Source organism: Pelophylax lessonae (assembly GCF_965119305.1).
Source record: "Pelophylax lessonae genome assembly, chromosome: 5".
NCBI classification, from domain to species: Eukaryota; Metazoa; Chordata; class Amphibia; order Anura; family Ranidae; genus Pelophylax; species Pelophylax lessonae.
The window spans coordinates 57,992,174-58,064,262 of NC_138772.1; the positions used below are offsets into that span (position 1 = coordinate 57,992,174).

The 72,089-nt window shown below is 45.8% G+C and overlaps 1 protein-coding gene across 1 annotated transcript; it reads right to left on the minus strand.

Annotated features, from left to right (window-relative positions):
- Positions 1–10,322: 10,322 nt before the first annotated feature.
- On the minus strand, positions 10,323–49,029 carry SRI (sorcin). Its single transcript, XM_082259458.1, has 8 exons — positions 48,883–49,029; positions 28,456–28,527; positions 24,874–24,943; positions 22,777–22,820; positions 18,918–19,065; positions 11,805–11,918; positions 11,662–11,720; positions 10,323–10,487 (listed from the first exon to the last, which is right to left on the minus strand). Exons 1-8 carry the CDS (start codon positions 48,922–48,924, stop codon positions 10,461–10,463), a joined length of 576 nt encoding a protein of 191 aa, XP_082115584.1. The 5' UTR covers positions 48,925–49,029; the 3' UTR covers positions 10,323–10,460.
- Positions 49,030–72,089: the final 23,060 nt, after the last annotated feature.

Below are 72,089 nucleotides of genomic sequence, written 5' to 3' on the forward strand. Positions count from 1 at the left end.
GAAATCCCTGAAGACGATCCGTCCAATGGTCCAGGCACAGTCTGATTGCTCGGAGTTCCAAAACATTGATCGATAGTCTGGACTCTTCCAGTATCCAGATCCTCTGAGCAGAATTTTAGCAGAGGACGCCACCCCTAGCCTGACAGGTTGGCATTAGTGGTGACCACTGTCCAATACAAGGAGGAAGGATTTTCCCAGCGGAAGCACCGGAGAATGAAGCTTCTATATCAGGTAATCTTTCGTTCCCCGGCTCAGACAGATTTTATTGTCCAGAGACTGCGGAGTCTTGTCCCATTTGGCCAGAATCTCCCTTTGCAGGGACCTCGTATGGAACTGCAAACGGAACCTCCTTGAAGGTAGACACTATGAGGCCCAGCACCAGAGTCCAGCGTCAGGCCCAGATAGTCCAGCTTTGTGGACAAAACCAGAGCAGACTTCTGAAAATGTAAAGTCCAGCCAAACTCCCTCATTTCCAGGTTTTCCACCAGAGCAGTAGGAGACTGCTCACAGAAGGAGGTCGTCCAAGTAGCCCAGTATCGCGATCCCCTGTTGGCATAATATTGGAATGTAAAGGTAAGCATCCTTGATGTCGATAAAGGCAAGAAAATCCCCTTGATGAAGGAATGCCACCACTGTGCACCCGCACAAAGCAGTTCAGCGCCTTCAGATCCAGGATTGGACCCACCTTGCCTTTCTTCCTGGGAACTGTAAACCGGTTTGAGTAAAAACCCTGAAAATGTTCCGATGTCGGATCCGGAACAAACACCCCTTGAAGTAACAGGTTTTGTACTGCCCCAAACAGACCCTGTAAGCAGTCCAGGGACAGGCGCAAATTGGAAGGAAAGAACCATGCTGGGAGGGGTTAAGAGCGAAACTCGGTCTTGTAGTCGGACCGTATGACATCGTGGACCCACTTGTTTTGTACCAGGGAAGTTCCCGGGCCTGGAAACCAGCGAAGATGTCCCCCCCACCCCTGATACGGGTGAGGGCACACTTTCATGCTGAAGGAGGCTTTTCCGCGGGTCTGGATAAGCTCGCTCTCGACTTGCCAGACCAAGTTCGCTTGGATCCATCAGAGGAGGCCCTCAACGGCTTTCATCCCTTGTTAGTCGTCCCTCGAGGACCAAAAAACTTCTTATGAACTGAGAAGGATGGTCCATGCCTACAACGAGAGTCCTTGCCCTTAGTAGCCAGCGGAAGAAAGGTACTCTTTCCCCCTGTGAGACCCTTAATAATGATATCCAGGGTAGCTCCAAACAGGCAATCTCCTTGAAAAGAAAGATCAGTTAAGGCCTTCTTAGAAGTATGGTCCACAGACCAGCAATCGAGCCATAAAATAGGACCACTGCTGAAACCGAGAGCCTAGCAACTAGGGGAGCCGCATTCCAAAGAGGCATTACAGATGAACTGCAGCCCCTGGACCAACTGGTCCGCCAGCTAAGCAAAGGTAGCGGGGAGCTACTCCCCCCTCCAGGTCATGGCGCAAAAGCTTAGCCCACTCACTCAGAGTTTGCGACACCAGTGCAATGGTAAATACTGGCCTCCGTGCTGAACGAGCCAGGGTGTACGTATTGCGGGCCACAGCCTTCGCCTTCTTGTCAGCCGGGTCCTTAAAGGCCGGGGACTCTTCAACCGGAATTATGGTTGCTTTGTTCAATCTGGAGACCGGAGGGTCTACCACCGGTGGAAAAGTCCACTTTTTAGGAAGGAACTACTCATAGGGGTACTGCATAGTAAATCGCTTAGGGACCATAAGGGGACGTTTTGGCAATTCCCACCCTTTAGGAACAGTTGTCAAAATAGGCAGGGAAAGGAAACACCTTTGCAGCTCTAGATGGCTTGTGAGTGCCAAAGGGAACTGACTCCTCCATCGCAGCTTCAGCTGCGTCCTCCATTTTTAAGGTCTCACACACAAATACAATCAGTCCATCCACCAGCGCCTTTTCGTGTGCGTTTGCAGAAGTGGAGGAATTACCCTCACTATCTGAGAACTTGTGGTGCGTGGTCGCAGACCCAGCAGAGTGTCCCACGCCTGCGGCCGCCGAATCAGATTTAGGATCTGAGAAGATAGATTATACCAGGGGCGCTTTTTGCTAGCCCATCGCCCAAAAACCATCTCCTTCTGGCACACAAAGGACTCCAGGGCCACCGTCAGTGCATCGATAGGTAGTTGGGACCTGGAGGGCCCTGCAGCCTCTGATAGGGGATCAAGTGGGGAAATGTGCTCCAAAGACTCCATGAGTCAATAGGGGGACCCCACAAGAAAAGGTGTAATAACACTGCTAAGGGGCAGCACCACTCAGTTGCCAGTAACAGAGAACCTAATCGATCCTCAGTAGAGAGAGAGAGGACCCCACCAGACTCACCACCCAGCAGAAGCAGGCACCTGCAGCCACCAGGATAATCTGCACTCCATGTGCGGCGATTGGGAAGTGAAAAGATCCAGGAGTCAGCACCAGGGGATGAGGAGGGGGGCTTCCCCCGCCCCCAGGGCTCCACTGACATGACTGCCGTTATTTTCAATGGCACATCACTGCAAAATGGCTCCCAGACTACACAAACATGGTTGCCGTGCAATGAGCACACAGGCTACAGCAAAATGGTGGCCTCGCACGGCACCACAAGGCTCCCAGGGATCCAGGAGGGATACCTAGGCCTCAGAAAATGGGACAGACAAGAAGGGGGGCCCCTGGCAGGAGCCCCCACCAGGTACAGCCGATCGCCAGCGGCGCACCCCCCATCGCCAGCACAGCACCCTGCCCCCACCCCAGGTAGTGGACCAAGCCACCCCACAGCCCCTGCGTTAGTAAAGGAGGGGGGGCGATATGGCCCACAGGGACCACCAGGCCGATGAGGGGGGTGCCTACTGGCAAGGAGGGGAACCCAGGGGTTTGACTGTCCCATGGAGGGGCGCACATCCACTCAAAAACCCTCCAGGTGGAGGGGGGGGGGGGGACAATCACTTACCATACCAGGAACCAGACGAGCACCGCTGCAGACAGAACCTCCTCTCCATTGAAATGGGGGGACATTCGGCCAGGAGGAACGCTGCAACTCGGGCCGAGACCCGGTCGTATGCGACCTAACTCGCAGGCCAACCCCCGTCCGGTGGGGCTATGACGCGGCCAACATAGCACGGAGCTGAGGCCTGCATGTGCTCGCTGGCCAGACTGGGTTGACGACTGGATCTAGATTTTTCAGCCCATCGCCCAGTACAATTTTATCTAAAAAAATTTGCCAGGACCAGAGATCCTAGTAAGGAACTAGGTCCTTACTCCTGACTAGGCAGAAAAAACCTATAGCAGTGCGAGGGAGTATATCCCCCTGGGACTGCCCATAGGCTTAGCCAGACTTTTTTTCTGCCTAGTGTCCTACTCCTGTAGGGGGCAGTATAACTCATTGGTTAGGAAGATCAGGAACTGTGTCCGCCAATGAACGAAAGAGAAAAAAAGTTTTTTTTAATACAGAAATGTTGGCTTACTCAAAAGTATGTCCATGTACAGTATAGTGTGCACTCACTACTTGGTCGGGGCTCCTTTTGCATTAATTACTGCGTCAATGCGGTGTGGCATGGTGGCGATCAGCCTGTGGCACTGCTGAGGTGTTATGGAAGTCCAGGTTGCTTTGATAGCGGCCTTCAGCTCATCTGCATTGTTGGGTTTGGGGTCTCTCCTCTTCCTCTTGACAATACCCCACAGATTCTCTATGGGGTTTGGGTCAGGTGAGTTTGTTGGCCAATCAAGCACAGTGATAGCATGATCATGAAACCAGGTATTGGTACTTTTGGCAGTGTGGGTAGGTGCCAAGTCCTGCTGGAAAATGAAATCAGCATTTCCATAAAAGCTGGTCAGCAGAGGGAAGCATGAAGTGCTCTAGAATTTCCTGGTAGAGGGCTGCACTGACTTTGAACTTGATAAAACACAGTGGACCAACACCAGCAGATGACATGGCTCCCCAAATCATCACTGACTGGAAACTTCACACTGGACATCATGCAACTTGGATTCTGTACCTCTCCACTTGATTTCCAAATTAAATGCAAAATTTAAGGCCCGTACACACGTACCGATCGTCGGCCGAAAAGCTTCGGCCGACGAACGATCTGCCGATTGTAGGCTTGTTAGTATGATGCCTCCGACAGCCGACAGCGCACATTCGGCCAAAAAGAATCTGTCATGCAAGCATTAAAATTTTTGTATGCCGACACCAGAGCGGCCGATTGTTCGCCAGTCAGTACAGAATTCGGCCGACAGACCGCAGATTTGCAAGACTGGGCATGCTCAGAAAAGAAAAACACAGGGAAAGTTAACCATTACATGACATCACTTCTGCAGTCGGCTGTAGTCGGCAGACAAAATTCTTGTGCAGTCTTTTGCACTTTTCAACAGACACTGACAGCCCTGGACAAAAGACGGCCGATTGTCGGCCGACGATCGGTACGTGTGTACGGGGCTTTACTTTCATCCAAAAAGAGGACTTTGGACCACTGAGCAACAGTCCAGTCCTTTTTTCTCCTTAGCCCAGGTAAGGCGCTTCTGACGTTGTCTCTAGTTCAGGAGTCACTTGACACAAGGAATGCGACAGTTTTAGGCCATGTCCTGGATACATCTGTGTGTGGTGGCTGTTGAAGCATTGACAACTGCCGTACTTTACTCCTTGTGAATTTCCCCAAATTCTTGAATAGCCTTTGCCTCACAATCCTCTCAAGGCTGCGGTTACCATGTTGCTTGTGCACCTTTTTCTACCACACTTTTTCCTTCCACTTAACTTTCCATTAATATGCTTGGATACAGCACTCTGAATAACCAGCTTTTTTGGCAATGACCTTTTGTGACTTACCCTCCCTGAGGGTGTAAGTGAATGTCTTCTGGACAACAGTGGCTTACCAACAGGGTCGGCCCGCCCTGGGTGCCACACATTGGGGGGTTCTTACTCCATACCTAGATAAGATCTTGTTACTGCACAGCTGTCACTTGCTGCGGCTTCCCTTCCCAGTGTTATAGAATGGAAAGCATCCGTTGGCTGCCCTCTAGACATGCACTTCGCCCTTCCTGCCACTGGGTGCTGCTTGTATAAGCAGGTGAATTGGATTGTAATTTTAAAGTGTTCCCAGTTTGCTCTACCCGAAGCTGACTGTTTTTCATGTCCTATACCCCAAAGTATGCCACTGTTTGCTAATGTATTTTTGCAAATAGAAGTTTTCAGAACATTATGCCCAAAGTCTTTATAATATTTGCTGTTACAATGGCAGGTTCCTCTGTGAAGAGCTGATTGCTGGGGATGTGGCAGGAGAACTTGCCATAATATAAAAATTATACACAACATCCTGCATGTTTTTGAAAACTTAATGTTAAGTTTCCATGTTCCAGCACTTACAGTTTTCCACTCTCCCTTCTTTCTGAAGCAGACAGTACTCTCTATGTATGTTAAAAACCGCCAAATTTAAATTTCTTTACCTGTGTTTAGTTCTGCTTCAAATTGGAACACATAATAGATTCTCTGCTCTATCATGTTGAATGGGGAACAATTATGCATCTATTAGCCTGCCCCTGGCATAGCTAGGGTTGCCACCTGCCTGGGATTCACCCAAACAGTCCGAGTTTTGAATCATGTGTCTGGGTTCCAGGCTACCCTAAACCCGGTCACATTATTCAGACTAGCACAGAAACAAGTACCGTGTAAATAGGCCCTTACCCCTAATAGGTATACAAAGTAAAAGGATAGAAAAAGATGGGGCTTTGCAGGCCAGTGGGAGTAGAAGGATCACGCCAAAACCAATTTATAAAAAACAAATTACATTTTATTCAAATTTCAAATAAAAGACATGGGCGATCACGCACATGTTCACAAGGACAAGACAATTTCTATAAAACCAATTAATAAGGGTCATTAGAATAGAAATGCATCCCCTAAGGGGAAAACCAAGAGCCTGTATAGGATGGAAGATGGGTCTCAGGTGGAACGCGGTCAATGTAGGTCCCCAGCAAGCCGACGCGTTTCGCTCAAGGCTTCCTCAGGGCCATAGAGACCATGACAGACCGGTATTTCCTTTTTAATGACTCAGGAGGTGGCAGATTGTGGCGACACGTAGGACAATAGATATCATCCCCCATTCAAAGTTTACATATATTCTCACGTTTATCTATGGTCGAGTGTCCAGCCCCTCAATCACTGCAGAGGTACCGCTTTTTGTGCTAAATAAGGTAGCAACTCATTATGACTTGATAGTGGGAAATTCCTTTAATACATCCAAATATCCTAGGAGTGCGATGATCAACATACTAGTAGTTGCACTTCATATATCCACTTATAGCTTCCTCCTCACTCAGACGAACCGGGTAGGATGGTTATTTGGTGTGTATATATAGAGGTAGGGATATGCAATCATTACAACCCATTTGCAGTATATGAGTGGCTTCAGGCAGGAACAAACAACGTCACATAATCCTACTTCAAGGAGGCAGGGAGACCAGTATGTCCCGCACCCGACAAATCCTTTGTGTAGTTCACGCCAGCAGGCTTGCTGGGGACCTACATTGACCGCGTTCCACCTGAGACCTATCTTCCATCCTATACAGGCTCTTGGTTTTCCCCTTAGGGGATGCATTTCTATTCTAATGACCCTTATTAATTGGTTTTATAGAAATTGTCTTTGTGTCTTGTCCTTGTGAACATGTGCGTGATCGCCCATTTCTTTTATTTGAAACTTGAATAAAATGTATTTGTTTTTTATTACTTGGTTTTGGCGTGATCCTTCTACTCCCACTGGCCTGCAAAGCCCCATCTTTTTTATCCTTTTACTTTATTATTCAGACTAGACTGTGGCTCAGAGCAGGGCTTGACGGATGAGTGTGGGGAGCTCAAAATAGGAGCAGAGGTGGAGCACTGAGGAGAGGGTGACTGTGAGGGGAGCAGAGAAGGCAGGAGGACAAGTCTTTGTTTGGAACATTTTAAATGGCTGAGGGTGAGGAGAGAACTCCCACACCTGTTCGGGCTAAAGGAGAGAGTGAGAAGCTGGGGAGAGCCCACACCTTTCTACTCCACATCCAGGGGGTGGTCCCGAGACACAATGAGAGGGGCAAGGACACACTGGAGGTGCAAAGGGATCATTTGGGAGAGACATGTGCCCACCACGCCAGGTAACTGCCAGTAGACCAAACACCATACAGCTCACCAGGACTGAGTACCTACCAAACTCTGTGTGGCCTACCAGGCAGTGTACTTGCCCAGGGAACCCTCCCCCACCAGGAGAATACAGTAAACACTGGCAGACCCCTTCCCCTCACTTGATGTTGACGTCAGGCTGGAGTAGTTCTTAAAGGTGTCATCAGTAAAGCATTCGGTCAGCTGCTATCGACTGGATGTTCGACTAAGTGTGAGCTCCTGGGAATACGGTGGGTGTGCTCAGTGACAGTGAACTGCGCCTCAGTCCCTTGCTATGCAGTCACATCAAAAGCTGCAACTTGCCCTCTCTGCTGTCTTAGGTGTGGAGAGGTACAGCAGAGCAACCCAAGCTTCCGTCTTCACAAAGTTGGTGGTAGGAGATCTGTATGAAAGTGCTCACACTGGTGGCAGACCTGTATTATAATGGCACTGTGAAGAAAGGGAACCGCCAGGATTTCATCTACTACCAGACAAAACGGAACCAACCTCGCTACACTGAAATGGCGGGGGCGCATCAGGTGCCAATTGCTCTAGGTATGCCCTTGCTGGACAACTGTCAAGTCAGCAGTCTTCCCCGTGATTGTGTTACCTACTGAAACCATTTAAAGGCTCAGGAGTCCACAATATTGACCTTTTTCACAAGTCTTAATTTTCTGAGCTTATTGATTGCCTTTATATTTGATAGTCATTTCTTTTGCATGTGTGCGCTATTCTCTGTAAATCTGCATGTTGCTTGGTTCATAGCTGCACCAGTTTCAGAAATGCATGTTCAGGGTGTGCCCCCCCCCCCCCCAGCTCTTTGTTTGTTATGTATTCAGTCTGACCAGATTTCTGGGGTTGAGCACCCCACCCTCCCAAACCTGTACTCTATCAGTGTCCACTAGCAAGCAGATATAGGAGGAGTCCCTCATAGTGCAGTTGCACATCTCTCCCAGTAAGGAGTAAGTATCTCCAATGGTTTGAGAAGCTGGATTCATCCTTCTTTTTATGGATAGTGTAGGACCCACTGACAATGGGGTACTTTGACGTAGTGGTGGGCTTAAGCACGATATGGCCATATGGTGGGACTAAACCCCCATTTTTATTTATTGATTGCCTTTATATTTGATAATCATTTCTTTTGGATGTGTGTGCTATTCCCTGTAAATATGAACCAAATAACATGCATAGCTGCACCAGCTTTAGAAATGCATGTTCAGGGTGTGCCCCCCCCCCCCCAGCTCTTTGTTTAATTTTTTGAGCTACTGAATTTTGGTTTTTCACTATCTGTAGCCATAATCCTCAAAATAAAAAAAAAGGAGTAATTGAAATATGTTACTCTGTGTAATGAATCTACAGAATGAGTTTCACTTTTTGAATTCAGTGAGACCCCGTTCACACTGGGGCGATCCGACTTGCACCGCGACCTCGGAGCGGCCGGCACGGACTTCATAATGAAGTCAATGCAGGTCGCCCCAAAGAAGCTCTGGACCCTTTTTCTAAGTCGGAGCGACTTGTGTCGCTCCTATTAGAACGGGTCCACAGCTTCTCTATGGCAGGCGACCTACGGCGACCTGTCAGATGACCAGGTCGCCCCAGTGTGAACGGGGTCTTACTGAGATAAAAAAGAAAAACCTTTGATAATATTTACTTTTTTTTTGAGCTGCACCTGTATATATAAAAATTGATCAATCCTGATGTACTGACGGTCTGTCTCATTTCTTAAGGCCCAAAAACACCAGCACAGTACAAATATTCTCCAAATGACCCCCCCCCCCCCTTTTTTTTTTTTTTGTTTAAAGTAAAACAGTCCAAGGTATTTAGTAAGAGGCATGGGGAGTTTTTTGAAATGTAAATTTTCCTCACAATTTTTTGGAACATGAAGAAATATTTTTTAACACACTATCACCAGTGCAGTACAGCGTTGTCATAACTGGTGTGGTGGTGATCAGGGACACCAACTGGTGACAGCATATGTATATAAAATTTTTTTTTTTTTTTTTAACATGCTGCCCAGAGCAATACAGTGCAAGGTAAGTAATCAGGTTTTTCTTTTTTTTTTACCTTCACATTATGAAGGTAATACCACTGAATTTTACTGGTATAAGCAACCATTTTCACTGAAAGAAACTGATGTATTCAGGGTTTACTATTGTGATTAGTTACAGCTAATCACATGGTACAGATGGGTTGCGATTGGCCCTGTCTGTACCATGTGATCACTGTGACCAATCACAGTTAACAATTGTACACGATGAAGGGTATAAAAGGAAGCAATCCATTTTGTACAAATGTCATGCGATTGATCATAGTGATCACATGGTACTGGCTGCTGATCAGTCATTGGCTATGTCCGATGGACATAGCCGTTGACAGATCGGGCCGGAGTGAGGCGCATTGTGGGAGGACGTCATGTCATGTGACGTCCACGTGGAACAACGAATGTCCCACCTAGTCGTTCTATTATAATAGGCTGGGCAGGAAATAGTGAAAAGCTAAGTTCGCCTTAGTGAATAAAAAAAAAAAATATTAAATGCACGTATTTTTGCAGGCGGGGGGGGGGGGCTCGGGGAGAGCATTGCACCCTTGAGGCTCATGCGGACATTCTGTTCAGCATTTTGCTCTTACCTCCATATGGGCAGTTACTGAGCTGCAGGAAGTCGAACTACAAGGGCGCTCATTGGAATCTTCGCAGTCCATTGAGAACTACAAGCCTTCTTGTGGCAGAATAGACTTGTACTGCATTCACTCACAGAAAGAATGATAGGGCTGTGTGGATTGAGCTGTGCTGTTTTTAAAATGTGACCGTGGGTGCAGAAAGGAATCCCCTTCTGCTGTCAGAGAGAGGGGGGCTTTGACTGCGGGAACCATGAGAAAAGGAGCAGGATACATTTTACACCCACCAAAATTCAGGGGTAACATGCTCTTAAAAAGGCGAACCTATCTTTTAAGTCTTAGGTTTACTTTACTTAACATTCATTAATATTAATCTGATTCTAGGTCCATTTTAAATTCATGTGTTTTACATTTTGCTGTTAATCAAGTAACCTTCTTATCCAGTCATTGCCCATTTTCTCATCCAGTCAGTGCCCATGTAATCTGCTCTAAATGAGCTGATAGCTTGGTTTTATGGTTTCTCATGCTGGTACTTTCTCAAAATAAAAGAAATGGCACACCTCTGCCCATCATTCATTTATTAAAAAAAAAATTAAAAAAAGGACTAATGCAGACAAGTGGTTACAATTACGAGCACTTCTGGGAATAAACAGTGAGCCAGTGCTGAGAATGATGCATTTCTCCTGAGCTGTGGGCCTCCTTCAGATGCTCATAATAGCTTGGATGAACTAGAAGAAAAACAAAAAGTCAGTGAGGACATTTCTTTGATGGCTCCATCCCCTCCCTGCACCCAACAGGCATAAAGCTATATAGATCACCACTTGTACTGTGTATCTGTAGGTCCCCACAAAACCTGCGCTGCAGATATGCCATGAGTACCCAACGTAATGCAAGACACCCTCGCTGCTGAATGATGGTTTCTTAGTTACATGGTTGGTGGGGAATTCTACCCCGTGTGTATAGTTGAGGAGACATATTAACCACTTCAGCTCAAAGATTTTACCTCCTTCATGACCAGGCCATTTTTTGCCATTTGGCACTGCGCTACTTTAACTGGTAATTGCACGGTCATGCAACGCTGTACCCAAAAAAATTTATACAATTTTCTTTTCACACAAATAGAGCTTTCTTTTGGTGGTATTTGATCACCACTGCCTTTATTTTTGCGCTATAAATAAAAACAAACCGTCGCAAATTTTGAAAAAAGAAAATTTTTAATTTTCTGTTATAAAACATCAAAAATTAAATAAAAAAAGTCTTCTATATTTTGGCCAAAAATGTATTCTGCTACAGGGTTTTGATAAAAAAATCCCACTCAGTGTAGATTGATTGGTTTGCTTGAAAGGTATAGCACCTACAAACTATGATATAGAGAGATCTAAAGAATATATATATATATATAGCAACTTTGATGAGACAGCAATAGTGCGGTGGTCAATCTGACACTAACTGCGACCGACATCACCAGTGACATTAATACAATGATCAGTGCTAAAAATATACAGTCAGTCACTGTACTAAGGACACTGGCTTGGAAAGGGGTTAACACCTAGGGCGATCAAGAGGTTCACATACGGGTACGTTGCTTTGCTTACAGTCACAGCTCGCCTTCAGCAAATTGCAGGTGGACAGTCGGCAAGTGATTAAAGAGAATATCTGCCAGCAAAATAGCTGTGCGAGAAGCCTCTCACTGCAGTGGTAGTTCCAGGGCAATGGCATTACTTTTGCAGGAAAGAGAGAAAAAAAAATCCGGTCACTGCCCTGGAATGGATCCGCAGCCTGCAAGTCTGAGAATTCTCCCAGGCATATTGCTGCCAGATATTCCCTTTATTATGTCCTCACAGCAAAGCCAGAGCTGGTCCAGTTTTTTTTTTGTGAGGTTTGATTTTCACAAGTACTTACATCATCATACATGAAATTCACCATTCCTTGCTGTGACACATCTCTCCTCCTGAAAGTTTCTGCAAACAATACATGAACATATTTTAGAATAGCAATAGCCTACCTGTAGAATTCCCCTATAATCCCACCGCCTGGCAGCATACCTGTCAGGGCTCGGAGCTTCACACAACAAGTGATGTAGTCATCAAATGAAATTCTACCATGATTGCTGTACCGTCTGGTGATAATGTTCAGAGCTTGCGGGCTCAATCTGAAGCCTGAAAGAAAAAAGGACAGCAGCTCAGCTTCCATTAGTCTGTACTACTATAAACTAGAGCTATACAGAGATAAGAACCGCTCACTACTGTGACATTTAAAGAAGAGCTCTCAACTCATTTTTTGCTCCTTGTCCCCAATGTGAAAGTGTATGTATGACTCTGTCCTTACTTTCCATTTGGTCTCACTGCTGATATAGGGTGGTGATGATCAACAGAGGACTCCCACACTTTGACTACACATCTAGCATGAAGATATATTTATTTACCTTTGGCAATGCTTGCTAGGTATGCAGAGGAAGGGGGTGTCTCCATTCCCCTGCCGCTTTCTTTTTATTTTTTTAGGATGTAGGCAGCACTTGCCACTCCAGATTCCTTGATTTCCAGGATGTAGGCAGCCAGGGCTGCTCAGCAACAGTTTGGTTAGTAGGACTGCACCATAACAAACAATGGATCTTTGTGGCCTGGCTGCCTGTATTCTAGCAACCAATGACACTGTGTGGCCCTAGCAACCAGGGATGCTGAGCAACTGGGGGCCATCTGCATACTAAACAACCAAGGATGCTGAGTGGCAGGGGTTGTCTGCATTCTAGCAACCAATAAAAAGATGAAGTAGGGTGAGGTGGGTTTGACTCTAGAGGACAGGCTCATTCCCAAGGTGTGCTCAATGAAATGGGAGTGATGGCAACTGAGCACAATATTTGCAACTTCTATCAGAGGAGTAGGAGAGGTTGAAAAGGAATAAAATGGGATTTTTTTCACATTTCAATACAGATTAATTGGGAAAAAAAAACCCACCAATGTCACTCAACAGGTTTCTATGTAGGATGCAATGTGTAAAATAATTACTAAATTTTTACCTTTTTAAAGGTATTTTTCAACCTGGTCACATGACTACAATTTCCCCTGCATATGGAACAGTGGGTGGCGGGAATGACACAAGCAATGTGATACAAACATTTTATTAGACATTGGTTACCTGATTGACTGTAGCAAAAGTCAGCTAATTGGTATTGGTACCCAGACTATTGATGCTATGTGCAGACAGACTATTACTATTTGAGAATGTTTGCAGGCTAAACAAGTACTTTAAGACTACATTTTGGTATAAGTCTTCCATGAACACACTTGATACGTATGGAAAGCAGTAATAACACGTGGTACCACTCTTCATGCCATGTTTTTTTACTATGCAGGTTGCACACTGTTTCAATGGTCTTGAACTTTTATCCTGACTGTATTTCTGAATTATTGCTAATAGAAGTCTTCACATACTTTGAATGTATATGTATGGTTTTTACTTTTTCATAAAACTGAAGATTTTTAGTAAAAAAGGTTTTGGGGGGGTGGGGGGGGGGGAGAGAGTGTATGGCTGGTAGGTGTTTAACAGAATCACTGTAGTACCAATGCTGGAAGTGACAGAAGCCTGATGTTTTCAAAACAAACAAAAAAAACACACCAGCACCTAAATTATTACAGGATACAGTATGTGTTCCTTTACGCCCCGTTCACATACAAGCGACGCTACTTCGCGCCGCGACCTCGGAGCGGCCGCCACGGACTTCATAACATTGAAGTCTATGGCGGTCGCTCCTGGTCGCCCCAAAGAAGCTCCGGACCCTTTTTCTAAGTCGGAGCGACTTGTGTCGCTCCTATTAGAACGGGTCCGCAGCTTCCCTATGGGAGGCGACCAGGTCGCCTCACAGGTCGCCTTAGTGTGAACGGGGACTTACAAAGCACTGGAAGAGCCCAGAGCATGTATAACAAAAGTATGCATGTAAAAAGTGCTGGATGCTTTGCAAGATGTGAGTGCTGGCAACGCTTAGCGAACAAGTCTTTTGAATAGCAGCTTAATAGCATTGTCTGCTCCGCACATAAATGGTAGGTGATACGCAGGGAAGCAGCAGGGTCACCAGGTAATTTATTATTAATAACTTAGTTACCCAAGTTAAAGAAGCATATTGTATATGGATATACACGATATTGTCTTAGTCCGTTGGGTTGGCCCACCTTTTACAGCTATAACAGCTTCAACTCCTCATTTGGTGGAGGGGGGGGGGATTATAGTGTGGGGTTGTTTTTCAGGGGTTAGGCTTGGCCCCCTAGTTCCAGTGAAGGGAATTCTTAAGGCGTCAGCATACCAAGATATTTTGGACAATTTCATGCTCCCAACTTTGTGGGAACAGTTTGGCCCCTTCCTGTTCCAACATGATTGTACACCAGTGCACAAAGCAAGGTTCATAAAAGACATGAATGAGCGAGTTTGGGGTGGAGGAACTTGACTAGCCTGCATAGAGTTCTGACCTCAATCCGATAGAACACCATTGGGATGAATTAAAGTACAGATTGCGGCCTTCTCATTAAAACATCAGTGCCTGACCTACCTGGAAGAATGGTCAAAACATTCCCATAGACAAACTCCTAAACCTTGTGGACAGCCTTCCCAGAAGAATTGAAGCTGTTATAGCTGCAAAAGGTGGGCCAGCTCAAAATTGAACCCTACGGACTAAGGCTGGGATGCCATTAAAATTCATGTGTGTGTGTAAAGGCAGGCGTCTCAATACTTTTGGCAATATATAGTGTATACTGCATTCGAGAAACCATTGCAAAAGAAAATTTTTTATTTCTCTTTCGTTCATTGATGGACACAGCTCCTGATCTTAACCATTGTGTTATACTGCCCCCTACAGGTGTAGGACACTAGGCAGAAAAAAAAAAAAAAGTCTGGCTATGCCTATGGGCAGTCCCAGGGGGTATACGCCCTCTCTCTGCTATAGGTACTCAGGTTTTACTCAAACCGGTTTACAGTCCCTAGGAAGGAAGGAAAGGTGCGTTCAATTCTGGACCTCAAGGCGCTTAAATGCTTTGTGCGGGTGCAGAAGTTCAGAATGGGGCCTGTTCGCAAGGTGGTGGCTTCCCTGCATCAGGGGGATTTTTCTTGCCTCCATCGACATCAAGGACGCTTACCTTCAAATTCCAATATGTCGGTCTCCAGCGCTTCCTTCTCTCGGCCATAGGAAAGGAGCATTATCAGTTTGTGGCGTTACCCTTTGGTCTCGCTTCTGCTCCTCGGGTCTTCACGAAAGTGTTGGCCCCATTGCTAGCATTGTTACGCCAATGGGGGATTGCGTTACTGGGCTACTTTGGCGACTTTCTGCGAGCAAAGTTTCCTACTGCTCTGGTGGAAAACCTGGAAATCACCATACGAGCTTGAGGGTGTTTTACTGGATTCAGAATTTTTAGAAGTCTGCTCTGGTTCTGTCTACAAAGTTGGACTATCTGGGTCTGACTCTGGACTCGGCCTTAGCCTGAGTGCTCCTTCCTCTTGACAAACTCCAGAAACTGCAGGCTGTAATTAGTCTCCTGCTGTCCAGCAGATGGTAATCCCTCCGGACTTGCATGCAGGTGCTGGGCCTGATGGGGGTCTACATTTAAGGCGGTTCAGTTTGCACAGTTCCATACGAGGTCCCTGCAAGGGAGATTCTGGCCAAATGGGACAAGAATCCACAGTTACTGGACAAATCAGATCCAGCTGAGATGGAGAATGAAAGAGTCCCTGATTTGGTGGCTTCATTCTCCGGCGCTTGGGCTGGGCAAACCCTTCCTCCCCTTGTATTGGACAGTGGTCACCACAGATGTCAGCCTGTCCGGCTAGGGAGGCATCAGCAAAATTTCTGCTCAAGGGGTCTGGACACTGGAAAAGTCCAGACTACCGATCGAGGTCTTGGTACTCCAAGCCATCAAACTGTGCCTGGAACATTGGAAGAATCGTCTTCAGAGATGTCCAGTGCGCATTCAATCGGACAATGCCACGGCCATGGCTTATGTCAATCACCGGGAGAGCACAAGAAGTGTCCTGGCGGCTCTGGAGGTAGCCGGCATTCTAAGGTGTGCAGAATGATTTGTCAGGCGGATTACCTTTAGTCGGCAGGCGTTAGAACAAGGGGAGTGGTCCCTTCATTCGGAGGCATTTCATCAGTTGTGTCTCCGGTGGGGCGGTCTTCTTTTAACGGCCCTTGGCCGCATACTCCTTGGTGCATACTTTTCTTCAGGGAGTTAGTTAGGCGCTTGACCCCTCCAGTGTGGTCTCTGTTGCCACCTTGGGACCTCTATTTGATGCTCTCAGTCCTCCAGAAGCCTCCTTTTGAGAATCTTCGGGAGATTCCCCTGCTTACGCTGTCCCAGAAGGTGGCCTTTTTGGGGGCTTTCACCTCTGCGCGCAGGGTGTCGGAATTGGCGAAGTTACCCTGTCGTTTACCTTGGTGGTTTCACAGTGATAAATTGGTTGTCCGCCCGTCTGTCGTTCCTTCCTCAGGTTGTCTCTGATTTTCATTTGAATGAAGACATTGTATTGCCTTCCCTGTGTCCCAGGCCAAAACATCCAAAGGAAATTGCTTTCTATGCCTTGGATGTGGCCTGGGCAATTAGGGTTTACCTGACAGCTACGGAGTTTTTTTTTTTTTTTTTTTTTTTTTTTTTTTTTTTAGGAAATCAGACTCACTATTTGTGCTTACAGATGGGCCTCGGAAAGGGTTGTCCTTCCTCTGCAACCATTTCCAGATGCATTAGACAGATGGTGATTCAGACCTATTCCATCAAGGGTCAGGTTCCTCCTTTCTCTGTCAAGGCGCACTCTACTCAGGCGTTCAGTGCCTCCTGTCATCAGGCATCAGTGACGCAGGTTTGCAAGGTGGCCACCTGGTCATCGGTGCACACTTTCACAAAGTTCTATAAAGTGGATGTGTTGGCATCTGCGGATGCATCCTTTGGCCACAAGGTTTTGCAGGCTGCTGTTTAGAGGACCTAATCCTCTTTGAGACTGTATTGTTTTTTTCAGGTGAGCTACAGTTGTTTTGGTTGAGCTCCCGTTTACCTGGCTGGCTATAGTTAACCTTGGGAATTTCTTTTTTGCTGTTCCCACCCCTCATGTTTAACACTGCTTTGGGACATCCCAATGGTTAAGAAGATCAGGAGGTGTGCCTGTCAATAAACGAAGAGAGGAAAAAAAAAAATTGGATTTTTAACTTACTGTAAAATCCATTTCTCTGATGTTCATTGACGGGACACAGCACCCACCCCTCTGTTAAGTTCTAATTCTTCTGACACTGCTTGTAACAAAACAGAGTACACCTATAGCAGAGAGAGGGAGTATAGTCCCTGGGACTGCCCATAAGCGTAGCCAAACTTTTTTTCTGCCTAGTGTCCTATACTCCTGTAGGGGGCAGTAAAACCCAATGATTATGAAGATCAGGAGCTGTGTCCGTCAATGAACATCAGAGAAATGGATTTTCAATAAATCCCATTTTATGCCTGAAGTGACACATTTCCCACTTTGCTTAGTAGCTCAATCTTATGGTTAGAAATCACTAGTGATTAATGTATGGACATTGTGGCAAATCACAGCTAAACAAATGGATCCACATTGAGTACAAGTAGCATGTAGCAATCATGTGCACATAAATGGGGTATTATAGTGTGATCATTTGACAATTCTTGCTACTTGTGTAACTTACTCAAAAGGAGGTAATTAGTTCAGCAATCATTTGCTACACCTTCTCATTAATCACTAATCTTTTTAGTAGCAGGATTGAGGGAGAGTGTTGTGCAGGTCTTCAGCATAGTGAATTTACACCTGAGGTGGTCGTGTCTCCATTTCACGGGATTTCTGCTATAGCCACAGGTGGGGGTATTCACATAGTAGGAGCGGAATATAGGGTAAGCATGTCCAGAAAGAGTACACAGCAACCCAAGTGTAGACCGTCCTGTAGCCATTGGCTGAAAGCACTGATTGAATGCAGATTGGCAGACCCTTTCAGTCATGCCCCTTAGGGAGAAGGCAGACCAGCTGCCGTACACATAGGCCAAATGATACTGGCTGATATTCAGGCCATATGTACGGTCCTTTAGTTCTAAGGGGCAAGTTTGAAAAGTTTACACTGTAAAGCAGGGTTTCTCAACCAGGAGCATTTTCTGCCTCTCAGATACGTTCCCACTGACACCATTGAGCTTTTTAACTATCTGTAAGGTGGAGATTCTTCCTAATGACAAGTGTAAGGTGCATTCTTCCCACTGGCAATCACACCAATGTGTAATGAATTGCAGATTTGTCCTTTTTGTAATGTTTAGCAGGGGTTCCCCGAGCCCGAAAAAGTTATTTCAAGGGTTCCTCTGTGTTGAAAGGGTTGAGAAAGGCTGCTGTAAATTGAATACATTCCAAACACAGCACTGCTTTTTTTATTTAGCGGAACAATCAGAGATACAGGATGACCCTGTGGTACTGCTCCTGGATTGTATATAAATTCCAGGCTTCGCCCATCACAGTGGACACACCCCCTACAAAAAGGGGTCTTTGGGGGTCTATGTTCTATAGAGATGGGCACTGGACCTGTATAGCACCCTGTGACTGACTTCAATGCATTGTGCGAGCGCCAAGGTGAGCGTCCATGCAGAATCCAGTGCCCAAAGCCATATGACAAGCCATCCCCACAGCACAGGGTCTGGGTACAGCTCCCAAGGTTTTACTGAGGTTGTGTTCATCCGGATGCACTGCTTTTATATTTTTGGTATTCGAAAACCGTGAAGGAGATTGACTGAAGAGTTAAAGAAGATAAAATAAGCTAGTTAAAAGGTGAGAGTTATTTCTCCTCAAGGTAGAGGAAGTCCATCACCTTATGACACCAGCAAATAGCTGATGACTCAAAGAGTAGGGTAGGATTATAGGGATGGAGCCCAGGAAGGTGTCCTCAAAAACTTTGCCAGTGTCCAATCACCTGAAGGTACGAGCCTATAACTCTCAGGGTCTGTAATTCTTTACCCGTGTTCTGTACTGTAAATTACAGAAGTTTCCAGTAGGTTGAAAATGTTAAGAACTTCTTTAGAGTTTTTATTGCCACCTGTGTTCCCATCAAGGACAATTTTCCCTCTCTTCCTTTAAGAACAGGAAGTGCAGGGAATCACCTCTGTGGGGACACATGCAGAAATTACATTTTTTCTTGTACATACCCATAGCTGCCATAGATCTGTGGATTTCCATCCCATCTATTGATCCGCTCATGTTTGTGTCCACGGCCATGAAGTTCTGTCTCCACCCATTCAATACCACTCCCAGCTCTTTAAACTCATTGAAGCCCAGCTTGCCTGACATGTCCCTCTGTGCAAGGAAACATTAAGGAAAAAAAAAAAAAAAAAAGAGTCCTGGAGAACAACAGTACTAAAAACACACACACACACACACACACACGAGATTGTACCTGTAGTAGTTATACCAAGGGGCAGAATAAAAAAAAGTTTAAATTAGTTCAGGCTTTGACAGCCCCTGTATTCCTCTCATGACAGGTTTACTTGCCCCCTGCCCAGCTCTACTTCCCTTGATTGTCAGCAGGAGCCTCGCTGTCAAAACCATAGCTGTACTTTGCTACTAAGAAGCAGAGCGTAAGCTTGCTGTAGCACCAAAGGAATGTAATCATGCACCCCCTAAAAAATGTTTAGGCTAATAGTCATGCGGTCCTGTGACCGCTAAATCAATTATTTGTCAATTAGTAATATTGTTGCATGCTTTCTGCTAGGACTTCAATGATTAGGCAATGGAGACTGGTATCTGACAGCAAAGAAGGATCTGGACTAGTGAGGTACTTCAGGTGCCCCTACCTCCTGTTAGCAAGCATCCAGTGGCAGACCAACTACATCGTGTAATGCAGTATACTGTAAGGTCAGCACTGCCTCTCACTCTCCAACTCTAAAGATGGCTATAAACTGTAAATTCTGTCCATGGCCTGACCCTGTCAGCACCTTCCTGCTCAACATCCTTCCCAAAAAAAAAAAAAAAAAAACCCCCCCCCCCCCCCCCAAAAAAGGAGCTGGACAGAAATTTGTCAGCCAAACAATGGCTGAACCCAATCAGATGCAGCTGCTGTTCTGGTATTGTGACAGCTGCTGGTGTCGGCTGATTAGAACGGAGATTCTTCCATCTGCACTGTATGGATGGAGGAACCAGCCTGTATTTACATGATAATGCTGCACTGGGGTGTGGTGTGTAGTGCATCAATGATATAGCATGCATGTCTGCATTGTAATACAGAGCAACTCACAAAGTGAGATTCTAAGTAGCTGTGCAGTGACAGAAAGGGAAAAAAATAATGAACAGTTTGGTGTGTTACAAATAGCTTCCCTCATTGGCCATATACAATGTACATCCATATGCATGCATTTTAGCATGCAGACTGGTGTGAACAAGTCCTTTTAGTGTTTGTGAATCCCAACCCTTTAATGTTAGTTTTCATAGTTGTCACCAGTCCAACGCAGGCAAGTGTGCCCATATGCAGCAGGCAATAGGTGCACCCAACAGGACTTCTAGCAGGAGGAATTTTCTAACGTGGTTTAGTCAGTCTCGGCGGGGCACAGTCCGCCTTTCTGAAGACAGGTGAGAAAGGCGGTTGTGACCTGCCGAAATTCTTTCATTGATTAAACTAATTGGAAAATTCCTCCTGCTGTAAATCTCATTGAGTGCACTATTGCCTGCTGCATATTTTACATATTTATATTTCATGGATTGCACCTTGGCTAATACCCCCAAATGTGTGTGCAGTGGCCCATCTTTACAATATACATCTGTGTTTTAATAGAGCAGGGGGATGGTTAAGACCCGAAGGCCCCTTTCACACATACGGTCTTCAGTTCATCAGTTCAGTCACGTCAAAATGTATCCGTTTTTTTTTTACATCTACTACCAATGAAAAAATGAATGACAAACTGACCGTTTGTCCGTTTACATCTGTTTTTCGTCCGATCTGTTTTTTTGACGGATGAAAAATAGGGCAATCATCCATTCCAAAAAGTGGACATTGACGGAAGCGGATGATCATCCGTTTTGACATAGAGATGCATTAATGTCTGTTTTTCCATCCGTCAACGGATGGATGAAAAACGGAGAAACGGACCGTATGTGTGAAAGGGGCCTTAAAAAGGTTTTATTTGAATACATTTTTTTTGTCTGTGTTCTTTCAGCAAAATTTCTCTTTACTTCCTGTCCCAGAGGCACAGCAGGAATTATCTCTACAAAGTAATGGGAAATCTCCTCTTAGACTGTTGTCACCAGAACAGGTTTCCCCCTTCACCCATTTCGTACTGAAGACCGAGAAAAAAAAGAAAAAAGAAAGAAGAAAGAAGAAAGAAGAAAAAAGAAAAAAGAAAAAAGAAAAAAGAAAAAAGAAAAAAGAAAAAAGAAAAAAGAAAAAAGAAAAAAGAAAAAAGAAGAAAGAAGAAAGAAGAAAGAAGAAAGAAGAAAGAAGAAAGAAGAAAGAAGAAAGAAGAAAGAAGAAAGAAGAAAGAAGAAAGAAGAAAGAAGGAAGAAGAATTATTCTCTCCAGCAGGTATACAGGCAACAATAAAACCTTGACATGGGGCTCTAATCCTTCTGCATTCTATTCAAAAACAAACAATTATAAAAAAAAGAAAAAAAGGGGACTTTTTTAAATACACTTTTCTCCCTTCTGTCCCACCACTGCAAAACCTGGTAGCCCGACACCTCAGAAGGAATCTGATCTGGAGTGCTGTAGGATTTCTTGGTATAGGGGGAAGAAAGGAAAGGAAAGAAAAGAAAACAAGGAAAGGAAAGGAAAGGAAAGGAAAGTAAAGAAAACAAAGAAAGGAAAGTAAAGAAAACAAAGAAAGGAAAGAAAACAAGGAAAGGAAAGGAAAACAAAGGAAAGGAAAACAAAAGGAAAGGAAAGGAAAGAAAAGAAAACAAAGGAAAGGAAAGAAAAGAAAACAAAGAAAGGAAAGAAAAGAAAACAAAGAAAGGAAAGTAAAGAAAACAAAGAAAGGAAAGTAAAGAAAACAAAGAAAGGAAAGTAAGGCTCCGTTTACATGTCAGCGTATGGATCTCGGGCAGAACCGCCGCGGTTCCGCCCGCGATCCGGAGATTATTGCAACGCACGGGCGTCCCGCGATTTGCCAGTTGATTTGCAATAGACCCCCAAACGCTGAGCGATGTTGCCGCGATTTCCGCCTGCCGAATCGCAAGAACATCGCGCAAAAAAAATCGCGGGACGCATTACGCTCCAAAGAAGCTCTTGTACTTTTTTGGGCGTAATGCGTCCCGTGATTTTTTTTTGCGCGATGTTACCGCGATTCGGCAGGCGGAAATCGCGGCAACATCGCTCAGTGTTTGGGGGTCTATTGCAAATCAACGGGCGTCCCGCGATTTGCAATAATCTCCGGATCGCGGGCGGAACCGCGGCGGTTCTGCCCGAGATCCATACGCTGACATGTGAACGGAGCCTAAAGAAAACAAAGAAAGGAAAGTAAAGAAAACAAAGAAAGGAAAGGAAACAAAGAAACAGGGTTTTTGTAGAATTATACTTACCTAGCTGGATGCAGCATCAGATTGATGCTAGATCTGTCCCCTGCTGGCTCTAAAACTGACAACTGAGTGATCAAACACAGCCGATCACTCGGTTCTCAGAGCCCTGTAATGACTATCAGTCACCGTCTCTCTGATCTGCCCCCCCCCCCCCCCACTGCACTCACTGGAACGCTGGGCTGTGGAGGGGCCAGGAGCGTCCGGCTTAGGGCTTTCAGTGGCTAACAGAGGCGGGGCTGGATGCCAGTCCAAGCATGTGGGCAGATCCCGTCCATATGGTTGCGATCTTGCCTGAGCCCTGAGCCTGGACCGGCTCTGTGATGTCAGCCAACAGCAGGCGTCAGCTAAAAAAAAAAAGGGTCACAGTAGTGCAGAACCTGCTGCACTCATGTGATTCACAGGAGAAGTACAGCCATACGAGTTGGCTGTACTTCTCCTTTAAGTAAATTAAATCTAGCATAAGAGAGGAACAAGCTAATAATTCGATAACAAGAAGGATACATCCAGCATGGAAATCATCAGTCTACAGGTTTCCAGGTTAAAGGCTGTAAAGACAGAAAGATATACAATAATACACATAATGAAAACAAGTCAGTAATAGGAATTTGGATATCAGGATGCACTCTAGAGCCACAGTGGCAGAAACTATGCACAGTGCAGTTTGGTGAATCAAACCCCCTTAAAATTTGTTATTAAATCCATGAGTTGTTAAACTAGACTTTTTTTTTCCTTTTAAATTTTTATTGGAATTTTAATTTAACAATTTCAACAATAACATTTACAATTATTTGTTACTTCTGACTCATTGCGTGGTACATACAACAGTTAGGAAAATGAAGAAATTTATGAAAATTACAGGAGTACAAGGTAACAGTTAAATGAGAAAAAACAAATTAAAATAAATATATAAAAATAATTAAATAAAAAACACAGCATACCTAATCTGCCTACCCCTAATGGGAACTATTAGGAATAAAACTATTATTTAATCTACTTTCCTTTTCCAATAATAAAAAATCCTAATATGACTAAATGGGAAGAGGATCTCTCACAAAATTTTATGTGGGAACAATGGCAAAAAGCCTTATTGATTAACAATAAAGCATCCTCATGCATTGAGCATTGGGATAATTCACAAAAAATTCTAAACAGATGGTACTTGACACCATATAGATTATCGAAAATATTTCCTTCTGCCTCCCCAATGTGCTGGAGATGTAATGAAGTAACAGGAAATCTTCACCACAATCTTCTTTGGGCCTGCAAGAATTTAATACGTTTTTGGCAATCTATTTCCTCACTTATAGCCGAAATAACGGGTAACCTGACAGAACTGACACCTGCGATGGCACTATTGGGAATAGACCTAGATTTATACCCAATATGTTATAGAACTATAGTAGCACACATTCTAATAGCTGCAAGACTTACTATTGCTAGTATGTGGAAATCTACCGAATCTCCCAACCAGTCCAGCGTAATTACCAGGTTAAACTAGACTTTTAGCTACATTTACATGTTTTGCTTGCTGCTGAAGGTTTTCCTTCTCAGGACCATCTATTCTGCAGGAAAAGAGCATGAAGATCTGGCAACGTACACTTATGTTTATGGGGGTGGCCCTGATGGCTTTTGGGGGTCAACCTGTAGCCACCCCTAACATGCATGCTTCTATATGAAACTACAGCTGTGCAAGAACACTCTTGTGTGCAGGTTCTCTAGGACTGATGCACATAGCGATTGCCACTTTATTATTGATTAGGGATAGTAAAAGATATATTATGCCAGGTCTCTTTAATTATAGGAATTGTGGGTCATATGTGCATAGAAATAAATCCACCCCCTGCTAAGTCTCTGATTAAGCCCCTCCCAGGATGAAATGAGTTAGTGAAAAAGTGAGGAGGAGCAGCAGGGTGTAATGGATGGTGTCATATTTAATGCATTGTACGCTTGGGGGGGGGGGGGGGGGAAGGGGGAACGGGAAAGAGCATATATAATCAGCACACCATGAATCCATAACATATAGTCTAATAATTTATTGATGCGATCACATCACAATTTGGGCAAGTGGAACATTTCAAGGCCGCACAGAACCCTTCATCAGACATATGATGAGGTTGGGACACCCATGTCAAGCAGTGAAAATGATAAGTCTGCCTCGGACGGTACAGGATGCTACCAATTTGTTGAAACCAGACATTGGCAACAAAGCAACTATATGTTTGAATAGATACATTAAGTATTTGTTGCCAATATCTACATTGTGCTCCAGATGACAAATCAATTTCTGAGCCATGGCTATGTAAACATAATAAAGTCAAGGCAATGATTAGTGCAGTCCCAGCTCGAATATTTACAGATTCTCCTGAATTCAGCCCAATTTAGATACATGTGGCCATACATTATAGTTTCCTTCCTATAAATGGAGCTCCGGGACAGATTGCGCTTCACCTCATTGCACAGGTGCTGTGCATATTCATGTAGGAGGAGCGAGTTCTGATTATCTGCTATGGGAAACTGCAATTTGCATTAGTGGGTGTTCATTTGTAGTGAAATGCACACCTGCCAGGTATCACCATGCAGAATAAAAACCTCTCTTACGTTTGTATGTTCCAGACATGCCATATTGTGTGAGACACCTCTGCAGCTCTTCAGCATCTATCTGTCCATCCTGCAAGAGAACAATTGGCACATCAACATTTTGCAATATAACTTAAGGCAAGAGAAATCGATTAAGTAAAAGATGCCTGTCCTAAAGTCAGACCTCTGAGTTTACTTTTATAACATTATCCAATTCCAAGAACAAACATTTTTTTATTGTAGCATACCATTACTTGTGGTGGCTGCGTTAGTTTTCTTTTTCCACCTGGTAATCCTGAAAGGGTCACTCCCTGCCCTAGGGTGACAACACTCACTAGCTGTAAAGAAGAGGTTGTCACTCTAGGATAGGAAGTGTGTAAGGACTACATACACCCCCCCCCTCCATAATGGGAGGGGAAGTGTTCCGTAGCTTAGATGTAACCTGGAAAGCACTGCTTGAGATAATATTACAGAGTGCACAGAGCAGCACTGGATTTCTAACAGGATCCATTTACTTATTTTGTATACACTTTAGACATATTTAACAGATGAAAAATGGAGCAAATAAAATAAACTCATTGTTAGTGTTTGCATACAGTTTAGGCGTAGTAAAGGCTACGTTCACATTTTGCACCATGTCACATCTGCAAACTTACCATGTAGAATTATAAATATAAAGTAAGGTTGCATGCAGATAGCAGGTACCACCACACTTTAAGAGCCCCCCCCCCCCTTCTCCCAGATCACCCCAGAGTTGCAAATATAGACGTCTGGTATTTGCATAGGTACACCCTATTGACACCCTACAGCCAATAAAGGCAATATCCTAGAGCAGAGTCCCCCAACCTTTTTGGTACCAGGGACCACTGTCGTGTCAGCCAATGTTTCCGGGGACTGGTGGGGGGGGGGCTTTGGATAGGCGACTGTCTTTACCCCCCCTTCACACCACCCCCCCCCCCTACAGCCCTCCTTTGCATCTTAGGTTCCCCCCTTAAAGCAGTAGCAGTGTCCTTCATTCTTTTTCAAATCACAGCCCCCCCCCCTTTACATTACTAATGTAACGGGGACTGCACAGTAAAAAGGGGGCACCATGATGTAATGGGGACTGCACAGTAAAAAAGGGACACTGTAATGATTGCAGTGTCCCTTTACAATGCAGTTCCCTTTATAAAGCAATGCGCTCCCCCCCCCCTCCCGCATCACAGTGCCCCTTAAGGCCATGCTTCCCTACCCCCTTTCCTCTCTCACTGCCGTATTCCAGTGTCCGCCTCCCCTCTAGAGTCCTACATGTGGCAGGGTAGAGGCAGATTCACCCATGTGTATTCGCCTGGGTCCCCCCCCCTCTTCCGGGGGTGGGAGGAGCTGCAGATCTGGACGCAACGAGGGAGCTGTCAAAACCAAAGTGAGTCAAAGTTAACAAGTGGAGACCCGGGAGAAGACACACGGGCTCAGTGACACAGCCGCACAGCAGGCGGTGAGTGGCAATCGTAGTCTGGGATGGTCCTGTCTGATCATGGTCGGTGGTTGCCACTCACCTCCTGCTGCACAGCCCGGCCATCAACAGGCGACATACCAGTACCGGTCCACGGCCCGGGGACCCCTAGCCTAGAGCACTAGGACTGCCAGTGGAGACAAACTGCACCCAATGCATGTTTTTGACGGGCAGTAATGGATTCATTTAAATAAGTCCTAGACAGCCAACCAGTATAGGATTTAGCTGGGTCTTCAATACTCTTCTGGTTTGTGTTTTTGTGGGTGTGATGGAATGCAGTATACTCTCCGTTCACCCACCCTGGGTCCATACACTGAGAACCGCACTGCAGAGCAGGGTGAAATCTGTGGTTGTAGGTGTAATGATCTGGTAGATGGATGTATAGTTGGCAAGTGTAAATCTGGCCTTGGGTACAACTCCCACTGCCCCTCACATCACTCACTGATCACTGCCTTGTGGGATGCATAAGAAGGTCTACCTTTTTCTATCCCAGAATGTTTTGCTTTCTGAAAAGGCAGACTTATCACAGTACAGAAATCATCTGACACTTTATAATGCCCGCCATCCAGCTGCAGTTGTGTTTAAAGCAGTATCAAACCCAAAAGCAAAAAATGTAATATATTGCAGCTTGTCAATCATTACATGTGATTGCTGCATAGCTTTCTTTTTTTGGCTTTTTTCCCCCTGGTGATCTGGCCAGTAAACACACCACCTGTATTAGAGTGCCTCCACTCTGGAGGAATGAGATAGGAGGCACAGCAGCATTGTATGTCTGGAGGGCCGAGTGTTACATGTGCTAGCAGATTTAGATACACGAGCAAATTGAAGCCAAACTCTGGCACATTCGCACACACACACACATACTTAATAATCAGATACAGCAAATTCTTTTTTTCCTTTTGGGATACAGGTTTTACAATAATAAATAAGAGCTAATCATAGGGCCCTGTTCACACCTGAGCATTTTTCAGCTCGTACAACGCTTATCTCTGCAGTCTCAAAACACCCAACAAGCAAAATCCCATTCATTTCAATGGCCCTTGTTCACATATGAGCGTTTGGTTGCCTGAAGCAAAACGCCTTAAGCTCAAAAAAAGTACATGAGCTTCTTTTTTGGCAGATTACAAGCATTTTTGTCAGATGTCAATGCCTGCCTCCAAACACCTGCAAAAAAACAAAAACAAATAAAGCCCCAAAAAAGGCCTGAAAAAGCCCCCCCCCCCCCCCCCCCCCCCAAAAAAGGCCTGAAAAAGATATGCTTGGGTATAAATGGAGCCGTGTTAAATGGTTTGTCTCATCCATGTAAACTTATATATTCCCTTGAGGGCTTGTGCTTTTGAAAAACAAACAATAAACTTACTGGCTGGATCACCGGATGAAAATAGAAGAAGGAAACCCTAAAAAGAAAGCTAATGCAGCCATCACATCTAAGAATTGTTAAGCTCCAAAATAATAAATATTTGCTTCTGGGTTGAATACTGCTTTAAGGTCCGGTTCACACTGATGCGATGCGGGAAGGCTGCGAACTCGCAGCCTGTTCCTGCATCGCACACGCACCCCCGGCAGTTCACACTGCCATATGCGATATGCTGGGGGTGTCAATGTAATCTTAACGACACCCCCAGTTTGAGCGCATATCGCAGTGCGATCGTGCAGTTCGCACAGGATCGGATCGCACAAGTGTGAACCGCTGTGCGATCCGATCCTGATGCGGCTGCAAAAATGCCTCCTGTGCGTGTTTGGTGCGGGAGCGATGCGAATTTAGCCATACAGTTTGTATGGCTAAACTCGCACCGCACAGCTGATCGCATGTAATGTCGGAGCAGTGCGCTCCGACATTACATGCGAACCCCGCACACGCACAAGTGTGAACCGGGGCTAAAGCACATACATTATCAGAATAAAAAGAATTTATAACTAAATCCATGTAGAAAGATGTTGCTAGGTTATCTTATATATTTTGTCAAAATATGGCCACAAATTCTGCCAACATACCATAAATAGACCCAGCAGCCCGAGCCATCTGACTACACCACTCTTCAGGTAGAAGGATACATTTCCTAGGATATTGGGAAAGTCACATCCCTGGGATGGTGGAATAATAAACTCACCTGGCCTGCAACTTGTAGAAAGTAGCCATACATAGGATCTTGTTGTGGGTATCCACCAGGAGCTGGTGCAAACTGGATAAAAAAGAAAAGAGAAATTATTATATATATATTATTGTCTGGCTCAAAAATCAAGATTTGCACTTTCCACAATTTTTATATACATGCAAGTAAAAATGGTAAATTTTCTAACACCGATCCTCAGTAACCGCCATGTTGTATTCAAATTGAATTTAGGAGGCACCCGGAGTCACTTAACTCCCATCTCTGCACACTGCACTGATCTTTTTCTGCAGCCCAAGTGAAAGTTGTGGTATTTATGTGTATGGGAAGCACAAGATTCCCCTGACCTCCTATAATGCATTACTGCCCCAGCAGCCAATTGCAAGGGGAAGAAGAAGAAAGAAGAAAAATAATTTTCGGGGTGTCTTTGAATTCATCTCTCTGTAGGTTTATCACTTTCATTTCCATTAAGTGATGTGGAATCCTTTCGTTCCTAACATTACCCAGTCCATATCAGTATAGCTTAGGGAATCGACCAATATCGTTTTTTCATTGCCGATACTGATATTTTGGTCATCACGTATTGACATCGGCCAATATTTTCGTACATTTTTATTTGGCAGGTACTCTTGTGGAGGGATCTGGAGGTCTAAAAGACCCCAAACCCCTCCTCTGCACTTAAAAGCATTCAAAACGCCAAGTTTGGCTGTTTTGAATGCTGTCATTCTTTTTAATCTGGCGCTGAGTTCCCGGAAGTGATGCCATGACATCACTTCTGGGTATTTGCATGGAGACCCGATCAGAGCCGAATGCGGCTTTGATCGGGTCTTTGGCAGCCGCGCAGGCTGGTTGCCCGGGTCTCCTGGTGGGACGGGAGACCCGGAAGAGCCGCGGAGAGGTCCCCTCCCGCTCCTTGTAATGACAGCCGAGCGGCTTCTCAGCCACATCGATTGTCATTACAAGACAGCCGACCATCGGCTATGGACGCCGGTACCGGGGTGATCCCTCTAGCTGCAGGCATCACTCCGGTACAAGCACTTTCTGAAATATCAGTAATAGCGGCCACCTTGGTGGCCGATTCCGATATATCGGGGAAAGTGCAGATCGCCCCTCGATATATCAGCTTTGCGGATAATCGGTCAATCTCTAGTATAGGTATCCAGCATGAGATATTTCCCCCATTGAGATCTGATGTGTTTTCAAAGTGTTCCTTTAATTTTTTTGAATATACTGTATATTATATATATATATATATATATATATATATATATATATATATATATATATATATATATATATATATATATATATATATATATACACATACACACACACCAGGGTAAATGGGAGTGGCATCACCTATAACTGTATAGTGCTGAACAATGAGTAGGTATAGAATGTCGCCGGCAGGTCTGCAGACAATAGACGTAGGAAAGGTTATTCTCATACCATGAAGAGCGCCCCACCCCAGTTCAGTATAGCGAGTCTTGTTCAGCTAGAATGAAAAACTTTAACACCCCCAGCCTGACGCTGAGTGGAATTTCATTCTTTTTTTCTCTCTCAGGTAGCAGAGGCATTCATCAGCCATCAAACCCCCCCCCCCCCCCCCCCGCAGCCATGGAGTGGGTTACCAGGGGGTTAAAGAATTTGGTCATGTAGGAGAGGCATGTCAGTTTGTTTGTCCAAGCGACAGTTGGCGAATGACACGACCCATTACATTCTTTGTCTCCCCTACCCCCATCACCCCCTCCCCCCTCCTATTTATTCAGAAACAGAATGCATACTGTATATTAGACAATGATTGCTAAGCACTAAGTGGATGAAAGGTGAAAGCTGGTCCTCTTTCATGGGATCCTACACTACAAGTCACAGCATAGACACCCATCTGGGACAGGTAAAAATGTAAAGATACCCTGTCACAGACTCATTTTTTTACATAATTTGTCCCATTAGATCAGGGATCCTCAAACTACGGCCCTCCAGCTGTTGCGGAACTACACGTCCCATAAGGCATTGTAAAACTCTGACCTTCACAGACATGACTAGGCATGATGGGAATTGTAGTTACTGAACAACTGGAGGGCCGTAGTTTGAAGACCCCTGCGTTAGATTGTTTGTGCATTTAATGTATTCTATTCATGTTTTTTACCAGTAAAAGCTTCCCTCCCTCGTGTGACTATCCAAAAGCCGAGACTGCTGCTGGGTGCGGCCATCTTGGGCTCAATGTCAGCAGCCCCAGCAGACTCAAAGCTGTCATTTAATTGGCACTCTAGAATATTTCCCTTAGCTCCTCCCCCAGCAGTTACATTAAAGGCAATGTACAGAGGTGAGAGGAGGAGCCAAGATGCTGGGCCAGCACAGAGTCCCAGAAGAGGAGAGGACAAGGGGGGGGGGGGGGGGGGGGGTTGTTGAAATTCTCTTCCAGGAGTAGTCACATTTTTCTAGAAAGCTCAAAAGGCAAATCGCAGGTAAATAAAAACGCATTTATGGAAAGGAAAAAAATGCTGCAAGCAATCATTGAAACTTCTTTTTTTGTATTTTTACCTGCAATTTTGTACCCTGGTGACCGGGTCTCTTTAAACTCAATGGTGCAAGTTGGAAGCCTACTCCCTCTGTAGCCACCAGAGGGCCCTCAGTGATGGCCACAGTCCAGGGCAAGGACCTACTTGTAACCTATATACCTGTAGACTCCCATCCAGGTCCCCACTGCAAATCTTCCTTCTGAACCATTTTGTGGATAAAACTACTAAATATCCCCAAAGGATTCTAATCTAATATGAAATTTAATTTGGTGTGTAAGAAATCCTCCATTTGCACTGCTATGGATTTTCCCCACAGAAAAGAGAAGATTATGTCCAGGATGGAGTGATGGATAAGCCATCAGAGAAATGTGGGAGAAGAAGGTAACAGTCAGGGTGGTCCCAACATTCCTGACTTCATAGGGATTGCAAGCTGCAGAGCTGAGGACAATACAAGGTCCTTTACCAACCAGTCTGAGCTGAATAGAATATTAACCGGCCATAAAACTACTACCCTACCCTAATGCAAAGTCCAAGCATGAGAAAGGCTCAGCAATTACCTAGTCACTGTTATATGGATGTATAAACATCATAAAACCGTGACATCAGTATTCCCACCCACCGCGCTGCTCATCCAACTCCATAGCCATAGGAGAGCAGATTCTGGTCTGATATAAAAGTCACACCCAGCAATCCACAACCTTAGAAAAATATCTCTGGGAAGAAATATGCACCCGTTACTGACAGCATTTCAGAGCCCAGACACAGCGCGGTTCCCAGTGACTCTCCATTAAAGAAAACCTACCATTGCTCGCCGCATGAAAATGCTAGCTGCCTGGCTGTCATGCTAGCCCTAGTCACCCAAATAATGGCATCCAACTAGCTTTTCATATTTACACGAAATCCTCGTACACACGCAAGGATTGTTGGCCGACCGATGGGCCGTCTTTTGTCCAGTGTTGTTGTGTTGGTTGAAATGGGCTCTAGACTGCACACAAATTTTCTCGGCCAACAACAACCAACTTCTGAAGTGATGTCATGTTCTGGTTTACTTTTCGTGTGTTTTTCTTCTCTGAGCATGCCCAGTCTTGCTCATCTTATTTTTGTCTGCCGAAATCTGTACTGACTGACGGAAAATCGGCCGTTCTGTTGACGGCCAACAAAAATTTTATAGCCCGCACACCAGATTTTGTTCGGCCGAAAAGTCGCAGTCGGTTGTCGGAAGCATCATACTAACAAGCCGACAATCGGCCGATTGGACGTTGGCCGAAAATTTACGACCAACAATCGGTGCGTGTGTACGGGGCTTTAGTAAAATGACCCGGAATGCACTAAGGCCAGACAACAAGCACTTACTATACTTCTCTCACAGTGGATCTACTTTAACCACCTCCCACCCGGGCCATTGTACATATATGGCCGGGTGGGAGTCTCGTCCTTCTGATCGGACGTTCCGGAACGTCCTTCAGAAGGAGAGAGATTGCGCCGCCGCGGGCACGCGCAGCGGTGCGATCTCGATGTGCCTGTGTCCCTCGGACACAGAGCAACAAGATGAGGCAGGAGGGCCCTGTGATTGGCCCTCCTGATCACATGACGGCTGTGTCCAATCACAGCTGTCATGCAATGTAAATACAGCCGTTGTAATGGCTTCGATCTCTTCTCCTCCTGACAGATCCTGTCAGTGAGGAGAAGGAGAGGATCGATACCACTGATCACAGGGGGGGTCTGTGCTGGTAATCAGAACATTGATTACCAGTGCAGCCCTGGGGGGGGGGGGGTGCAGTGCCACTAGAGCCACCAGGGATGCCCACCATGGCTACCAGGGATGGCAAACAGGGCTCAGAGAGCCTGCCAGTGGTGCCCTTCCTATCAGTGCTGCCTACCAATGCCATATATCAGTGCTGCCCACCAGTGCCCGTTATTGCCATCTATCAGTGCCACCCACCAGTGCCCATTATTGCCCACCAGTGCTGCCTATCAGTGCCCCGCATCATTGCCGATCAGTGCCACCCATCAGTGCTGATCAGTGCCGCCTATCAGTGCCCACCAATGCTGCATATCAGTGCCCATCAGTGCCCCCCATCATTGCCAATCAGTGCCCCCCATCATTGCCGATCAGTACCGCCCATCAGTGCTGATCAGTGCCACCTATCAGTGCCCCCCATCATTGCCGATCAGTGCCGCCCATCAGTGCCACCTATCAGTGCCGCCTATCAGTGCCCACCAATGCTGCCTATCAGTGCCCCCCATCATTGCCGATCAGTGCCCCCCATCATTGCCGATCAGTGCCCCCCATCATTGCCGATCAGTGCCGCCCATCAGTGCTGATCAGTGCCACCTATCAGTGCCGCCTATCAGTGCCCACCAATGCTGCATATCAGTGCTACCTATCAGTGCTGCATATCAGTGCCACCCCATCAGTGCCACCCCATCAGTGCCTGTCAGTGCGGAGTCATCAGTGCAGGAAAAAAATGTATCTATTTTAGGGATGCACCGAAATGAAATTCTTGGCCGAAGGCCGAATACCGAACGCGGTGTTTCGCATTTTTTCCATTTATTTTGCCAATTTTTTGTCCTCTCTCTTGTCCTCTCGTGTCTCTCTCTCTCTCTTGTCCTCTCACTCTCTCTCTCTCTCTTGTCCTCTCATGTCTCTCTCTCCCTAAATGTTACTGTAGGGAATTGGATTCAGTGCACACTGCAGCCTTGTACCATAGGGTTAATGTTAGTGACACTGTAGGGATTGGGAAGGATGCTGGGAATGGAAATCAGGAAGCATGCAGGCAGCCTTGTAAATTTTAATTGCAGATACAGGGCACTGGGCAGGTCAGGGTTAATATGGTAACATCAATTACTCAGTGACAGTCAGTCAGTGTCAGTGTGGACTCGATCAGATTATACAGTGACAGACAGTCTCTCAGTGGTGGTAGTAGGAGTCTGGAAAGGAGCACAGCCGCATACATACATTACTCACTCGTGCACTGCAGCCCGCCCCACACATTCAGTGAGTCTTACTCTCCTCCTCCCTAGTTTTTTCAATGGCACATTCAGGAAGCCAATCACGCCGTGAGTAGCGGCACAGCGGAACCAATCAGGTGTGCAGGCAGCTGGTGTCAGCGGCTGCATGCAGGACGAATATCTCCTAAACCGTGCAGGTTTAGGAGATATTAATTTTACCTACAGGTAAGCCTTATTATAGGCTTACCTGTAGATAAAAGTTAAAAAGCGGAGTATACTACCGCTTTAATCTAATGATGTATTAATAATGACAGAACTGCATTGAATTTGTGTCTTTTACATCGGTCTGTTGTTTAGCACACCTTCCAGGAGAAAAACATGGGGCTTGCCACTGCTGACCTCTCTGAAAATGCCAGTTACCTGCCCGGGTAAGCCTTCAATTTTAAATCGAAGATCTAAAAAAGCATAAAGCAAATCAAAAAAAAAAAAAAAATTGGGCAAAGTGTAAGGCCCCTTTCACACATACGGCCCGTTTGTCTGTTTTTCATCCATCCCTTGACGGATGAAAAACGGACATCAATGCATCTCTATGTAAAAACGGATAATCATCCGTTAACATCCATTTTCATCAGCTTCCGTCAATGTCCGTTTTTTGGAATGGATGAGTACCCTATTTTTCATCCGTCAAAAAAACGGTTCGGACGAAAAACGGACGCATTGGTAGTGGATGTAAGAAAAACAGATGACAAACTGATACATTTTGACGTGACTGAACTGATGAACTGAACGGACTATATGTGTGAAAGGGGCCTTAGGGCTCTTTCACATGGAGCGGACCGTATTGCGATCCGCTCCGGCACTTTTTTTTTTCACGGACACGGATGACATTTGTGTCATCCACTCCATATGTCCGCATATCATTCCATCCGTTTGCGGATGATATACGGACATAATGTATGTCTATGGGGATTGCGGATGTCAGCGGATGACACCGCTGACATCCGATTTTGCATCTGTTCCGTTTTTTTAAACGGAAGAAAAATAGGGTTCTGTTCCGTTCCAAAAAACGGAACAGAACTGAACGGACGCAAATGGGATGTCAGCGGATGGTCATCCGCTGACATCCGCAATCCCATTGACATTCATTGCAAACGGATGGGGTGATATACGGACATACGGAACGCCCGTGTGAAAGAGGCCTTAGAATTTGACTTGGATTATTAGCAGCTAAAGCAATCAGCATGATAGCAGGGCAATTACCAGGTTCTCCTAAAGGCGTGGTTGGCACAGACTGCAACTTGTTTGCACAGTTCCTTAATCAGATAATGTGCATATTATTAATGGGTTGCATTTAGCGAGCTAATAAGCTCTGCCGTTCAAAGTAGAAGAGTTTTTTTTGTGGTTTGAAAAAAAAAAGGTCATAAATAGTCTTTCAGTGTGCATTTTCATGTGTGTGATCAACAATCATGTTTTACCATGCACTACATTTGCCATCAATGCACGCCTGCCTTTTTACTCATCACATGTTCCTGCATCAGGTCACTTAGCACTGCGGTGCACAGAAGTTTTTTACTTTGTGGCATATAAAAAAATTCACAGAGCCATTTGTATTACGAAAAAACTGCATATACATTCGTTGAGTAAAGATGTCTAACAAAATTAAAGGTCATTAGGCTATTTTTCATTCACAAGGATAGCGTGAATCAGGAATACTGCATGACGCCCACTAGATGCAGGTGACCATCGCAGTAAATGAGTATTTCCTATGATCATTAGCTTCATCTAGTGGCCATTATTTGGTATTTTCCTGATTCATGCCATCTTTATGAATCATCAAGAACAACCAACCCAGAGAGAAAATAGCCTAGTAACATTTGATCCTCCCCCCATTTTCACAGAACGAGTGTACATGCTGTTCTGTAGGATGAAAAGCGTTGAATGTTTATTGAAGGGGGCATACTTCTAAAAGTTAAAAAAATAAATAAAGTAAAAGCAATGTTTTGTAACAATGCATCACACCACCCCGACACAGAATACTTGTGTGATAGCGTGCAGGCTGCTGTGAAAGAGCCCTGAAAGATCAATAACCAGATGAAGCTTCCTCTGAAGTCATCGCTTCTAGGAGTGTCAATTTCCTGCCCCCCCCCCCCTGCAGGGTTCAGTGGTTCCCCCCTCTACCTTCATGTCACTACCGAACACAGCAGTGATGTGAAGGTTTTTGGAAGAGCCCACTGTGCAGAGGTGGGCACGGCAAAACAGATATTTACTTTTTTTTTTTTTTACGTGGGAGCTGTTCTTTTGGGGATCAAAACAGGACGCAGGGTGGCTTTTAGGCCTCATGCACACTGGACATTATAAAAACGCCAGTAGCTTTGTAGTGAGTTTTTCAGCTTTTTTATAGCTTTTTTTGCATTGGCGTTTTTCAGCGTTTTTTGGCTTTAGCTAAAAATCACCCCTCTGCAATTTTAGTAACTCCGACTTTCCCACAATGCAATGCTTGCCAGAATTGTATTGCATGGGTGTTCACACCCATGCGATAAAATTTAGATACGGGAAAAAAAAAAAAAAGGGTCCTACAACATTTTGGTGCAAATGTGATGCAATTTGAGCCATACAATATATATGGCTCAAATCACATTGCGCGGACATCACATGTGATGTGCACAGGAATGCGGTGCGTTTTTGGTGCAAATCACATGTGGTATTCAGCACGCACCAGTGTGAACCCAGGCTATGTTCCATCAACGACACCTCCAAACGGAACCTGGCCTTAAAATAAGCAATGAAATAAAAAACTTCAAACGCCAGTTAGCAGCGTTTTTTGGCATTTGACGTTAGAGCGTTTTTTTACAGCTGAAAAACGCTACTCAAAACCCTCTAGTTTTCGGGGGGGGGGGGGGGGGGGTTTCCCCAGCCAGAAAATTGCTGATAACAGCCTTTGTGTGCATGGACACCTAGGATAACATGCTGGGGAGTTTATTGGCTGCAGAAAAAAAAAAACATCTGACGCCAAAAACAGCCGCTGTAAAATCGCCCAGTGTCCATAAGGCCTAAACATCATATTAAAGAAGTTCAGTCCACCGCTCTGACAAGGTTTCATATAAAGGGTGCAATAGGACACACGGGGGTAGATTTACTAAAACTGGTGCACCCAGAATCTGGGGAAGCTGTGCATGGTAGCCAATCAGCTTTTAACCTCAGCTTGCTCAATTAAGCTTTCGCAATAAAACCTGGAAGCTGATTGGTTTGAATGGGAAAAAAAATGTGCAAGATTTTGTACTCTCCAGCTTTAGTAAATAATCCCCAAGGTCACATTTCCCCATTTCCCCAACCCTCAAACTACCCCCTACTAACCTGAATCGTGGCTTGGTTGTGCCAGCACACACCTGTGTTCTTCTGAATTCAGTGCGGCTGTGTGCGACTCCATCCATACAGCTGCCTCATCTATTCACAGATCCATTCACAGAAAGACTACAAATCTCATCTGCCTCCACAGCATAGGGACTTGATGAGCTCAATGAGGCACAAGAGCAGCAATGTCACCACACTTGTAATCCATTGTTTACTTCCTCCTCTGTGCAGACCTGGGGCCGGTTATGCACCAATCGCGACTTCAATATTCTGCAGGCTCCATTGTAAAAATAATAAGTGCACTTTTTTTTTTATTTTGTCAATGTAGATACATTTATTGCATTTTTGCAAAAGGTGGTTTATGCCTTTAATTCGTGTGAATTTCTAGCATGCCCTGCTACTCAAGGCTTCAGGATCAGAATTTGGATGTGGCAAAGTTTTTACTCAACCACAGACGGGAAGTGGTTACCTCATCAACCAACAGAGTACGGAGCACAGTGGTGTCAGGTCACCGCGAGTGCTAAAAGGATTACCAATTCAAAGCCACTAAAAGGGTTTATTTATGGCCTATTTTTGTAAAGCATGTGTGGGGTATTTAAAAACGCAATGCAAAAGCACTCCATCAGATTTCATTAAAGTGGATCTTGTAGTAAGGCATTGGTGGTAAGCTTCTTGATATAGGGGGAGCCTTAAAGTGGTAGTATACTGATTTTTGTGACTTTTATTTACAGGTAAGCCTATAATAAGGCTTAGCTATAGGTACAATTAATATCTCCTAAACCTGCACGGTTTAGGAGATATTTGTGCTGCATGCAGCCGCTGACGCTAGCGGCGCCTGCGCTCTGAAGGTCCGGTCGACCTTCAGAGTTCCATGCCGGGCGCTTGCCGGAAAATGACTCCCGAGCGCATGCGCGGGAGTGACGTAATCGCGGCTCTGGCCACTTACAGCGCCGGAGCCACCGCATGTCAGCTCCACAGCGGTGTCCGGGGGTCTGTGTCTGGGCTTAGTTTTAAAGGTAAGTATTTCATAATGAGCTAGTATGCGATGCATACTACCTCATAATGCCTTTGTCTTGCAGGGGTTTTTTTTTTTTTCCCCCAGTATACAACCGCTTTAAATGTAGCCACACATTAAATTGAGTATTCAGTCTCAGAGACAGCAGACAGGGTATCACCCAAAGACCACATGCAAGATACAAGCCAGGGGGGGGGGGGGGGGGGTCAGGAGACTACCGGCAGTGTACCAGCGGCGACCAGGAGACTGCCGGCAGCGTACAAGTGGCGGGTCAGGAGACTACCGGCAGCGTACAAGCGGCAGGTCAGGAGACTACCGGCAGCGTACAAGCGGCAGGTCAGGAGACTACCGGCAGCGTACAAGCGGCAGGTCAGGAGACTACCGGCAGCGTACAAGCGGCAGGTCAGGAGACTGCCGGCAGCGTACAAGCGGCAGGTCAGGAGACTGCCGGCAGCGTACAAGCGACGGGTCAGGAGACTGCCGGCAGCGTACAAGCGACGGGTCAGGAGACTGCCGGCAGCGTACAAGCGGCGGGTCAGGAGACTGCCGGCAGCGTACAAGCGGCGGGTCAGGAGACTGCCGGCAGCGTACAAGCGACGGGTCAGGAGACTGCCGGCAGCGTACAAGCGGCGGGTCAGGAGACTGCCGGCAGCGTACAAGCGGCGGCCAGGAGACTGCCGGCAGCGTACAAGTGACGGGTCAGGAGACTGCCGGCAGCGTACCAGCGGTGGGTCAGGAGACTGCCAGCAGCGTACCAGCGGTGAGTCAGGAGACTGCCCGCAGTGTACAAGTGGCGGGTCAGGAGACTGCCGGCAGCGTACCAGCGGCGGGGGTCAGGAGACTGCTGGCAGCGTACCAGCGGCGGGGGTCAGGAAACTGAACACAATAAAGGAGTTGTTGGAAACTGGTAACATGCATCAGACTGTCAGACAGGAGACATTAAATGAGACTTCTAGAAATCAGGACTATAGGGAAACACAGATTACGGTCTGTAGGGCTGCATAAAGATTGCCTAAGGGCCTCATGCAGCCCCTGGGCTGTGGGTTGGGCACCAGGGCAGTAAGGCCTTGTTCACACGTGTGGCTATTGTTGCTGCCCCTCAGTGGGTCACTTTTTCAGAGGGCGTTTGACAGGTGGTGAGGAGGTGATATGTTGCCACCTCACTGCCTGTTTTAACCCTAAAAATGCTGCCCCACCATGCTACCACCATGTGCGCTGCATGTAGTTGCCATTTTTACTTGTTTGGGTCATGTTCAGCGGCGGTAATGCCGATGCCCGCTAAATACGACATGCCATGTAATTATTGCCACAACTGCATGCGTTTAGGTGGGCGCTCCTTTGAAATTTCCCCTTACTGTGGTCGAAAACGATCGTTGATTGGACCCCACAAACGATTGGAAAATTGAACAAACGTTCTTAAAAGAACATTTTTGAACAGAAATCTATACATGTTTGGCATGAATTTGTTCTAACGGTCCAACGCCCCCGTGGTCCCTTGCCAGCATCTTTTCACTGACCTCTTATTGGTGACAAGTTTGATGTTTTTGGTTGGCTGCCGCGGGAGTGCAGTCATCCTATCACACTGGCAGTGTGCTGCATGCACAGCCCAGTGTAAATCCCACAGAGGCTTGTGACTATGTAAGTGTACGTTACTCCAGAGTAGACATTACACGTCTCTTCTGCAATAAAGACGGCCTGCGTCACAACTTAACTTTTAGTTCCGCTTTAAGCTGCACGCTCCATTGTAATATGATGAATGTAGGTTGCTGGAAACTAACAACTGATTGGTTGCTATGGGAAGAGTTGTCGTCACTGGAGTGCCCTATGTAATCTGAAGCAGACGGATATTCCCGGAGCTGCAAAAGATTGTCAGCACTAGGAGTCAGTCAATGTCACACTTCAGGCTACGTTCACATCTAGGAGTTGCTATTTTACAGGCGTTTTTTTTTGGAGGTGTTTGGAGGCTGGCATTGACATCCAACAAAAAAAGCCTGTAATCTGCCCAAAAAGAAGCTCATGTACTTTTTGGAGCGTCGGGCGTTTTGCTCAAGGCGTCTGAACACTCAGATGTGAACAGGGGCCATTGAAATGAATAGGATTTTTCTTGTTGGGCGTTTTTTGAGCTGATTCTTAGAGCTGAAAAACGCCCCAAAACGCCTACATGTGAACGAAGCCTCAAAGTGGAAGTAAACTTTCAGGCCCCCAGGAGCCTTCTACGATAATGTGCAGCATATTATGGTTTCATAAAACGACTATTAGCATTATCACCATGAGTGAAAACAAATTTAAAAATTTTGCATGGTCACCAGAACAATAGAGGGGAAATCTTCCCATGGTGAGAACTGGGGATTCCCTCACTTCCTGTTTTGGCTTTGGGACAGGATGTGAAGAAAATCTCCCAACAGGACACAGAGGGGAGGAAAAAAAAAAAGCCATCCCTGCTGGGAGAACAGTTATTACTGCTAGCGGCTAGTAATATTCACATGTAAAATCTGACAGGCTGGTTGTACTTAAGCTGATCGATCAATCAACTTGGGTACATTCAGCCTGCCCATACATGCGTCAACTCGTGGGCGGTTAAGCGGAATTCAAACCATCTGTGGCTGGCTTTAGCTGAGATGTTGTGTCTTTGGTCAACTAAAGCCCCGAACACACGCAACGATTATCGGCCGACCGATCGTCCGTCTTTTGTCCAGAGTTGTGTTTTGTTGGTTGGAATGTGCTCTAGACTGCACACGAATTTTCTCGCCCAACAAAAATCTGCTTCAGAAGTGATGTCATGTGTTGGGTTGCTTTCTTTGTGTTCTTTCTTCTCTGAGCATGCCCAATCTTGCTCATAAGATTTTTCCCTGTCGAAATCTGTACTGACTGCACGATAGTCGGAAGCATCATACTAACAAGCCGAAAATCAGGAGATCGGACGTTGGACGAAAATCCCCTGCCAATTTTCGACGCGTGAGTGCGGGGCTTTAGTTGACTTTTTCCAAGACGATGATCTAGAATGACTATCCCATAGACCAGGGATTCCCAAATTACGGCCCTCCAGTTGTTCAGGAACTACAATTCCCATCATGCCTAGTCATGTATGTGAATGTCAGATTTAAAATGCCTCATGGGATGTGTAGTTCTGCAACAGCGTAGTTTTGGAATCCCTGCCATAGACACATGTTCACATCAGTAGGAACAACAGGGGATAAACAGCGATCAATGAATCTTCCCAACTATTGATCACGCATAGTTATCGGTTTGCTAGATAACCTGGACTATACAGCTAGCAATTCTCACACTATTCCAACTGATATCTTCCAATCACCAATACAAAGGCCAAAAAAAAAAAAAAAAACCACACACACACACACACACACACACACACACCATGTGCAACTTCAAGTGATTTTACGGATTGAAACTGATTTTAACACATTGTAAGAATAACTGCGGATCCGTTATATCAGATTTAGGAACCTCGTCATCCATTCTGATCAGTGATGGCGAACCTTGGCACCCCAGATGTTTTTGGAACTACATTTCCCATGGTGCTCTTGCACTCTGCAGTGTTGTGGAGCATCATGGGAAATGTAGTTCCAAAAACATCTGGGGTGCCAAGGTTCCCCATCACTGTGATAGCTAGTGATCAGATTGCCTGCTAGGGTTTCTTTTTTTTTCCCCCACTTGATTGCCTAGCAGTCAAAAAGATTGGATTGTTGATCGGATTAGCTTTTGATTGAAGGGTAAAATTCAATTGGCATTGAATGTTCTGCCCATCTTGAGGGGCCCATTCACAATTCTGTGTGGCGGCAATGCATGCTAAAACACACACATTAAATGGGCAATGCCTTACCTCATGGTAATATACTGTGTGCTGTGTATCTGCCATTTAGGCCTCATACACACTGCGGGAATTCGACTTTTTTTGCTCCTAAACGCCCCTTTAGGTTAGCCTAGGTGTCCATGCACCCATAGACCTCTACATGTGTTTACAGACATACACATTTACAAGAATTTAGGGCACAGGTGTCAAACTTGTGGCCCTTAAGCTGTTTGCGGAACTACAAGTCCCACAAGCCATTGCAATGCTGACAGTTACAAGCATGATGGGACTTGTAGTTCCGCAATAGCTGGAGGGCCGACAGTTTGACACCCCTGATTTAGCGGAAGAAATATGAATGCACAAATATAGTGTTCAGGAGTGTTTGGGAAGAAAAAAAAAACGCCGTACGCTCCTAGCGTAAACGTGCCTGAACACTCTGCGTGTTTAGCATGTGAGCATTCATTCATTTCAAAGGCCAGAATAAAATTGTTATTATGACCAATGAAATGAATGAAAATTAAGAGATCAACTCACACAGCTTTTGGTAAAAGGTTGCCGACATTCTTGTAATTGTTTCAAGGCATAAACACAATTCCTCTCATTAGGACTTTTGTATGGCAACCAACATATACCACCAAATGGTTTCTATAAAAAGTATACATTTTGTTCACAATATTGAAAGAAGACCTCAATGGAGGTTCAATCATAATAAAACCAATAAATTAGGACCTTCCACAATATTGCACAATTGTTTTAATGGTGGTGATACCCAATACCATATTCCACTGTAAATCATACAAGATTCAATAACAATTAGTAAGAAGAAAAATCAAACGTGTTTCGAAAATATCTTCATCAGGGATAGAGATATATATATATATATATATATATATATATAAAAATAAATCGCCACCCTGCAATGTAAAAAAAAAAAAAAGAAAAAAAAAAAAAAACTACCAGTAAATTTGGTTTACATAATGCTTCTTTTCATCATATTTTCGAAACGCATTTAAATTTTCCTTGCCTTACTTAAAGTTATTGAATCTTGTAGGATTTACAGTGGTATGTGGTATTGGGTATCACCACCATTAAAACAAATGTGCATTGTTTTTTATGTCTTCTCTTCTCTCCCCTCTTAGGGTCCTTTCACATGGTCTGCCTCCGTTGGCGGACTCTGTTCTGCTCAGCGGGGGAATCGATCCGCTGATCCTTGCTGAGCAAGTGGATGACAGCTCCCATCTCCGCTCTGTGTGCGGAGATGGAGCTGTCAGATCCCCGCTGTCCTCTATGGGGAGATCGGATGAGAAAGGACCGCCTGTCCGCTCTCATCCGATCCGCTGGACGGATGGAAAATAGGGTTTCCATCTGTCCAGATTTGACGGATCGGATGTCAGCGGACATGTCTCCGCTGACATCCGATGCCCCATAGAGATGCATGGGGCATCCGTTCAGATCTGCCCCAAAAAACGGACAGGCGGTGGCGGATCTGAACGGTCCGCCTGTGTGAAACGGGCCTTAGGGCTGGCAGACTCTGTTCTGCTCTGTGGGGGATGTATCCGCCGATCCACGCTGAGCAGGCGGATGACAGCTCTGTCTCCGCTCTGTGTGCGGAGATGGAGCTGTCAGATCCCCGCTGTCCTCTATGGGGGAATCGGATGTCCGCCTGTCTGTTCTCATCTGATCGGATGGACGGATGGAAAATAGGGTTTCCATCAGTCTGGATTTCACGGACAGGATCGGAATCGGATAGCAGCGGGTGTCAGGGGACATGTCTCCGCTGACATCCGCTGCCCCCCGCTGCCCCATAGGGATGCATAGAGGATCCGATCAGATCCACCTAAAAAACTGACAGGTGGATCGGATCATTCGTGTGAAAGGACCCTTACTCCTATCATTCTGGCCTGCCCCTCGTTCTGCTACATCTCTAATCTTCTAATCATTCACATTCCTCTTAAAATAAGAAGGGGGATGAAGCGGATACTAATGTGGAAGCAACTGAACTTTCTTTGCCTTTTTAGGTTTTGGAGATCTGTATCTTAACTTGGAACTGTTGTTTTATGTCTGTGTGCTTATCATGCTGTGATTTAGGCTACACATATATGTTTTGGACATTTTCCTGTTTATTTCTGTTGTTACCACATGTTGTTCCTTCCTATGTTTTGTACCCATACACTCCGGTGTTCCGTGAGAATTACCTACCCGTGAGAAAAACCTACCCCTCGTCACTTCCGGTACTCGGCACTGTATGTAATGCAGCGGGTACATTAAAACAGCTGGGCTGCAATACGAATCATCTCCGCTCCTGTCCCGTTGACTTCCCTGATCTCGGATAGTAAATATAAAAGCGGCAGCGGCTGTATGAAAAGATAAATTACGGAGCCGAAAGCCGCTTTTATATTTACTTGCCGAGAGCAGGGAAGTGACCGGGACAGGAGCGGAGATGATTCGTATTGCCGCACAGCTGTTTTATGTAAGCGCCGCGTCGGTAGGTTTTTCTCACGGTACACCGTGATCGTTTCATACTAGTGCGCATGCGCACTAGTAAGCTCCTCTGTTCTTCCATCACGTATCCGGGGCTCTGAGCATGCGCAGTGCTGCGCTGCTCAGCTCTTTCTGGCCGGAAGTGACGAGGGGTAGGTAATTCTCACGGAACACCGGTTCATCCGTCTTTGAATAAATAAAATATTTGAAAAAGAAAACAATAATGTGCAATATTGTTTTATGATTGAACCTCGTTGAGGTCTTCTTTCACTATTGTGAACAATAAAATGTATACGTTTTATATATGGTAAAGTGGTAAACCATTTGGTGGTATAGGTTGGTTGCCATACAAAAAAGTCCTAATAAGAGGAATTGCGGAATTATTTTTATGCGTTGAAATGAAAGAACGCCCAAATGCTTGACGCCCCTGAACAGGTCTAAATGAGCGTAAACACAACTTTAGGTGAATTTTTAATGCTTTTCTCCAGTCAGGAGAAAATCATTCAGAAGAGCCTAGTGTGCATGAGGGGTTAATGTGAATGGCACCCCAATGCAATGTGAATGGCACCCCAATGCAATGTGAATGGCACCCCAATGCAATGTGAATGGCAACTCAATGCAATGTGAATGGCAACTCAATGCAATGTAAATGGCACCCCAATGCAATGTGAATGGCACCCCAATGCAATGTGAATGGCACCCCAATGCATTGTACAGCAGAGCAGTAAAGCGCACCATAATGCACAGAACATGAGTCGCGGTGCGCTGAGTTTCTATTATTATTATTATACAGGATTTATATAGCGCTGATAGTTTGTGCAGTGAGGGAAGACAATACAATTCAATACAGGAGGAATTAGAAGGCCCTGCTCATTAGAGCTTACTATCTAGAAGGGGGGGGGGGTGTCTAAAAAAAGGGTCATGCATGTTTGTTCCATCCATAGGGTGTGCAGACAGGCCATTAATAATAAACAGGAGGATAACCTGTGTGCATGAACACTATGCAATGGATCCCCTTAGTGTGAATACACCCCAGGTAAATATAGCTGTATACAAAGGAAGGGGGTGGGGGTGGGGTCAGTAGTCACCACTGGCGCTCTGTCCCAGGGCAGAATAGCAATTAGAAGATTTACATCCGGTCTACTTAACCCCTTATTGATCAGTTTTCTTGAAGCAAAGGCTACAAGACCAAGTCTGGCAGCATTGGAATGTATCAGCTGTTCTGACAATGGCGCCTTCACTTAGGGTTTGGGCGCACACGGAAGTTTGCAGGCGTAAAGGAGCTCTAATGTGAAACTCCCAGCGCTTTCCTCTGCCCAGGGAGCCACAGGTGGTCATAGAATTATTATTATACAGGATTTATAAAACGCCAACAGTTTATGCAGCGCTTTACAATATAGAAGCGCATGGCTGCGCGCGCTTGTATTGGTGTAAACGCTGACGTTCTTTTGCGTTGGCAATTTCCTGCGCATGCGCACACAATTCCTGAATGGGGAAGTTTTGGATTTGGGGAAACCCGGTCATCTGCACATCGTCAGGTAAATGCTGATGAAAAGAAGCGAGGATAAACGCATCAACCCGGCACTTTCATGGCCGTCTGACTCTGCTGACTCTGTGCTCTCCACCTCTGGCTCCCCGGGCACAGGAGAAACAGCAGGAGTTTATTTTACACTAGAGCGCCTTTGCACCCACTTACCTGTGTGTGTATATATATATATATATATGTGTGTGTACCCCAATTTGTCTGATTGTCAGAGCAGGTCTGAGAACTCGTCCTTCCGAACAGCGACGCCCAATGCATGGACGAGGCAATCTGCCTTATGTCCTATTGTTTCAGTTCACACCAACACAGCCTGATGATGTATGTATAAATTAATAAGCCCCGGTTCACACTACTGCGTGTGCGGGGTTCGCATGTCATGTCGGAGCGCACTGCTCCGACATTACATGTGATCAGCTGTGCGGTGCGAGTTTAGCCATACAGTTTGTATGGCTAAATTCGCATCGCACCCGCAGCAAACACGCACAGGAGGCATTTTTTGCAGCCGCATCAGGATCGGATCGCACAGCGGTTCACACTTGTGCGATCCGATCCTGTGCGAACTGCACGATCGCACTGCGATATGCGATCAAACTGGGGGTGTCGTTGAGATTACATTGACACCCCCAGCGTATCGCATATGGCAGTGTGAACTGCCGGGGGTGCGTGTGCGATGCGGGAACAGGCTGCGAATTCGCAGCCTTCCCGCATCGCATCAGTGTGAACCGAGCCTAAATAATAAAAAAAAATAATAATAATAAAAAAGAAAGGAGAGGACTCAATGTATTTTTGTGCAGTGTGTTCAGATAATAAATGAGGTGCAAGTTAACCAAAAAAAAAAAAACCCATCTCTGTACATTGCTCTGTGCACCAAGCAGATTGTACATTGCTAGAACCACCACAGAGCAGACTATAGGATGACAGTGTACAGTACAGAGCACAGAGCAGACCATAGGATGACAGTGTACAGTACACAGCACAGAGCAGACTATAGGATGACAGTGTACAGTACACAGCACAGAGCAGACTATAGGATGACAGTGTACAGCACAGAGCAGACTATAGGATGACAGTGTACAGCACAGAGCAGACTATAGGATGACAGTGTACAGCACAGAGCAGACTATAGGATGACAGTGTACAGCACAGAGCAGACTATAGGATGACAGTGTACAGCACAGAGCAGACTATAGGATGGCAGTGTACAGCACACAGCACAGAGCAGACCATAGGATGACAGTGTACAGCACAGAGCAGACTATAGGATGGCAGTGTACAGTACACAGCACAGAGCAGACCATAGGATGACAGTGTACAGCACAGAGCAGACTATAGGATGACAGTGTACAGCACAGAGCAGACTATAGGATGACAGTGTACAGCACAGAGCAGACTATAGGATGACAGTGTACAGCACAGAGCAGACTATAGGATGGCAGTGTACAGCACACAGCACAGAGCAGACCATAGGATGACAGTGTACAGCACAGAGCAGACTATAGGATGGCAGTGTACAGTACACAGCACAGAGCAGACCATAGGATGACAGTGTACAGCACAGAGCAGACTATAGGATGGCAGTGTACAGTACACAGCACAGAGCAGACCATAGGATGACAGTGTACAGCACAGAGCAGACTATAGGATGGCAGTGTACAGTACACAGCACAGAGCAGACTATAGGATGACAGTGTACAGTACACAGCACAGAGCAGACTATAGGATGACAGTGTACAGCACAGAGCAGACTATAGGATGGCAGTGTACAGTACACAGCACAGAGCAGACCATAGGATGACAGTGTACAGCACAGAGCAGACTATAGGATGGCAGTGTACAGTACACAGCACAGAGCAGACTATAGGATGACAGTGTACAGTACACAGCACAGAGCAGACTATAGGATGACAGTGTACAGCACAGAGCAGACTATAGGATGGCAGTGTACAGTACACAGCACAGAGCAGACCATAGGATGACAGTGTACAGCACAGAGCAGACTATAGGATGGCAGTGTACAGTACACAGCACAGAGCAGACTATAGGATGACAGTGTACAGTACACAGCACAGAGCAGACTATAGGATGACAGTGTACAGTACACAGCACAGAGCAGACTATAGGATGACAGTGTACAGTACACAGCACAGAGCAGACTATAGGATGACAGTGTACAGTACACAGCACAGAGCAGACTATAGGATGACAGTGTACAGTGTACAGCACAGAGCAGACTATAGGATGGCAGTGTACAGTACACAGCACAGAGCAGACTATAGGATGACAGTGTACAGTGTACAGCACAGAGCAGACTATAGGATGGCAGTGTACAGTGTACAGCACAGAGCAGACTATAGGATGGCAGTGTACAGTGTACAGCACAGAGCAGACTATAGGATGGCAGTGTACAGCACAGAGCAGACTATAGGATGGCAGTGTACAGTACAGAGCAGACTATAGGATGGCAGTGTACAGCACAGAGCAGACTATAGGATGACAGTGTACAGTGTACAGCACAGAGCAGACTATAGGATGACAGTGTACAGTACACAGCACAGAGCAGACTATAGGATGACAGTGTACAGTGTACAGCACAGAGCAGACTATAGGATGGCAGTGTACAGTGTACAGCACAGAGCAGACTATAGGATGGCAGTGTACAGTACAGCACAGGACTAGGCTAAAGTCCCCTGGGACTGGGAGTAGGGATGATGAGTGCAGAGTACACACTCCGTATTCCCCGGCACACACTCACCCCACCGGCCGGGTAGTATCCTCCTCCTCCGGGATAAGCCATCAGTGCAGAGCTGGGTGTAGACTGGGTGTACCGCCGGTGACTTCACCCTGATAAACAGCAAGGCTAGGCCCCGCCCACTATGCTCGGAACTGGGCGTGGGGTGAGGGCTGCATCCTGCATTCCTGAGAGAAATCTACTATACTTCCCCAGGACTGGGGGCAGTGTGCGAGGGGCCCTACTGTACATGGGGGGCTGGGGGCCCCAACCTGCACTTTGTCACCTCAGGTGTAATGAGGGGTCCCACCATGCAACCTTTCACTTCTGGTGTATTGAGGGGTCCCACCGTGCACACTGTCACTTCAGGTGTACTTAGAGGTGCCACCTCATCCCTTTAAACCAGGACACACATTAGTCACACAGGTTCTGAGGCTGATATAATGCAGATAAAGCACCGAGTTTAATTATCACCTTAGTCAGCCACAAAACCTGTGTAATTATTGTGTGTCCTGATTTAAAGGGATGAGGTGGCAACCCCAGGTGTACTGAGGGGTCCCACCATGCACACTGTCACTTCAGGTTATTGAGGGGTCCCACCATGCACACTGTCACTTCAGATGTATTGAGGGGTCCCACCATGCACACTGTCACCTCAGGTGTATTGAGGGGTCCCACCATGCACGCTGTCACTTCAGGTGTACTGAGGGGTCCCACCATGCACGCTGTCACTTCAGGTGTATTGAGGGGTCCCACCATGCACACTGTCACTTCAGGTGTACTGAGGGGTCCCACCATGCACGCTGTCACTTCAGGTGTACTGAGGGGTCCCACCATGCACACTGTCACCTCAGGTGTATTGAGGGGTCCCACCATGCACACTGTCACTTCAGGTGTACTGAGGGGTCCCACCATGCACGCTGTCACTTCAGGTGTACTGAGGGGTCCCACCATGCACACTGTCACTTCAGGTTATTGAGGGGTCCCACCATGCACGCTGTCACTTCAGGTGTACTGAGGGGTCCCACCATGCAGACTGTCACTTCAGATGTATTGAGGGGTCCCACCATGCACACTATCACCTCAGGTGTATTGAGGGGTCCCACCATGCATACTGTCACTTCAGGTTATTGAGGGGTCCCACCATGCACACTGTCACTTCAGGTGTACTGAGGGGTCCCACCATGCACACTGTCACCTCAGGTGTATTGAGGGGTCCCACCATGCACGCTGTCACTTCAGGTGTACTGAGGGGTCCCACCATGCACACTGTCACTTCAGGTTATTGAGGGGTCCCACCATGCACACTGTCACTTCAGATGTATTGAGGGGTCCCACCATGCACACTGTCACCTCAGGTGTATTGAGGGGTCCCACCATGCACGCTGTCACTTCAGGTGTACTGAGGGGTCCCACCATGCACACTGTCACTTCAGGTGTACTGAGGGGTCCCACCATGCACGCTGTCACTTCAGGTGTACTGAGGGGTCCCACCATGCACATTGTCACTTCAGGTTATTGAGGGGTCCCACCATGCACACTGTCACTTCAGGTTATTGAGGGGTCCCACCATGCACACTGTCACTTCAGGTGTACTGAGGGGTCCCACCATGCACACTGTCACTTCAGGTGTACTGAGGGGTCCCACCATGCACACTGTCACTTCAGGTGTACTGAGGGGTCCCACCATGCACACTGTCACTTCAGGTGTACTGAGGGGTCCCACCATGCACACTGTCACTTCAGGTGTACTGAGGGGTCCCACCATGCACGCTGTCACTTCAGGTGTACTGAGGGGTCCCACCATGCACACTGTCACTTCAGGTTATTGAGGGGTCCCACCATGCACACTGTCACTTCAGGTGTACTGAGGGGTCCCACCATGCAGACTGTCACTTCAGGTGTACTGAGGGGTCCCACCATGCACACTGTCTTTTCAGATGTATTGAGGGGTCCCACCATGCACACTGTCACTTCAGATGAACTAAGGGCCCCCCATGCTGCACAATGTGACCTCAGGTGTACTGAGGGCCCCCCAACGTGCACACTGTCATTTAAGGTGTACTGAGGGGTCCCATTCTGCACAACATAAAGCATGTAAACATAATTATATATAACTGTTTGAATGAATGAATGAATGAATGAAAGAATGGGCTGAAAATGGCCTCACACTGATTCTTGGTGTGAACCGGCCTCAATGGAGAACTTTTTTCTTACAACCCTTTGATTGTAAACAAAGTCATGTGACTCATCTGGCTGCAAAACCGAGTTCACAAACATCTCTCCACTCCTCCCGGCTCTGCAAACAAGATGGCTGTGCAGCCTTTCCCACAAATCCCTGTTAGTGTAATAGAGAGAGATGGTGGTAATGAAGGCAATAGATGGAGGGGAAATGGTCATTTATTGAGCCCTTTGTCTACCCTGCTACATCTATAAACGTCCTGGTATTCAAGTAGTTAAAATAAGGTCATGGCTGCCACATGGTCCTGGTATTGTTTTTGTTTCTTCAGTCGGCAACTGGCTTTCATGTATAATTGATCTGGTCAGCTGTACAGCCTCCCAATCATTTATATAGTACTGTGCATGATCGGCTGGAGTGGAGGTCAGGGAAGACATCACCGATATAAAACAGCCCTGAAGTCACATAGTCACATAGTTAGTCAGGTTGAAAAAAGACACAAATCCATCTGGCTCAACCAATAAAAAACAAAAAAACAGTAAATAAAACCCAACCATACAATCCCATATACACAATCCTATACTCGCAGTTGATCCAGAGGAAGGAGAAGAACCCCAGCAAAGAATGATCCAATTTGCTACAGCAGGGGAAAAAATTCCTCCAAAAGAAAATGATGATGCTAAGCATCTAACTCCTGTGCTCAGGTACAAGGCTCCCAGTTCACTCCTATCACGGGACTCCTACTTGGCATCCTCAATGGCAAGGCCTTGCTGCGACCTGGGTGATCCACCAAAAGCTACAAACAAAAACATAGAAAGGGCGCACGCGCACCGGCCTAGCGCATTATTCTCAATAGAGCTTTATTATTATCAGATAAAAATATATCTACTCACAAACATAAGTTGTAAGCCAGCATATCAGATTCAAATGACAGAGTCCATCAAATTGCAGTCCACAGTCATGATAGTTAGGGGCTAACGCGTTTCGAGGCTTAGCCTCTTCATCAGGCCGGTGCGCCCTTTCTTTGTTTTTTGTTTGTAGCTTTTGGGGGAAAAATTCCTTCCTGATCCCCCGAGAGGCAATCAGATATTCCCTGGATCAACTTTACCTATAAATAAGAGTACCCAGTTATATTATTTACACCCAGGAAAGAATCCAGGCTTTTTTTTAAGCAATCTAGTGAGCTAGCCAGAACCACCTTTGGAAGGAGTCTATTCCACATTTTCACAGCTCTTACAGTGGAGAAACCTTTCCGTTTTTGGAGACAAAATCTCTTTTCCTCTAGACGTAAAGAGTGCCCCCTTGTCCTCTGTGATAACTTTAAATTGAATAACTCAACACCAAGTTCACTGTATGGACCCCTCATGTATTTATACATGTTGATCATATTCCCCCCTTAATCTCCTCTTCTCAAGAGAGAATAAATTCAGTTCCTCTAATCTTTTCTCATAGCTGAGCTCCTCCATGTCTCATCAGTTTGGTTGCCCTTCTCTGCACTTTCTCCAGTTCCCTGATATCCTTTTTGAGAACTGGTGCCTAAAACTGAACTGCATTTTCCAGATGAGGTCTTACTAATGATTTGTACAGGGGCAAAATGTTCTCTCTCTGGAGTCCATGCCTTTGTTAATACAAGAAAGGACTTTGCTTGCTTTGGAAACCGCAGCTTGGCATTGCATGCTATCATTAGGCTTATTAAGATCTACCAGAACACCCAAATCCTTCTCCGCTATGGATTCCCCCAGTTTTACTCCCCCTGATATATGTATGATGCATGCATATTCTTAGCCCCAAGTGCATAAGTCTCCATAAAGAGAACCTGTCACCTGGTGGTGCTATCACATAGAAAAGGTATATGGTAGGGAGCTATGAGAGTGCCATCATCCCAATGGGTATAGAAACAAGGAAAACCCTCCACAGTGCGGGACTACTGTGGGCACCACGGACAAACACCATTTAAGGCACAATTGTATGTAAAAATATCAATTTTTATTGAGTACATAAAAATTGCTTGTTAAAAGGCAAATTAAAAAAGCAGGGATTAAGGTATGGAATATCAGCACACAGGTCAACTAGGTACAATACATAGAAGAATGAGACAACCGACACGTTTTGAAATTTCAGGTTTACACTCTTCTTCAAGGATGCTCATGCATTATGTACAAAGAATTTCTATAATACAAAAACAAGTCCAAAATATACAATGATAGATGCAATGTCTATGTCATATCTACAGTATCTACACATTCAATCTTATACTGACCGGGCCAGCTAAGCTGCTTCATAGAATAAGCCCAATAGGTAAAAGTCATCAAAAATAAAAAATAATAATAAAGATGTTGCCGTCTGTGTGTGCTTGAGTAGAGGACTATGGCCAAGAAGGGGGACTCCATCAAAGGCCCACGGCACCACTGGGGGCTAAAGTGAGGCCAGACCCATTAACCACTTAAGCCCCGGAAGATTTTACCCCCTTCCTGACCAGAGCCTATTTTGCGATTTGGCACTGCGTGACTTTAACGGACAATTGCGCGGTCGTGCAACGCTGTACCTAAACTAATTTGACGTCCTTTTTTTCCCACAAACAGAGCTTTCTTTTGGTGGTATTTGATCACCTGTGCGATTTTTTGATCATGCGCTATAAACAAAGAAAGAGCGTCAATTTTGAAAAAATAACAATATTTTTCACATTTTGTATATGAAATTCCCCAAAAAAAATGTAAAAATCAAAATTTTTTAACATTTTCGGGCAATTTGTTTTATGCTACATATGTTTGGTAAAAAAAAAAATCGCAAAAAGCGTATTTTTATTGGTTTGCGCAAAAGTTATCGCGTTTACCAACAAAGGGAAAGATTTTTGTCATTTTTGTTGTTTTTTTTTTTTAACGAGTAATGGCGGCGATCTGTGATTATATTTTTGCGGGACTACGACATTGCGGCGGACAGATCGGACCCTTGACTGACATTTTTGACACTTTTGGGGTTACCAGTGACATTACTGCAGTAATCAGTGCTATACATATGCACTGTTACTGTAAAAATTACACTGGCAGTGAAGGAGTTAACTGTATTGGAGAAGGAGGGGTTAAGTGTGTCCTAGGGGCGTGTTTATAACTGTGATTGGCTGTGGCTACTAGTGTAAGAACAGTGATCAACGGTCCTACATAGTAGAACCGTATGATCTCCATTCTTACACAGGGAAGAATGACAGGCGGCTTTGTTTACATTAGCCGCCTGCCTTTCTTCCGGAGTAACGGACGATCGCGAGTGCCCGGCGGACATCGGGTCCACCGGGCACACGAGCGGGGGGGGTCCGTGACCGCGCGGGGGCGGGAGCGCTCGCTCCCTAGAGCCTCACAGGCTAGCGACGTAGCCCTACGTCGCTTTGCCTGTGAGGGGCTGACTGCCGACGTAAATAGTCATGCGGCGGCCGGCAAGCGGTTAATAAGAACCCTGGTATGCTGCATACAACAATTGGGTAAAAAGAAAGAAAAGTACAACCAAAAGTAAGTCAATGGCTAAGGAGTTTGAATAAGTATAAGATTCACGGAAGGTTATTAATATATTAGCATAAACTTACTTTTAGATTATATTTGTTATTAAAAAAAAAGGGGGTTAATCAGAGATCAACAATGTAGAGCCAGTGGGCTGCAGGGTGCACGGATATCAAGCCAGCTTGCAGTCACATATGTCCAATTTACTTGCCACTGGAAACAATGACAGAGGAATATAGTTCAAACCAATTGCATAAAAAAAGTCCTCTAAAAGCTCCAGAGGGAAATACATCAAGAAGATGTGCATACAGGGCAGCCATCAGAAATTTTGGGGCCCCTTACACAGCTTTAGGCCTGGGCCCCTCTGAGCCTGACCACCAACATTTTGCGGGGCCCGCCCTCTGGTCGTCCCACCGAATCTGCCCACTGGCCATCCCACCGAGTCCTTCAGTGCATCCACTTCTGTTTTAACACTTTTACAACTTAATGAATAAAAATGAATCCAATCCATCAAAGAGACATCTCCATATATTCAGCAAAGAGACATCCCAATCCAGTAAAGAGACGGCCTCATATTCAACAAAGGCACATCCCAGTCCAGCAAAGAGACATCACAATCCAGCAAAGAGACAGCCTCATGTTTTTAGCAGAGACAGCGAAATCCAGCAAAGAGACATCCCTTCAGCAGCATCGGCTTACTCTGCAACTGCCATGCTTCAGCAATTGCTAGCTACTACAGCAGCAACATCTCGGTCTTGTTGGTTGGGGCCTGGGCGGCTGGGCCCCTTGGAACCCCTGGGCCCCCTACATGTGTATGGGCTGTCCCCCCCTGATGGCTGCCCTGTGTGCATACATACAGACAGACCCGAAGAAGAAAAAAAAAGACGTAGGGGCGTGGGGGCCCCATGACAGGGGGGACAGGAAAGTATAGGGTTAAATGTTTGGAGAGTGGTAAGGGTGGTTTACAGTTATTGACCAGTTTGGTAGGTAGGAGGGGCTGTTGGGGTGTTAGCTGTTAGGGGATCTCAAGTGTGCGGCAAAAATCTCAGAGCAATGGATGAGCAGGAATCCCCGCTCTCTCACCCTGTGTTCCATTGGTTTACCAGTGGTTATTCAAGTGTTAGCAATTGGGGTCTTTAACATTATGGAACAGTTTAGTGTGTGACTCATCTAAGGTATAGCGTCCTTTGTTGTATCCCAGTTAACCACTTAAGCCCCGGAAGATTTTACCCCCTTCCTGACCAGGGGTTTAATTGCGATTCGGCACTGCATGACTTTAACGGACAATTGCGCGGTCGTGCGACGCTGTACCTAAACAAATTTGATGTCCTTTTTTTCCCACAAATAGAGCTTTCTTTTGGTGGTATTTGATCACATGTGCGATTTTTTGATCATGCGCTATAATCAAAAAAAGAGCGACAATTTTGCAAAAATAACAATATTTTTCACATTTTTTTATATGAAATTCCCCCCCAAAAAATGTAAAAATCAAAATTTTTTAACATTTTTGGCCAATTTGTTTTCTGCTACATATGCTTTGTAAAAAAAAATCACAATAAGCGTATTTTGATTGGTTTGCGCAAAAGTTATTGCGTTTACTAACTAAGGGAAAGATTTCTGTCATTTTTGTTGTTTTTTTTTTTTTAACGAGTAATGGCGGCGATCTGCGATTTTTTTTGCGGGACTGCGACATTGCGGCGGACAGATCGGAACCTTAACTGACATTTTTGACACTTTTGGGGTTACCAGTGACATTACTACAGTAATCAGTGCTATAAATATGCACTGTTACTGTAAAAATGACACTGGCAGGGAAGGGGTTAACTTTATTGGGGAAGGAGGGGTTAAGTATGTCCCTAGGGGCGTGATTCTAACTGTGATTGGACATGACTACTGGTGTAAGAACAGAGATCAACGGTCCTACATAGTAGAACCGTGTGATCTCCATTTTTACACAGGGGAGAATGACAGGCGGCTTTGTTTACATTAGCCGCCTGCCTTTCTCCCTTCACGGCGAACGATCGCGAGTGACCGGCGGACATCGGGTCCGCCGGTCACACGCACTGACTTGTTAGGGAACGAGCCGGGGCGGGCGCGCGCCTCCGCGGGCGCGCGCTCGCCCGCTATTGGCTCACAAGCTAGTGACAGGCTAGTGACGTACCCATACGTCACTTTGCCTGGCCGGGGCTGACCGCTGCAGTATATGTACTTGCGGCGGTCGGCAACCGGTTATTGGTGGATTAACTGGTAAGTGGTAGCAAGGAGGTATCTGTGGTGAAGTGTGTTTGTCCCCGAGCCGGCGTTGCGCGGTTGGGGATCGTTAGTAGAAACGCAGATGCATAACCTGAATTTGTTTCTTTGGTGCCTCCCAAGATCGGCAACCTTTATGTTACGGGTACTGGATTATGTTTATTGTTTCTGTTTTAAGCAATGTTATGTAGCACTGCCCCCTAGGGAGCTGCTGAGATTGGATTCCCCTGGGTTACCCATAGCAACAGTCTGTAAAACGTATCACTTTATCGCTTGGCTCAGATAATGAACAGTCCAGGAGATTTGGTTTTTGTGTTTTATTTTAGAACTTGCATGGGAGAAGGGATGAGTGGGATACTCCACCTTGAACTATGCACAATTTCTAAGGACAACTGACTGTGATGTGTGCGGCAAGGCAGCTGCTTCACCCTGCAACTGAAGTGAAGTAGAAGATATGTTCCTGAATGAATTTCTTCTTCAGGGTCCTAACCTGGCACCCCCTTTCTCACTTCCCATGCATGCTAGCCCTTGTCCATTGACTGTCCACTGGAGTGGGCAGACCCCTGGCAAACTTCCCTGTTTTCCCTGGGTTGCTCTGCCTTCAGCTCCACTTGTCAGTATCCTGGACCTCCTGGCTCAGTATCACACACTTGGTCCACTAGGCCGACTGCCTGTGACCACCTTGCTGACAGGAGGAGAGACAGCCGTCACCCTCCTCCTGGGACCTGGCTTCCTGCCCAAAGACACCCTGTCACATGTGCCCTTGGCTTTTATGGCCTATCCCAGGATGCACCACTGTTGTGTCCACCCACTGGGACAGCCACAAAAGCCTGTGTGTCACTGGCTGGGTTTCCTCCACTGTCCAACAGGCTCAGGGCCGGCCTTTGGGGTGTGCGAGCTGTGCGGCCGCACAGGGCGCCATGGGCAACAGGGGCGCCGTGCGGCCATCACAGCTCGCAGATGATCAGGCCGCACAGCGGGAGGTAAGCTGTGACCGCGGCCTGGAGGTTCAGTGTGGGGGTCTCTGATGTAAGGGGGGCTCGGTGTGGGGGGTCTCTGATGTAAGGGGAGCTCTGTGTGGGGGTCTCTGATGTAAGGGGAGCTCTGTGTGGGGGTCTCTGATGTAAGGGGGGCTCTGTGGGGGTCTCTAATGTAAGGGGGTCTTTGATGAAAGGGGGGGCTCTGTGTGGGGGTTTCTGATGTAAGGGGAGCTCTGTGTGGGGATCTCTGATGTAAGGGGGGCTCTGTGGGGATCTCTGATGTAAAGGGGTATTTGATGTAAGGGGGATTCTGTGAGGGGTCGCTAATGTAAGGGGGGCTAAGTTATTAGTGATCATATTAAAGAAGAGTCAAATAAAGTGCAAAAAAGTGCAAGAAAATGTGCGGGGGGGGGGGGGGGGTCACGCGCACGGTGGGGGGGGGGCTCCACAGGATTAGCTTGCACAGGGCGCCTGAACACTTAAGGCCGGCCCTGAACAGGCTCCCCTATTGGATACAATGGGGACACTCCCTCAGACTAGGTGAATCACACATGGACACATGTAACAGGCAAAACTAACAATCAGGCTCTCCTGATAAGCAGACAGAGCAAACAATGCTTTTACCTACCACCTACCTAGGAGGGTGCTACAGTTCTTTTGTTTATTTGTTAATAAATGGCCAACATGGCCACATTTTCTCCAAATCGGGGTCATTCGTTATTTGCTTATATTTATAATTTGGGGAGTCTTCTGTGATACCCCAGTCATTAGGTAAACAAGGTGACCACATGCAGCTAAACTGCCAGACGACACTAAAGAAAATAAATTATAATAAAGTAAATACAAATGGAAAAAAAACGGACACTAATGCCTCGTACACACGTTCAGATAATCGTACGACATATCGTTCGAGTAAAGTAGCATGCTACAAAATGTTGAATTCAACCATGTGTACTAACCATATGATTTCTGTCGTACGATTGTGTGAAAGCAACCTGAATGCGTAGCTACGTCTTGGAAAGTGATGTCACATACGTCACATGCGCGTGACATGCGTGGGTTATTTCGCTGTTTCCGATCATGCGCAGTGTTTGTCGAACGATCTTTAGCGGACGCATAGTGTACTGATTACACGATTGTCGTTCGCTAGGCTATCGTACGACAGAAGTTTTCCTGTTTGTCCCTTCGGATTTTGTTGGACGAACTGTTGTGATCGGCTGTCGAAAGCTGTGTACTAACGATCAGATTATCGTGCAACCAGGTCGAAAGCGAGTTTTTTCGTACGATTATCTGAACGTGTGTATGAGGCAATAGGTATGTAAACAACAATTGTGCCCCATAATTAGACATCTCCACAAAAGTTGCAGTAAAAGCAATAATTCTAGGCCTGTCATTCATGGTTAATTCCAACCTAATAACCTGTAAAGGTTTTTGAACTGCAGCTTGTGGACAGTTTCGGGTACTGTAGCCTTTTGCCATTTTGCAGGCATGCACAATTTTAAGGCATGACATGTTTAGCATCTACTCGTCGCAACCTCATCTTTTATATTTCAAAACGAAAAAAAATGGGTAATATATTGTGTTGGTGTGCACAAAAATTCATGTTATTTTATTTTTGCTGGAAAGATTTAAAATCGTTTTAATAAACAGTTGTGCAAACATTGTGCAACATAAAAGATTTCAACTCAATGGGCATTTTAATGTGTGTGCCAAACACATGCAAACGTGGGTCTGGCAGGGAAAGGGTTCATATTAATAGTGTGGGGTGAGACTGCGCTGCCTGCCCTTCGCTCCAACTGTTATTTTTGGAAGTGACGATGCAATTAAAAATAAGCGGGCTCTGCTATGTGGTGCAGTGTCATATAAACCAATTCTATGGCTGAGTACTTGTTTACATGATTATTTGTTTACCCGGCGAGTGTGCAGAGATTTAAAGGGGACCCTCCTAAAGCTAAACTCCAACCAAAACCTTTTATTTCATTATAGAATAGGAAGGTTTAGAACATCTGTCATGTTTTTACTGTAGCTCATCTTCAAAGATCACAACAGAGACTCTGAAGTTGAACTCAGTTAGCTGGCCTGATGACATCATAGTGTGAAGACATCACCGCCTGGCACCATATAAGGTGCTGGAGCCCTTCATTGCATTCACAAACCTCGGAATGGGCAGCAGCACATGTGTGGTTCTGTAAGTTTGCGACTTGTGAAGACAATTTTTTTCTTCTTTCAATATTTGGAATATCATTCTTCTGTAGGAAGAGAAGAGGCAGAGGACAGAAGAAAAGAAAGAAGGAGGCGAGAGAAGGAGATAAGCAGAAAATGACAAGGATTACTTTCTCGGAAAAAGACAAAGCTCTTCTAGGGCAGAAAAAGCCCCAGAAACCTACAGAGCGGCCCCCGGAGACAACAGCCACCACCCAGAAGAGTGATGAGAGCTCCAGAATGGTAGGATAATTATACCAAAATATCCATATTTACACGGTATACAGTATATACACTGCTCAAAAAAAATATTAAAGGAACACTTTGAAAACACTTCAGATCTCAATGGGGAAAAAAATCATGCTAGATATTTATACTGATATGGACTGGGCAATTGGTTAGGAACGAAAGGATGCCACATTATTTGATGGAAATGAAAATTATCAACTTACAGAGGGCTGAATTCAAAGATACCCCGAAAATCAAAGTTAAAAAATGATTCAGCAGGCTTGTCTGTTTTGCCTAAATTTAACTGCAGCAACTCAAAATGGTAAGTCGTTTTTTATTGTCCCCACGTGCTTGTATGCGTGTCTGACAACGTCAGGGCATGCTCCTAATGAGACAAAGGATGGTGTCCTGGGGTATTTCCTCCCAGATCTGGACCATGGCATCAACCTGGCGGCATCGGATGGACCGAAACATAATGTTCCAGAGTGTTCTATTGGATTTATGTCAGGCGAGCGTGGGGGCCATTCAGTGGTATCAATTCCTTCATCCTCCGGGAACTGGCTGCATACTCTCGCCACATGAGGCTGGGCATGGATATACCTCCCCAGACCATCACTGACCCACCACCAAACTGGTCACGCTGAGTGATTTACAGGCAGCATAACACTCTCCACGGCTTCTCCAGACCCTTTCACGTCTGTCACATGTGCTCAGGGTGAACCTGCTCTCATCTGTGAAAAGCACAGGGTGCCAGTGGCGGACCCGCCAATTCTGGTGTTCAATGGCAAAGGCCATTCAAGCTCTACGGTGCCGGGCAGTGAGCACAGGGCTCAGTAGAGGATGACTGGCCCTCAGACCACCCTCATGAAGTCTGTTTCTGATTGTTTGGTCAGAGACATTAACACCAGTGACCTGCTGGAGGTCATTTTGTTAGGCTCTGGCAGTGATCATCCTGTTCAAAGGAGCAGATACCAGTCCTGGTTATGGATTAAGGTCCTTATACGGCCCTGTCCATCTCTCCTAGAGTAACTGCCTGTCTCCTGGAATCTCCTGGAATCTCCTCCATGCTCTTGCCTTCTGGCAATGGCACGTATTGATGTGTCATCCTGGAGGAGCTGGACTGCCTGTGCAACCTCTTTTGTACCCACAACAGTACCAGCCAGCAGTGCCCGCCAGCAGTACCCATCAGCAATACCAGCCAGCAGTAACCACAAGTAGTACCAGCAGTAACCACTAGCAGTATCAGCCAGCAGTTCCAGCCAGCAGTACCCGCCAGCAGTATCCACCAGCAGTACCAGCCAGCACTACCAGCTAGCAGTACCATCAGCAGTATCCTCCAGCAGTAAGTCACATGTGCTTGGGGTTCAACTAGCCCCCAGCACATAATTCCAAATATCCCAGCATGTGCAGTGTTTCTGACTACTAGCAACATGACCTTTTCAAATCACTGAAGTGGACATGGTGGTTAGAGTGTTCCTTTAATATCTCTCAGAAGAAGTAAACCTCTATATACTGATTTTGCATTTCATTTGATCATCCTCTAGTTGTGTTAAATTGGTGGGGGGGGGGGGGTGCAGAGTGCCACCTCCCTGATATGAGTTTGCCACCTCTCTGAAATGAGTTTTTGCAGGTTGGGATGTCTGGTGATGTCACCTATAGACTTTAATGGCCCATCTATTGTCGGCGCTCCCTCCTCTCCCCTGGCTGAAAAAGGGGAGGTGGATATTGTGACTGAACTGGCCTGAAAATAGGCAAGTATATACATCTTTCTTATGTATGTTAGTTAGCATGGGCGTAAATGTAGCCGGATTGGAATTACTGTGCATTTGTATGTCTGGACAATGTTAAGATGCCCCTTTAAGAGTAGAATTGGCTTCTCCCAAGGAGTGGTCGAACTGGACTATGGGGGATGTAGTCTAAAGAAGGGTGTAAACCATGAGATGGCTGACTGATTGAACCACTCTCCTAGGGAGCTTTGGGGACCAGTGGAGGATCATGGGAGAGGGTATATACCTGGGGCGTGGCCAAGTGCGCTCTCTTGCTTCTGGGACTCGTGGAGTGCGGATCGGAGAAGGAGAGTTGGAGAAGGATTGACTGAGACGGAGGCCTGAGAGTGCGGCCTAGAGTGAGGAGAGCCTGTCCTCAGCGGAGTGAATGATGGAAGTCACTGGGAAGTGACTGATCCAGAGTGAGAGCTGAAAGGACAGGGAGTGGCGCTGAAAGAGCGGCCTGGTACGGCGCATGCTGAGAGTCTCCCTGTGACGCAGCATCAGGAGGAGAGGTCCTGTTGTTGGAAGAAAAGTCACTCATGGACACTGACGTTTCACAAAAGTGCCTGGTGACCTTTTGGAACCGCAAGTATACCTTTGCACACAGAATACACTGACAGCAGTTAGGATATTAGTAACATCCTTATCGTTGGATTACAAATATCACGTGAAGAGTGATAAAGAGCTCCAACTGCCGGTGAAGAAGTGCAAAGCCTTGCTAGCATAGAGACTACACTTTCGTTAGTTCTTAAAGGGGGCTCCCGGTTATAGTATATTATCCGCCAGTTGATTTAGACTGATTACTAATCTGAGTAGGTAGAAACAGATTACAGTTTGAAGTTACTATATCTGAGTTATAGTATTACAATTACAATTATAATACATTACTGTCACTCTCACCTAGCATATATGTATATTGTTTGAGTGTTGGATATTTGCTGGTGTCAATCTCTCAAGCTTCGCCTCTATTATTGAGATTTGGAAGGGTGACACCACACTAACCATCACATAAGTATTTGGTGTTTCTTATTTGTATGCCTGTTTTACTCATTTTATTCCATTTTTCCAGTAAATGGTTAAACTGGTATCTTTGTGTTGAGCGTATCTTTGCATCATTTCACAGAAAATTACTGAACCTGTAGTGCCTAGCGGGTTGGATATTTTTCAGGGTCCAGGGAGAGCAGAGAATGTTCCACTAACCAGCAGCCCCCAGGGGGGTCATGCTACATAAGGAAAGAGAGAGGACAGTTTTAAGGCTAGTTAGGTGTGGGTTGGAATTCCATTTTAGATGGGCACCTTAAAGACCACAACATAGAGGGGTATACAATGTACGGTTAACAGCAAACACACACATCATAGGTTGAACTGGATGGACTGGTGTCTTTTTTTCAACCTCACTAACTATGTAACTATGTAACTAGCAAATTAAAGCAGTCTGCCACAAAGCATGAATATGTCGGGCTGGGTTTTCCCTGCTTGCGTTCAAACACAATATCATATGGGCACTCTGTCATAAATGTTGCTTACAGCATCTGTACCTTTTTGAAGTTTGTTTTTTCACTGTGTGTACATTCTTCTTACAATTGAAATTGATATAATGCCGTTATATTTGGATAAAAACGCTAACAAAAATCTTTGAAATCCAAAATAGGTGAGAGCTCCAAAAAATAGGCGTACAAGCCGCCTGGGTGATCTAGAAGACTACAGAAAACAACTATCAGAGAACAACAAAAAGAGGCAGAAAAAAATTCTGCAGAGGAGTCAGAGCTGCCACTTTTCTAAAGGTGAAGTCAGCAGCTCCTGGGCTCCCCAAAGAAATGTAGAAGCCTGAAGGGAAGACAGCAAAACAAGGATTCGGAGCTAAAGTCGGCGGTCTTCTTAAGTGGAGGATGAAAAAGCCCATTGAGAAGTCGGCAGTTTCTGGGATCCTGGAAGAGCCCCACAGGCATTCCAAAGAACCATATCCATACAACGGGGTCCAGAAAGATCTCAAAGACATCCAATGTGTAAAAAGACAAGAAACTGTGTGCACAAAGTGAGATCTACATCAAAAGATATGGGAAAGTCCAGCATAAAAATAAATGTTGCTCTAAAGGAGACATTAAGAGCCGGTTCACATAGGGGCGACCCGACTTGCCGGGGCGACCTGTGAAGTCGCAGTGCACAGCACGCACCGCGACCTCGGAGCGACATGCACGGACTTCATATCATTGAAGTCAATGCAGGTCGCTCCAGGTCGCCCCAAAGTAGTACAGGACCCTTTTTCTAAGTCGGAGCGACTTGTGTCGCTCCTATTAGAACGGGTCCTGTGCTAATCTATGGCAGGCGACCCACAGCGACTTGTCAGGCGACCAGGTCGCCTGACAAGTTGCCCCAGTGTGAACCGGCTCTTACTCAGTTTCAGGGCTATTACCAAAAAAACAGGAGACTGGAGAGAAATGCAAAGAGCCAGTGATGAAGAAGACAAAGTCCCTTTGACATTAGACAAATTTGACTTCCACATTGTACTTGGAGAAGGGGGCTTTGGACAAGTCTTACTGGCAACAGATCACGCTCAAGAAAAACAGATTGCAGTTAAAATATTAAAAAAGAAAAAAATTGGTAGGTTATCGAAATGTCCTGGTGGAGCACAGGGTCCTTCAGCTAGCGAGCAAATGCCCATTCTTGATTCATGGGTATGCGGCAGTTAAAACGGACAGCTACATTATTTTCATGATGGAGCTGACAAGAGAAAGGACACTGCATTAGCTGATTCACTACCACAAACGTCTGAATACTGAGGAGGTGAGATTTATCACTGTGAAGCCTGTATGTGGCCTCCAGTTCTTCCTTGCCAATGGGATTATCCATGCAGACTTGAAACCTAGTAATATTCTACTGACTGGTGATGGACAGGTGAAGATTATCAACTTTGGCATCAGTAGGTTTTTGAGACTGGTGAATACGATGATGGTTATGGGCTTTTATTACTGCTTGTGCTATCAGCACCAGTATAGTAAAATTCTTGCAGGAGCAGTTGCTGAGAGTTCAGTTCCTTTTGATGCAGGCATTTCCCCCAGAGCTACATCTCCCAAGAGTCTTTTCCCTTCACAATGTGTACAGGCTCTTAAAAGTCGGGAGAGCAACATTATTGTGCTAGAAAATAAATACATGGGGTTGATTTACTAAAGGAATATAGGCTGTTCACTAAGCAAAGTGAATTTCCACTTTGCATAGAAATTTTCACTTAAAGTGGTTGTTACCACAAAAATGATATTCACTGCCAGCCCCTCTATTATAATGAGGCATAACACACAGAGTAAATGTTTTTCTAAAACCAAGCTTGTAAATACCATTTTTCAGTGATCTCCAGGCTGGTCACGTGACTCTCGGCCAGCCTCCTACACCAATCCAGGGCTACTGCAGGAGGAGCCGAGATTTCCCACTGACATCAGCCAGGGAGGTCATGTGGCCGCTCAGCCCCTCCTACAGTAGCCCTGGATCCGAGTTTCTGCTTAGCAGGAACACAAGATCTCTATTATCTCTCCTGTCAGGACAGCTATCTACCTTTTTTACATAGGCAGACAGCCGTTCTGCCTCTGCTGGAAACTATCGCTCCCCCTCTGCCCAATCAGCGTGCGTGTGCCCCCTAGTGGCTATTGCATGAAATGGCGTACAGGTACGTGATTTCGCGCAATAGAGCCGACCTGCTGCAGTAGATGTACAGTACACTCGGCAAGTTTTTTTTTTTTTTTTAAAGCCCGTAGCGTGTGAAACACACTCAAAAGACTTCACCCGGTGCATAAAAAAGTGCACACACACAAACGTGAGGAACACAAAAAGTGCACAGGGTGTGCAAACAAATGGTCTTCCCTCCGAAGAGGTAGGACCCGAACCTCGATCCCCCGGGGCGCAAGACTCCTGACAGGGATTTAAGGTACTCATGGTCTGTCTGGCCGAAACCAGACTGACCCCGTTCTTCAGGGGGACTGCCGAAACAGCCCCCACCGAGTACTAAGTGGGGCTCCCCCGAAAGGAGACCCCATGAGAGAGGGCGGACCAAGCCAAAAGGCCATATCCACCCCCTCCCAAGACTCAAGGTAGGGCCCGAGGACCCACACCCTACAAGTCGTGCAAGTGAAAAAAGGTGATAGAAAGTGACAAACTACAAAGAAAAGGCACACACAAACAAAAAGGTGGGGGAGGGGAAGTGGAGAGGTGAATTAGTGCCCTTGTGAAAATACAAGGGCAGGCCTTCCGGCCGGAATAAAAATTCCTCTGGTCGAAGCCAAAAGGCCTTGCCCAAGAGGCAGGTGCTTAAAAAAGTGTGCGTAGGTGCAGTGACCATGGTGCCGAAAAACTCAAGGCGAGCTGCCCCTCACCAGTGAGAATTAAGGCACCCCTGGGCTGCCACCCCAGGGGCACATACACTACGGGCTTTCTCTACCCCGGCCCACAGGCCAGACCGAGTGTAGCCCTATCCTACCAGGAGGCATCAGAACATTGGACAGCTTAGGGAGAACCTACCTTCAACTGGGGACAAGCCTTTTGCAAGGCCAGATTCAACCCAGGAGGAAAGGCTCCCCCACCGCCACCGCCGTTCCTTACCAATCACATCCAGGAGCAGTACTAACTGGCCACGGAACCAATCCAGTTTTCTCGCTCCCTTCAAACTGGTAGGGGCGGACCCATTCAAATCAGGAAGGCATTGGAGCCCTCCAGCTTTCTCTGGTTTGGCCTACTCCGGTCCTCCAGTTACGCCCAGAGCGCCCCGGTTAACTTCGGCCACCACCGATACTAACCTACAGGTTCCATTCCAACACTGATAAGAACAGATACTACACTTGATCTTAGCCAAAACCTCCAAACTTTTTTTTCTTTAGTTTTCAATAGAGTAGGTGAGGTTTAGAACCTCCATCGGGGGGGGGGGTTTCGTCTATAGCCCTGTTAGAGAGATTTTCCCACAATTCCTGCTGTCATTGAGATAAGATCTGGCAAGAAATCTACCTGCCAGGAACATTCGTAGTTAAATGTGTATCTACTCCACAATGTAAAGTTTGATTTTTGTTATCTGATGGTGACAAATATGTATGTCCCTGGTTACTAAGTAACAAGGAATGTCTGTGTGGTGCCAATGATTAGCAACTAATCACTGTTTTTTTTCTATTTGTCATGCCATGACAATGTTTGCTGTCACTATGGATAGCTTGTGTCATTGTCCTCCCCTACTAAACAGTTCAACCATTATGGTCTACTAGCAACGTTTATTGGTTGCATACTGGGGTGTGGCTCAAATACCCCTTCCCTTCAGATACAACTAGACAGTGCCGCTAGCAGACATAAGAAATTACATAACTTAAATTGGAACTTTAGTTAGAGAATGAAGCCCTGCTATCACTTTAGGCTGGCCCATTTTGCAGGTATAGCAGTAAAAAAACATTATAAAAAATTTATAACGGGAAAGCCGGGGGAATATTCTGTGTAGGTAAACTAAATATACAAATGAATGCCACGGCACTATCCCCCAAATATATATCCAAAAAGTAAAGACCCCCCCCCACCCTATCCGCCAACCGAACAGAGGCAGGAGAAAAAAAAGGGGGATTAAATTGTGCCGGGTATAAATACACAAATATATAAAATCCAAAAAGTATTTGTTGGTATATCAAATATTAAAAACAGAAACAGACATAACAATATACGTTTGACTGAAAAGTGTATCCAATTTAACACAGTCAGGTACGTGCGATGTGGGTAATTCGGGATCAACGCGTTTCACCCTATGCAAGGGCTTCTTCAGGATCCATCGCACGTACCTGACTGTGTTAAATTTGATACACTTTTCAGTCAAATCTATATTGTTATGTCTGTTTCTGTTTTTAATATTTGATATACCAATAAATACTTTTTGGATTTTATATATTTGTGTATTTATGCCCGGCATAATTTAATCCCCCTTTTTTCTAATGCCTCTGTTGAACATTATAAAAAGTGTCTATACTGTTTAAAATCCAGTAATACACTGAGGTTTATTTACTAAAGGCAAATAGACTGTTACTCCAGTAACTCTTTGTGCTCCAGAGCTTAGTAAATGAGGTAAGGCTTCACTTTGCAAAGAATACCCAATCGCGTGCAAGGAAATTAAAAAAAAAAACAGCAGTTTAGCTTGCACATGACTTGATGATGGAAGTCAGCAGAGCTTCTGTTCATTTACTAAACTCTGGAGCAACTGCACTTGCAGAGTGCACAGTCTATTTGCCTTTAGTAAATCAACCCCACTGTCTCACCCTGCTCTGCACATGCTCAGTTGCTCTCTATTTTTAGGGACTGCTGAGTTTGTAGAGGCCGATCTGCTGACAGCCGTAGGGACCTTTCACATGGGCGGTCCGCTCAGTGGACTCCGCTCTGCTGATCCCCACTTTCTCAGAGAAAAATTGCAAAGAGTTTGAAGTTATCTTCATCTACAGTGCATAATATCATCCAAAGATTCAGAGAATCTGGAACAATCTCTGTGCGTAAGGGTCAAGGCGGGAAAACCATGCTGGATGCCCATGATCTTCGGGCCCTTAGACGGCACTGCATCACATACAGGAATGCTACTGTAATGGAAATCACAACACGGCTCAGGAATACTTCCAGAAAACATTGTCAGCGAACACAATCCACCGTGCCATTCGCCGTTGCTGGCTAAAACGCTATAGGCCAAAAAATAAGCCATTTATAAACATGATCCAGAAGCGCGGGCGTTTTCTCGGGACCGAGGCTGATTTAACCACTTTACCACCGGAGGATTTTGCTGTCTTACGTCTGGGCCACTTTTTGCGATTCGGCACTGTGTGACTTTAACTGACAATTGCGCGGTCGTGCAACGCCGTACCCAAACAAAATTTACGTCCTTTTTTTCCCACAAACAGAGCTTTCTTTTGGTGGTATTTGATCACCTGTGCGATTTTTACTTTTTGCGCTATAAACAAAAAAAGAGCGTAAATTTTGAAAAAATAATATTTTTCAAATTTTTTTATATGAAATCCCCCCCCCCCCCCAAAAAAAAAATGTAAAAATCTAATTTTTTAAAAATTTTTGGCCAATTTGTTTTCTGCTACCTATGTTTGGTAAAAAAAAAAAAATCACAATAAGCGTATTTTGATTGGTTTGCGCAAAAGTTATTGCGTTTACTAACTACAGGAAAGATTTCTGTCATTTTTAGTGTTTTTTTTTAACGAGTAATGGCGGCGATCTGCGTTTTTTTTTGCGGGACTGCGACATTGCGGCAGACAGATTGGACCCTTGACTGACATTTTTGACACTTTTGGGGGTACCAGTGACATTACTACAGTAATCAGTGCTATACATATGCACTGTTACTGTAAAAATGACACTGGCAGGGAAGGGGTTAATTTTATTGGAGAGGGAGGGGTTAATGTATGCCTGGTGCTTACTGACATGTGTGGGGGGAGGTGACTGAGTGACACAGGGACAGATCGCATGTTCAGCTATGCAGAACCCTGCAATCTGAACCTGCCTGTCACTTAGGAGATCCGCCCGCTTCGTTTCTCCAGACTCGATTCCCTGACGATCGGGGAAGAGCAGCGGCGATCGCCGCCGCTCCTCCCCTGGCCCGACTCCCGCTGTGACTGAATACAGCGGGAGCGAGCCTCCGGCGGCGTGCGCGCGCCGCTGAGAAAGGGGAGTGTCTGGCGACAGAGGTCTACGTCGCCAGACGATAACTAACCACTTTGCCGCAGTAGAGCTCTAGTGAGCAGCGGCAAAGTGGTTAAAATGGACTGTGGTCAGACAAATCGAAATTTGAAGTTCTTTTTGGAAAACTGGGACGCCATGTCATCCGGACTAAAGAGGACAAGGACAACCCAAGTTGTTATCAGCGCTCAGTTCAGAAGCCTGCATCTCTGATGGTATGGGGTTGCATGAGTGCGTGTGGCATGGGCAGCTTACACATCTGGAAAGGCACCATCAATGCTGAAAGGTATATCCAAGTTCTAGAAAAATATATGCTCCCATCCAGACGTCGTCTCTTTCAGGGAAGACCTTGCATTTTCCAACATGACAATGCCAGATCACATACTGCATCAATTACAACATCATGGCTGCCTGCAGTCCAGATCTTTCACCCATAGAAAACATTTGGTGCATCATAAAGAGGAAGATGTGACAAAGAAGACCTAAGACGGTTGAGCAACTAGAAGTCTGTATTAGACAAGAATGGGACAACATTCCTATTCCTAAACTTGAGCAAGTTGTCCCCTCAGTCCCCAGACATTTGCAGACTGTTATAAAAAGAAGAGGGGAGGCCACACAGTGGTAAACATGGCCTTGTCCCAACTTTTTTAAGATGTGTTGATGCCATGAAATTTAAAATAAACGTATTTTTCTCTTAAAATGATACATTTTCTCAGTTTAAACATTTGATATGTCATATATGTTGTATTCTGAATAAAATATTGAAATTTGAAACTTCCACATCATTGCATTCTGTTTTTATTCACAATTTGTACAGTGTCCTAACTTTTTTGGAATCGGGTTTGTAAATACCTTTTTTCCATTTTTTATAAGTGAACACTTTCCCTTTGTTTTCAGCTGCTGGGGGAGGAGAAGCAGCAACACACTAATGGCGCTTTTCCACTGCATGGAACCGTAACGGTTCAGCACGCTTTTGTGCTTTTCCACTGCTGGTACCGCATGGTATAGGGTCGGAGCGGTTCGGTACGGTACGGTATAGGTTTGCTTTTCCACTGCATGGAACCGAACGGTACGGTACGGTACGGTACGGTACGGCTCTGAAAAAACAGTACCTACTCGATTGTGGTTCCAACAGGTACCAAACTGGTACCATATCCCACAATCCTTTGCATGCAGTCACTACTAGCCACTGATTGGTCAGAGAATCCCACCCACCCCGTTGTTATCCCACCCACTTAACTTTAATACTACTTTAGTGGAAAAGCAAACCTATACCGTACCGTACCGAACCGTTCCGACACCGTACCATGCGGTACCAGCAGTGGAAAAACAAACCGGGCCAAGCAGGGCCGAGTAGAGCCGAGCCGGTACGAGCCGGTACTTGCAGTGGAAAAGTGCCATAAGCTCCCCACTAAATGGCTGTGCAGCGGGGGCGTGTCTGACCATTGGAGGAGAGCAGGCTGAGTTCCCAGCAGTGCTAGAAAACTGACCACGATGTGTTCTCCTGCTTAGTGTGGTCAGTTTTAATAGGAAAGCAGAGGGACTGGCAAGAACACCAGAGAATTTACACAAAGGAAGCAATACAAAGAAAACAGGAGACTTTCTCATACAAGTACATGGTACAGCGGGCACATAGCAGGAATATGAAATGTTGGGGTATCAAACACTTTAACTGTGTGCCTAGCCTGTGTTTTAGTGTACTGTGTGAGGTGCTTTTACTAGGGGAAGACATGGATCAATGTCAGTGCTTTGCAAGAACACAGGATCCATGCCTTCCCTACTGAGAGAACAATGATCTGCCTTGTTCACATAGGGGAACACACCTAGTACCCTCTTTCCTTTCCTCCTGCTGACACCCGTCAATGACTACACTACTCCGGAGTGGCCCCCTTCCTGGGCAGGCCCTTAAGCAGGATCCTCTGTACTCACAATACTGCTTTCCAGGTTCTCGCAATGCCTCAACCCCTCCAGTCAGCTTTTCCTGGACCTCTGGGTTCAGCTCCACACTTCTGGCTCACCAGGCCAACCGCCTTTGACCATACTCCAGCTACTTCAGTAGAGGAGGCAGCCGCCACCCTCCTTCTGGGACTCTGCCAGCCAAAGACCTTGTGCACCTGTGCCCCTGGCTTTTTATACTACACCCCGCAATACACCAAGACAGCAGTCTGTGCCAATCCCAGGGGCTGTATCAAAGCCTGTGTCCTCATTGGCCAGGTTTCCTGCACTGTCCAATGTGCCTCCCCATTGGGCACAGTGGGGACACTCCCTCAGACCATATGAATCACACACTGGGCACACTGAGCAGACCTATCTCACAGATCCTGCTCCATGTTAAGCGGAGTGCAATATAGAATTTACCTGTTGCTCCTCTGATAGGCAGACAGAGGCAAAAACTATCCTCACTTTCTAGCACCTATCTAGGAGGGTGCTACATGCATCTAAGTAGCTCTACGCACTT

Coding starts and splice junctions, on each gene's coding strand:
- SRI (XM_082259458.1), bottom strand. CDS start 48,924: ATGGCTTATCCCGGAGGAGGAGGATACTACCCGGCCGGTGGG. Junction 28,528..48,882: donor GATACTACCCGGCCGGTGGG/GTGAGTGTGTGC, acceptor TTTTTTATCCAG/TTTGCACCAGCTCCTGGTGG. Junction 22,821..24,873: donor CATGTCTGGAACATACAAAC/GTAAGAGAGGTT, acceptor CTGTCTTTACAG/CCTTTAACCTGGAAACCTGT.